General features: G+C 47.7%; 1 protein-coding gene across 1 annotated transcript; it reads right to left on the bottom strand.

Moving 5' to 3' along the window:
• Positions 1 to 4870: 4870 nt before the first annotated feature.
• Positions 4871 to 34163, bottom strand: Adnp2 (ADNP homeobox 2). Its single transcript, XM_078029842.1, has 4 exons — positions 34059 to 34163; positions 25999 to 26119; positions 11960 to 12049; positions 4871 to 8704 (listed from the first exon to the last, which is right to left on the bottom strand). Exons 2-4 carry the CDS (start codon positions 26104 to 26106, stop codon positions 5432 to 5434), a joined length of 3471 nt encoding a protein of 1156 aa, XP_077885968.1. The 5' UTR covers positions 26107 to 26119; positions 34059 to 34163; the 3' UTR covers positions 4871 to 5431.
• Positions 34164 to 65325: the final 31162 nt, after the last annotated feature.

Raw genomic sequence — 65325 nt, forward strand, 5'->3', positions numbered from 1 at the left:
AGGCTGTGCCTGCCCTAGTGACTCCATGGTGTGCAAAACAGCAGTCCTCAGGCTGTGCCTGCCCTGGTGACTCCATGGTGTGCAGGACAGCAGTCCTCAGGCTGTGCCTGCCCTAGTGACTCCATGGTGTGTAGGACAGCAGTCCTCAGGCTGTGCCTGCCCTAGTGACTCCATGGTGTGTAGAACAGCAGTCCTCAGGCTGTACCTGCCATGAGTGACTTCATGGTGTGTAGAACAGCAGTCCTCAGGCTGCGCCTGCCCTGGTGACTCCATGGTGTGCAGGACAGCAGTCCTCAGGCTGTGCCTGCCCTAGTGACTTCATGGTGTGCAGAACAGCAGTCCTCAGGCTGTGCCTGCCCTAGTGACTCCATGGTGTGCAGAACAGCAGTCCTCAGGCTGTGCCTGCCCTAGTGACTCCATGGTGTGTAGAACAGCTGTTCTCTGGCTGTGCCTGCCCTAGTGACTTCATGGTGTGCAGAACAGCAGTCCTCAGGCTGTGCCTGCCCTAGTGACTCCATGGTGTGTAGAACAGCAGTCCTCAGGCTGTGCCTGCCCTAGTGACTCCATGGTGTGTAGAACAGCAGTCCTCAGTCTGCACCTGCCCTAGTGACTCCATGGTGTGCAGGACAGCAGTCCTCAGGCTGTGCCTGCCCTAGTGACTCCATGGTGTGTAGAACAGCAGTCCTCAGGCTGCGCCTGCCCTAGTGACTCCATGGTGTGTAGAACAGCAGTCCTCAGGCTGCGCCTGCCCTAGTGACTTCATGGTGTGTGGAACAGCAGTCCTCAGGCTGTGCCTGCCCTAGTGACTCCATGGTGTGTAGAACAGCAGTCCTCAGGCTGTGCCTGCCCTAGTGACTCCATGGTGTGTGGAACAGCAGTCCTCAGGCTGTGCCTGCCCTAGTGACTCCATGGTGTGTGGAACAGCAGTCCTCAGGCTGTGCCTGCCCTAGTGACTCCATGGTGTGTAGAACAGCAGTCCTCAGGCTGTGCCTGCCCTAGTGACTCCATGGTGTGTAGAACAGCAGTCCTCAGGCTGTGCCTGCCCTAGTGACTCCATGGTGTGTAGAACAGCTGTTCTCTGGCTGTGCCTGCCCTAGTGACTCCATGGTGTGTAGAACAGCAGTCCTCAGGCTGCGCCTGCCCTGGTGACTCCATGGTGTGTAGAACAGCAGTCCTCAGTCTGCACCTGCCCTGAGTGACTCCATGGTGTGTAGAAAATGGTTACAGTCTGTGCCTATATCTTTGTTACTATCTCATGAAGCAGTAGTGTGCCGTGAGTTACTACATTTTGAGTTTAAGCTCTGAGCAGTAATGACTATACACATTTTTTATACAAGTAAATAGCCACCATTTGCCTGGCACAACCATAGGCACAGACTGATAAATAAATTAGGCATATTAGTAAGAATGACCACCTATGAACTTACTGAATTAATGAGAAGCACAGGGATGCAGGCTGGGGATGTGGCTCAAGCACAGTGCGCTCGCCTGGCATGCGTGCGGCTGGGGTTCGATCCTCAGCACCACATACAAAGATATTGTATCCACCAAAAACTAAAAAATAAATATTAAAAAAATTCTCTCTAAAAAAAAAAAAAAAGCAGCACATGGATGCATGGGTGTATCAATCTCATATGGGAAAATCAGGCCCATGAGCTTAAGGAACACACCAGACCTCCGAATGATGCAGTCCCTCACTTGAGACCCATAAAAGGAGGGGCACCCTAAGACTGAAAACAGTGACACCCTAATCCTATCCCTGGTCATTCGTCACGAGCTGTGCCCAGGAAAACCGCCATATCAACAAATCTCAAATTCTGTGTCCTTAGGCTTTAGCAGAATGTGGCTTCTCCTGCCTGTGATGACCATGCAAGTCACTCAAAGCTGACACTCTGGAACTGCCACCATCCATACCCTGGTCTAGAAAAAGTTCCTGCCCTTTGAAGAGGAGGAGGAGGAGGACACGTGGTTATGGAGTACCTTCTCTAAATGAATGAGAAACACCAGCCCCAGCTCCTACGGAGCAGTCTGGGAAAGATGGGCATTGCCGTTTGTTGACCATCAGACCACAGATGGGCCTAGAGCTTCTTTCAACAGGCTCCACTTTTCCACTGGAACCTCTCAGGAAGTGGCCTTCACCTCCTCAGCAGCCCCGGGACTTGCAGCCATGGCCACAGAGCTTTGAGGATGGCAGTGTCAAATCCGTTCTCATTTCAACTGTCCGTCATGAAAAGCCTGGAAATGTTCTAGAATTCAGTCCTTCAGCCTTCTCAGTGGCTCAGGCCCTTCTACTAGGAGGTTCACAGGTTACAAACTAGAAACTCCTGGCTGTGAGATCTGCATATTCACTGGGGACACACTCTTGAGTGAGCTTTCAGGGCACATTTGTGTCCCCTTCAATCTCAGTCCTTTATAATCTATGCTGGCAAACTGACTTAAGGCTTGTAGTTAAAGACTGAGTAATAATGAGTACAAGTCATTGAGAACAGAAGAGGTCTGAAGCTGGTTTTAGTACCTGGAAACGCCAGCCAAAGCTGCAAGGCCCAGGTCGGCAGGTGTGCCCCAGGAGCTCCTGAGGTGTCAGGGTGTGCAGAGTACTGGGTGTGGTAGCACATACCTGTGATCCCAGGTTCTCATGGGACTAAGGCAGGAGGATCAGTGGTTCAAGGCTAGCCCAGGAAACAGGTCCTATCTTAGAACAGGAAAGACCTAGGGATGGGACTCTGTGGTAGAGCACCGCTCAGCCCATGTGAGGCGCTGGGCACCATTCCTAGCACCGGAAAACCAACAACAAACGGTGACTGGGCCCAGATCTGGAGAAAAGCAGTCCACTGACAAGTACAAGTATGCAGCTCAGTTCTGAGCCCTGGGTGGGGTTCCCTCCCAGGCATGTCAGAGCCAGGGTCGCAGGAGCCCCTGCACCAAGGCTGTGTGCAGTCCGCTGCTCACCAGCCAGCACTCCTATACACCGGCACTACATGGTGCCGCACTCATCCCCAGGTTCCAGAAGAGCATGGGCACACAGCAACCCTGCCGGTGTTATCACCAGAAAAGGGCAATGTGGGTCAGGATGCCCAATACACCATTTATTATTTGTTTTCCAGTGCTAGGAATGGAGCCCAGCACCTCACACATGCTGAGCAGTGTTAGTACCTGGAAACGCCAGCCAAAGCTGCAAGGCCCTAAAAATCTGCTTAGTAATAGCAACTCACATAGAATTAAGACTAACCATCAAAAGTTAAAATGCGAGGAAGCAGAATGCCCCAATGGCAGTGGTGCTCCCAAGGCTTTCTGCTCAAGAGGGGCTGCCTGGCAGTGATACTCTGGGCAGCCACGACTCAGGTGGGGAAGGGGCATGGTGTGCTGCTGCTCTCTAGTTGGAGGCAGAGAGCTGCCTGGCAAGCCCACAGGTGTGGAGGCTGCAGAGCCCCAGTGCACACGCAGGAAGGAGGACCAAGCCATACAGACCTGCCACAAAGCACAGGGTCAGCAAGAGCAAAGCTCACTGCACCCACCTCCCAGCTGCGTCCTCTCTGGCACTTTGGAGGCTGTCATAGAAGCTCAGGGAACCCCAAGCCACACTATTGTCTGAGCGTTTCCCATGGGCACCTGAGGGAGGAACTGCATCCTCCACCTGGCACGCTGGTGGCCACTGGGAGGGCTGGAATGGGATGAGGCCCCCGGTCTGGGCCCTGGTGGTTCTGTGAACCAAAGGATCAGTCTGTCTTGTGATGCCCTGCGCCAGCGGGCCTCCATCAGCAAGAAGACACCAGATGAATCCCCTCACCTCAGGTCTCTGCCAACAAATAGGCACCAAATGAGTTCCCCTGCCAAGCGCCTCCCCCAGTAAGAGGACCCTCCACTTTAGGCCGCCAGAATCATGAGCCATAATAACCCTCTCCTCTCTATGAAATCTTTGCCAAAGTAACAAAAACATTCATACATACATGAATTTGATGACGGGTTAATTAATTAGCCCCTGAGTTATGCTTATTTTCACACAAACAAGCAATGGATGATCTTTAGCAATAAATGTGGTATCAATGTCCATGTTTAGACTATTCCCATGAGTCTACAATTTTTCATTCATTTCTTTTGAGATAGGGTCTCAATACATTGCCCAGGCTGGCCTCCAACTCCTGGGCTCCAACAAGCCTGGCTCACACCATGTTTTAAAGATCAAAGAATTAACCAGTTCTATTTGCAGTGGTGTAACAAATTTTAATTCAAAATAGACACTCTGAAACAAGAGGTTAAAAAAAAAAAGGAAACTATAAAGTCGGACAAGCTCTCTGAATTTACAAGAGTATACCAAGACTCAGACCAATTTCACAACTGCCTCGAAAGCACACATCACAGCACCTGCATGCAAGTGAGTCACTGCTGGCCTCCGGGACCATCTCACCCTCTGCTGAATGCCCCACAGCACCACTCACGGCCCTGCGGGGAGTGCAGCATTCGTCCTGGACTCTGTGCTACTTCACATCGCCATGGAAATACGGGCTACCCACCCCAACACGTGACACGTGGAGACTTTAGCAATCACCTGTCCCACTTGCCTGCAAAATCAGGCCAGAGCATAGCCCAGGCTCCCCACTCGGGTGAGCCCAACTCTCGTTACCCCAACCACAAAGACAAGCTCTGGTCTGCTGGCTTGGGCGGGCACATGGCCCTTCCAGCCCGGAGCAGCTCAGGCTGGAGCGGCGTGCTGGGTGTTCTGTCACTCTAAAGGCACTAAGTAGCTGCTGTCCTCCCTGTGAGTGAGGAACGGCCTGCCACCACAGGGAAAGGCAAAGTCTAGACTGGAAAACACTTCTGCCCCACGATGACTTTACAAATAGAAGCTCTATGATGAGCTGCACACCAGACCTTAGACTCAGGTATTTTTAATAAATGAAAACATTTGGTTTTCTATGAGTTATAACTTAAAAAAGAAACAGCCATCAAGACAAACATGAAAAAGTGTCAAATCAAAATTATAATCTCATAAGCAAGCAGCTTCCGAAGAAGAACTGGCAGGGTGTCCGCAGGGAGCCACGCACATCATAGGGTGCGCTCCTCCAACACAACCCTGTGTCCGTCACTTTGCAGGTCTATAGGCATCTCCAATTGATCAAGTACTCTCCAACAAGCTGGCATTTCCTAAAATTAAAAAACAAGTACTTGCAGGTTTCAGTTCATTCAGTATTGAGCTACTGGGAAAACAAGACGTGCATGAATGCCAAAAGATTTAATTTACATGACAGAAGAAAACTGAGAGTAAGTGTTAGAACCCAACTGCAGGAAACAACCAATCTAAGAACCATCCTCCTCCTCAGCCAAAGTCTCTCGGAGCACCTGGAACAGCTGAAGAGCAGCAGGCAGGACTCAGGGACTCAGCAGGGCAGTCTAGGCCCAGTGGGAACCACAGCCTGGGACTGAGGCTCACTGTCTATGAATTCTGTGGTTCATATTCAAAGTTCAACCTGTGCTTAACATTTTTAAGTTCAGACATATCAAAACCTAGAAGCACAGAGGGCTTGTGGTTTTTTATTGCTTTCATGCAAATATATCTCCTTTTCCCAAAAAATGAAGCCACGTCGATCTTCCACACCCATAAGAGTGAGGACAGCAATTCTATTTCTTTTCTGCTAGGATAGGGTCTCTTATGGAAATAATCTCTAAGAAACTGCTTTTTGTCCTCGTAAGAACGGCCTTCATATTTCTTAGGGTCTAACACCAAGACCTGGAGCATGTCATCACCAGCCGTGGGCCCCTCTGTCCTGCCTTCATTCCTCTGTCTCTTCAAAGGCACGACACTTGTCCCTTTCTCTGGGCTTGGGGCTACATCGGTGTTTAGGACAAGCAATGGCTCCTCCAGCTCCCGCTGGTCTTCTACCCCTACATGGCCATCTGGCAACTTCCTCTTCACAGGAAAAGTAGAATCAGGAATCACTTCCCCATTGACTAACAGCAGCTCACTGCTCTCAATAAAACCTGGCTGGATCTGCAGGCCTGAGCTGCTGTCCTTGGGAGCACTTCTGCAGCGCAGCAAATGGACGGCGATGGCTGCTAGGGTCATGTTTCCAGTGTAGACCCCGCAGCAATGGATGCACTTGAAAGCTGGAGACCTGAGCATCGTGTGGACCGTCGGCATCACGTGGTGCCTCTCCTTGAGGTGGAGCTCATAGGCCTCAGCCGTCAGGAAGGTACCAAAGCAGAAGGGACAGGTCAGCTTCTGTCTGCTGGGGGCCCTGGGCAGAGCCTCAGGCTGAGGCCTCACCTTAACATACACAGGTACCAGGGATTTGGAGTGTATCCCGGCAAGGATGGCCAGGTAGACTTCCCGCTCCCCCAGCTTCTCCCGCGGCAGTATGGTGCTGAAGTCGAGATGAGGGAACAGCAGATTGCCGTTGGCATCGAGGTCCAGCTGGAAGCCCCTGTTGCTATAGTCCAGGGGCAGCTTCTTCTTGCCCAGGTGCTTAGTCCTGCTGTGCTCCAGGAGGCCCCGGATGTCATGGAAGGTGCAGGGGCAGAACAAGCAGCCCAGGCCATGCATGAGCAGGTGGCGCATAAGCTCCTCCTCTGAGATGGCGCATTTGCAGGACAGGCACCGCACAGCCCTCTCCCGCATCCACTTCAGGAAGGGTGCACACGCGGCCAGCTTCTCGGGCTCCAGTTTCTCGCCCACCTTGACCTCACTGTGCTTGTGAGCTACCTCCACATGCACCTGGTAGACGTTGGATGGGAAAAGCTCATTGCACACCCGGCAGAGCTTGGATTCGCTGTGCTTGTGAGCCACCTCCATGTGCACCTGGTACACATTGGACGGGAAGAGCTCATTGCACACCCGGCAGGTTTTCCACTGCTTGGCCTGTCTCAGCACCTGGTTGGCATCTGCCGGTGCAGGAGTAGCCTGAACAAACACGCTCGGGGCAGCGCTCACCAGCACTTGTGGGGAGGGCAGGCTGGGAAGGGAACTGGCCATGTGCGCACCTGTGCCTGAGGGCAAAAGCTGGACAGGCACCTGCGGTGGAGTAACAGTTGCCATGCTTCCGCCGGCGGGCACAGGCAGGGTGACAGACACTGGAGCCAGGGTGTAGGTGGGGATCCCATTTACCTGCTTCCCCGTGGGGATGAGCTGCCTGAGAATAGAGCCTGATGTGAGGAAGGTAGTGCTCTGCGAAGCCCCTGCCCTGGCTGGGGGGCTCACAGGCAGGACGCCAGTGCTGACTGAGGGACTGAGCTGCAGCACTCCAGGCCTTGCAGGTGGGCCCACGGGAAGGACCCCCGTGGTGACCGGCTGGCTAAGCTGCAGCACACCAGAACTCACACCCTGGTTCACAGGGACGACTCCTGTGGAGACAGGCTGGTTGGCAGAGAGAAGCCCAGATGGGACCACCTGGCCTGCAGGGAGAACCCTCAAGGGCACTGTCGGACCAGGGGGAAGAACCCGAGATGGAGCTGTCTGCCCAACAGGGAGAGCCCCTGACTGGGCCACCTGGCCAGTGGGGAGAACCCCAGAAGTTGCTGTCTGTCCAGGGATTACCCCTGCAGGGGTCATCTGGCCTGCAGGAAGGACCCCCGATGGGGCTGCTTGACCCACAGAAATCACTCCTGGTGAGACAGCCTGCAGAACCCCGGGGGTGACAGAGGGTCTGGCAGGCAGGACACCAGGCCCAACAGGTCGGCTTACAGACCCCACAGGCTGGGAGAGGGGCAAGACGCCAGGGCGGACAGCCTGACTCATAGGGAGGACACTCTTTCCAACAGACTTACTTATGGGCCCCACAGGCTGGGTGAGGGGCAACACAGGGGGGTTCACAGGCTGGCTGAGCGGTACCCCGTGAGACAGGAGGACAGGCTGGGGGGTGGAGGGCTGCAGGGAGAGGCCACTCTGGCACACAGGCAGAGGGCTGGAGACCAGGGTCACGTGGGGCTGGGCCACCGCAGGTGGGGAGTGGGTCAGACCCCCAGCAGAGCCTGGGGCCACAGTCACTGGCTGCACCACAGCCGGGCTTTGGCCATTCTGTGGCAGGGTGAGACGAAAGCAAGATGGCGGTGCCGGGATGCCAGGGGCGCCGCTGCTCGGTGGTATGGCCAAACGGGCGGCTGGCTTTGGGGCAATGTGCATCTGCTTCAAGAGCCCAGTCCTCTTAATGTGCTCTGAAATCACCGACCTCAGCTTGTTCTCCAAGTCCCTGTGCACATCAGACGTCAGGATGTGGTACATCAGGGCGTCCTGGCTGCTGGCATTGGCACTGCACTTCTTACAGTAGTACCGGTCGGATGACGGGGTCCTGTCCACAGAAGCAGTATCACTTGCTTTCTGTTGGTCCCCCACCTCCTCAGTTCTCAGGCCAAAGTAAGAGTTGATTAAGTAGTGAAAATGAGCCACCAGAACGTGCTTCTTCATGCTGTAGTACAAGGTGTTCGAAAAGTTACATTTTAAACATGTGAAACTAATCACATCACTTCTAGACGACTTAGTCTCGCCTAAGATGTTCACTGTGTAGTTCTGCACTTTGCGAACAGGGGCGTGGAACATCCTGAAGTGCTTGCCTACCACCTTGGGCTGAGAGGCAAAGGTGCAGTTGGGGCACGGGATCACCAGCTCCTGGTCAGCCTCATCTTCGTGGTGACGATGTAAATGGTTTTTGAGGGAAGCAAGCACCTTTGTCGAGTATCTGCAAAGGCTACAACAGTATGGTTTTGTTCGGTATCTCTGTCAAAATAAAAGAACAGTCTTAGGCAGATAAAGAAAGCTGCTGGGGGTCCTCCCACAGTGCACTGTGCCCAGACACCATCACCCACTCCACCCACCCTGAGCAGCAACGCTTGCTCCAGGACCAGGGTAGGGGGATTCTCCACAAGAGAACAGTGACGCTGCACTGCCCCGTTAAGGCTTGGGCACAACTGCTATGTCCCAGTGCAACTTTACTTATAGAACCAACTCCAATTTCACATGACTTTCACACATTCCAAACAGTATGCCTTAAAAAAAAAAAAAAACAAAAAAAAAAAAACACATAAGAGCCTAACAAATATTTTTAGCCTGTCAAACCCAGAAACCCAGAAATCTGGCCCCAAACCCACAGCTTGCTGACCCGTCTAAGCCATGTTGTGAAACCACAAATCCCAGCACTTAATCTTGTATTTTGAATTGAACTGCAATAAAAATTTTCTGTAAGAGGAAGTTGTTTTCTTCCCTACCTCCTCATCTCTTAGTTATGTCATTTTTACTCCCGATTCTAAAACGGAATTCACCTACAATTGACCTGGCTTCCAACCTGTGAGGCCCATCGTTACTGTCTCTAACTTCCCCACTGCTCGAGATGGTAACAGCCAGCAGATGTTGCTCAGCACAAGCAAGTGCCTGATAACAGTCTGAGAATGGTGAAGAGCGACCAACTGCCTAATGCACACATCCCTTTTTAAAAATTTAGAGACAGGGTCTCACCAAGGTGCTCAGGCTAGCCTCAAACCTTGTACCACTGGGGCTGGTACAAGGTACAACACTGTGTAAGTATTATTCTAGATTTATTAGTAGTTCATTAAAAATGGCCCAACTTTTACTAAATAAAATGCAGTATTGAGAATCTATACATTCAATGAAAAACAATGCTCAACAAGAGAACCAGTGGAAGTGGACAGTACATGCACACCAGCATCTGCTGGAATCGAGCAGGGGAGGAAACTTTCTAGAATGCGATGCCACAGACAAGAACTGCCAAAGAAAAGGGCGGAGAGCTGAGCTTCATGGAGACAGCAAGCTTCTGCTTCTCGGAAGCTGCTGTTGAGAACTGCAAGGGAGCGCCACAGGTAGATGCGGACTTGGGAGCCACCCAACAGAGAACACAGGCCTCAAGGCCAAACCTCCTGAGAAGACAAGTGACCTGATATTCTAACAATGGCCATGGATCTGAACCCTTTCCAAAGAGGGCTAGTGATGCCAAAGGATGTAAGGCAAGAAGCTCCAGGTCCTCAGCAGTGGGCAAGATGCAGACCCCAAGCAAAGGTGGCACCCAAAGGTGGCATCCACACACCCACTTGAAGACCACAGCAACATGCACTGCTCATGGGGGGGAATGGCATGGCCACACAGCCTAGCCAGCACACCCCAAGGCACCACCCTGGGAAAGGCAAGCATGTGTCCACGGAAGCCTCCCCACGGGAGGGGGAAACACACACAAGCTGGACACCAGGTTGCAAAGGAGGCTGCTGAAAGGGATGCTGAGCCACCACTGCACCACACCTAGGGAAGCCTCCTCAAGAGCCCACAATCCTAAGCTGAACCTCAGGGCTCTGACCTAAGCCCACATGGTGCACCTCACAAACCACTCTCCTGCTGTAACACTGTCTGGTCTCTGTCCCTAAGTCCTATCCCCTGAGCCTGACTGAAGGAGGCCACCTGCAGATGCAATGGTAGACCAGCAAGCACCACACTGCCACAGGGGCCCCAAGCCCTTCCATCCTGAGAGCAGTGTCTGTTAACGCCAAGGCCCTGTTCACTCCACAAACATACACTCCTGGGGCAAAGGAACCCCTAACTTCTACATCTTCGGAGCAGGTACTGCAAAGCTTGTCACCTGCTCTGCAGCAGGAATTCAAAGATGTTTCCTGATGAAAAGCATGAAATTACACACATCGCATGTAACACTGTGGGATATTTTTAAGAATTCAGATGAGAAAAATCAGTGAGGCCTGAGATTCATGATGTCAAGACCTTCAAAACAAGGTTAGGGAGTAGAGTGTCCTGTCAAGGAGGGACTTGAACGTGGGTAGACAAAAGAAACATCCCTGAAGAAATTTTCATAACACAGTAAATAATGACAGGAGTTTTTCCCTCCAAAATCCCCAAGGCCAGCATGACAGGAACTGGACAGGGACCAGCCGAGTGAAGCATGTCAGGCTCCATTTGACACTGATAGACATGTCAACAAAGGGTGCACTTTTCACAGAGCCCCTCAGCGAGAGGAATCAGCCACATGCTGCACATTTCAGTGTGAAGGTCTGAGGTTTCCAACCACTAGACTTGTTCCCTGATCCAGTGGTCTACATTTTTACTTTAGTTTCTGGAACCAGGATGTGAGAGCATCCACGGGTTTACTTACTCAAGCCTGTGGAGGGCAGCCCATCACACCCAGACCACAGACCTCAACCTGCAGGCATGCATAGAGGCTGTCTCTGCACATCTGAACATGCCTACACGTATAGGTCTATGCACGGAAACATTACAATAAGCTAGGCTGATTTATCACTGAGGAAAGAAAGCATTTCTTCACATGTGTGGGTTCCGCGTTCACAAAGGCCCGGCTGTCACAGCTCCCAGTCCTGTAGCTCTGTGTGTAGTAAGTGCCATCCACATACAGGATTCCTCTTGCTGACCTTTACCTGCTATGTTTTCACTCTTCCTTTCCTACGTGTAGGCATGTTCAGATGTGCAGCTGCCCACGGTGCTGAGTAATGTGTGTGAGGCCTATGGCCTGGCTGTGCAGTGCGCCACCCGCAGTCTTGGTAAGTCCACCCTGGAGTGTTCTCACCGTCACCCCTCCAGTCACTTGAGGACACACTCTCACAGTGGTGAGTATCTCTGTTAAGGGCCATCCACAGCACAGTTCTATGTGCTGCACTCTCCTATGACCCGCTGCACACAGGCTGTCACACCAGCATGGCTAAGGCCTTAACAACAGTTACACCACTGGCAACAGCCACATGCAACTCTGCCACAACAGCATGAGCCAGTATGCACACACAGCCCTGAAAAGCCACTAGCTCTGCAAGGCTCACACCTAATAGCACGTTTAACGCAGGACAGTTATCAAGTCAAAGGTCCAGTGGCTTCAGCAGTTCTTCAGGATCACACTGAACCGAATCCCTGCGCCCACTCCCACTCACCCACCAGGCTCCAGACACCTGAGGAGTTCCTCAGATTAATCCACACTTACCCCTAGTGAAAACTAAACACAAAAATACATACCACTTTCTTTCCAGAAGGTTCCCAGAGAGAAACATCTCCCCATGATGTGTTATAGAAGAACTTCTCTCCTGGATCAAAGCCTTTAAGGTCCTTCAAAAAAATGTAGAAAAAAAGATCATTATACAAAGTCAGAAGATAAAGAAATACTGACTAGGATCCGATGACATTACTTGGTGCCTAAAATCTACCTGGGTAAAAAGACACAAAAGTCTCTCTGGGCACCACTGAGGACGATCGCTGAAAAGGCTGGAGTGATCAAGCAGAATTACAGAAGAAACAGATGAGGCCTCCTAACAAATAAGCATCTACACCTTGTGCTATGTTCAGGTATGAGGTGTCCCCAAAGCTCATGTGTGAGGCCGTGCAAGGAAGCTTAGAGGTGAAAGGGTAGGTTAGGAGAGCCTCAGCCTACCCAGCACCCTCGTCCACCCCCAGGGGTTAGGCAGGTAAGCCATGGTGGGAGAGCCTCAGCCTACCCAGCACCCTCGTCCACCCCCAGGGGTTAGGCAGGTGGGCCATGGTGGGAGAGCCTCAGCCTACCCAGCACCCTCGTCCACCCCCAGGGGTTAGGCAGGTGGGCCATGGTGGGAGAGCCTCAGCCTACCCAGTACCCTCGTCCAGCCACAGGGGTTAGGCAGGTAAGCCATGGTGGGAGAGCCTCAGCCTACCCAGTACCCTCATCCAGCCACAGGGGTTAGGCAGGTAAGCCATGGTAGGAGAGCCTCAGCCTAACCAGTACCCTCGTCCACCCCCAGGGGTTAGGCAGGTGGGCCATGGTGGGAGAGCCTCAGCCTACCCAGCACCCTCGTCCACCCCCAGGGGTTAGGCAGGTGGGCCATGGTGGGAGAGCCTCAGCCTACCCAGTACCCTCGTCCACCCACAGGGGTTAGGCAGGTGGGCCATGGTGGGAGAGCCTCAGCCTACCCAGCACCCTCGTCCACCCCCAGGGGTTAGGCAGGTGGGCCATGGTGGGAGAGCCTCAGCCTAACCAGTACCCTCGTCCACCCCCAGGGGTTAGGCAGGTGGGCCATGGTGGGAGAGCCTCAGGCTAACAAATGCACTCGTCCACCCACAGGGATTAGGCAGGTGGGATGCGGTGGGAGGAGGCTGTCCCTAGGGGAAAGTCACTGGGTTTAATTTTGTCCCTGGTGAGTGGAGCTCTCTCTGCTTTGACTGCTATGTCCTTCCACCATGACTTTCTCCCTCACCTCAGGCACAGAGCAATGGAACTGGCCATCTATGGACTGAGACCTCTGAAACCCTAAGCACCACATAAACGTTTCCTCCTCAAAGCTGTCTTGTAGGTCTCACAGTCACGAAGATGAAAAAGCTGACTAAACACCATGTTAGTATCAACAGAGCCAAGCCCAGGAAAGGGTTCCACAGCAAATGCAGCTCTGCGAGTAGCACAAAGAAACAGCAGCACTTCCAAGAAGAAGAGCTCCCACGCTTTACCACCACAACCTCCTCCAGGCCTCCCTCCCACAGAAGACTCAGACACAAAGCACCACCCGGACAGGAACGAGACTCTCCACTCCCATGCTCGAGTGTGAGGGACGCAGTCCGTGGGGACAGAGACCTTAGCCAGCTCAGAGAACAAAGGTGCCCAGCTCTGATGGCCTCAGAGGGGCAGGCAAGGACCGGTCTCCTAATGCCATCCCAGGCAGAGGTGAGGTTTAGTGGGGCCTCCTCACTCCTCCTCACCACCTTATGTTTCCACCTAAGATGAGATTTTTACTCAGGAAGTACAGGTATCTGCAGGCAGGGCACCAGGGCCACACCTGTGATCCCAGCAACTCAGGAGGCTGAGGCAAGGGGATCCCAAGTTCACGGCCAGCCTCAGCAACTTGGCACAGAGGCCCTAAGCAATTTAGCTAGACCTGGTCTCAAAAAATTACAAAGGGCTGGATGTGGCTCAGTGGTAAAGCGCCCCTGCGTCCAATCCCTGATATAAAAACAAGAGAGAAGGGAAGGTCTCCTCAGTGGCCGTTCTGTGGACACCTTTGCTCCTCCCATCTGGGACGTCTCAAGAGCTCCCAGTGTGATTTTTGTAACAGGAAAGACTATTGCCCTGTCTGAGGGTTTGATTTTAGTGACCTTGACTCTTTGCTAGGACTTCTTGGTATCTCCGCTGACCACAGCCTCTGAACTATACTAGCTTCCCAGCCTCTGTCTTCAGGTGTGCTACCTTAACTGCATAGCCTGGAGTCCTGGCCAATTTTCTGGTATATTAACCCCATAAGACTAAGCCGGGCTGGCTCATTCCCTCTGAACGATTTTATATGTTTAATCTTTTTTTTTTTTTAATTTATAGCTTGCTTTTTTTTTTTTTGTAGTTGTAGATAGACAGCATGCCTTTATTTTTATTTGTTTATTTCATATGGTTCTAAGGATCAAACCCAACGCCTAACACATGCTAGGCAAGCCCTCTGTCACTAAGCTATAACCCCAGCCTGCATTATTTTTTTGATTACTTTGTTAACTTTTTTACATGGCGCTAGGATTGAACCCAGTGCCTCCTAATGCTAGGCAAGTGCTCTGCCACTGAGCCTCAATCCCAGCCTCTAGTAGTCATCTATAAACTGCACACTGCCAGTACTGGCCAGTTTCTCTGTCACAGAGAACAAAAGCAAGCATTTTTTCATCTTACCTTTCAAGCACCTTTCAGGATGGACATTTCAACAAGAACTAAGACATGCAGTTTTTTTCTCAGATGGATGAAGTTATTTTTCACTCAAAAAGTTACTTGCCCCAGCCAGGCACAGTGGTACCTGCCTGTAATCCCAGTAACTCAAGAGGCTAATGCAAGAGGATCATAAGTTTGAGGCCAGCCTCAGCAACCTAACAAGGCCCTACCCGAATTAGTAAGACTCTGTCTCAAATTTTTAAAAAAATATAAAACGGGCTAGGGATGTGGTTCAGTGGTTGAGCATCCCTGGGTTCAGTCTAAAACTAAAAAAAAAAAAAAAAAAAGCTACTTGTTCTAGTGAGAAAGTGCAGACAAGGGTGTGAGGGAGAGAAACCTCACCGCTGGCTGGGAAAACGAGCTAAGAGGCAGCTACCTAAGAAACACTGACAGGGCCTCCAGGGAGCAGGGTGGACCTGGGGCTGGACCTGGAGAGGGAGAGGAGACGGGAATGGCATGTGAACCAGGACGACTATAAAAGGTGGGGAAGGATGGCAGACACACCTGAGGCTGACAGGGTGCAAACAGGCTGGGAGGGCTGGAGTGCGGCCCAGTGGCAGAACACTCGCCTAGTATGTGCAAGGTTCTGGGTTCCATCCCTAGCACAGCAATAAAAAAAAAAGAGCTGGGAACCCACAGCATCAATTCAACCCTCACATGTTCACTGCTGGACTCTAAGAGAGACTTCAACCTCAGTTTCATTGTTGACAAAGCTGATTTAGATGATTTCATGGAAATCAGGAAGCAGGGAAGGGGAACTCAGCAGACTGATCTGACCTGAGCAGGACCAAGCAGGAAGGCAGGGCAGGGCAGTTGGAGCACAGAGAGGGTTTCAAATGGGAGTTTCCAAGAGTGAACACCAGTCACCAAGGGAGGAGGCACATGTGAAGCATTTCACAAGCTCTCTAGCAGTTCACAAGGCTCATGACACTTTCTGTTTCACTGAGTTGAAACGAAGAACCTTTTGCCCTGGACACATCCCAGAGCAAGTGAAAACAGTGCTGTACGGAACACCCCGCACACCCACCCATTTTACCTCTGGAGCAACAGTTCATACATGTAAAAATGCAAACTTCCAAGGAGTAGTCCAAGGAGAGCAGAGATTAGGATCTAAGGCACCGAGACAGGTACTTAGAGGAGAGGGTGTCGGGGTGCAACCCTAAGGCATGTTACAGTGGTTGAGGCAATACCCAATGGGAGTAGGGTGCATCTCAGTGGTGGAGTGCTTGCCTAGTGGTATGAGGCCCTGGACTCCAGCCCCAGCACAGCTAAAAAACAGACCCATGGCTGTGGAGAACCAGAACACACTCAATCATGGGAAAGCCACAGCAAAGCTCAAAAAACCTGAAGAAAGAAATTCCATGAATATGAAAAGTTACAAATTACTTACTATGAGAAAGTAACCCCTCAGAAAGATGAGCCCTTGCTACCTCTCCAGGAGGCTCTCTACACCGGAGACCAGCGATCAGCTTAGGACATGGTCAGCGTGCCAAGCCCCTACGCGTGAGCATGGATGTGGTATTCCCAGTTTCTCTTTCTAGGGAAATGACCACCTCTGCTGTATAGTGGTCAGTCTATAGTGCTGTTTTTATAATCAAAGGTTGCTTTTAAAAAATATTAAAACAAGGAGTTGAATCAGAGAATGATACTTAATACAACTGCTTCAACTGCTCTGAGGTACACAAATCAAGTCAACTCAGAAATAATAAGGAAAAGACAAGTCATCACCAGTGTTTAAACCAGAAATAGAAGGCATTCTCTGAATTAAATGAAAAACTGCTACAGCACCAGAAACCAATAGCCAAGCCAGGGATGCAGAGGCACCCAGAGCCATCATGAAATCATCATGGCCTTACACAAAACAGAGTCTCACTGTTTTGGGGTGGTGATGGTGTCCTGGAGGTGGAAGACTTGTGTTTTTGTCAGCTCTATATCGCTGTGACCAAAAGACCTGACAGGAACAATTTTGAGGAGCAGAAGTTTATTTTGGCTCGAGGTTTTAGAGTTCAGCCCATGGTTGGCCCACTCCATAGCTCTGGCCTGAGGTGAAACAGAACATCGTGACAGAGGGTGCAGGGAAGGTAAGCAGCTTAGGACATGACCACCAGGAAAGCAGAGAGGGCTCCGCCCACCAGGGACAAAAAAACGCAAACCCCACAGGCACACTCCCAGGGATCTACTCCTCCAGCCACAGCCCACCCACCTACAGTTACCCCCTGGTTAATCCATATCAGAGGATTAATCCACTGATGAGGCCACAACGCCCATAATCTAATCATTTCATGTCTGAGAATGCTAGCTTTGTCTCACATGAGTTTAGGGAGATACTCATATTGAAACCCTAACATTCTGCCCCTTACCCCGAAAGCTCATGCCCATCTCACAATACATTCAGTCTGTTTCCAAGAGTAACCAGTCTCAACAGTTTCAGCATTGCCCAAAGTCCACGACCAAATTCTCATCTGAAACTCAAGACAAATTTATGGACATTCTCCCCTAAAGATCAAAAGCAAGTCACGTACATCCAATATAAAATGGCACAGAGTAAACATTTCCATTCCACAAAGGAGAATCAGAGGAATAAAAAGAGATAGGACCAAAGTAAGACTGAAATCCAAACAAGTCCTGCTAGCTCCCTGTCCAGCATCTGGGGCCCCAGGCACTGTGAAGTTCTCTCCAAAGAACTTTGTGTAGCTCCACTCCTAAAGCCTTGCTGGGTACAGCCCACACAGCCTCTCCTGGCTCGTTCCTGTAGCTTTCCTCAAAAACAGACGTCCCATGGTACTGGCATCTCTTATTCTTGGGAGTCTCCCCTGCAGCTTCAGCTTCCTACTCACTTCATGCCTCACTCCTCTCAGGGGCAGCCCTCAGGGACTCCAACCCTGCAACACTGTGCTGGCCTCCCAGGCCTTCCTTTGAAATCTCGGCTAATGCCAGTGCTCAACACCAAGGTTTGTCTCCATCTCCAGGAGCAGCCAAGCCTCCTGGGACCACAGCTACGGCAGCCTCTGCAGGACTAGGTGGCTGAGGACGTGAAACAACTTCCTAGGCCCCTGTTGTGCATGCAGGATGCCCCACCATTCTCTTCCCAAAGGAATTTTTACCTTTACACCTTAAAGCCTGAGATGGGTGTGGTCTTGCCAATTCCTGAGATGCCCTCAAGTCATCTTTCCTATTGTCTCTGAGAAAAGTATTTATCCATTTAGTGGCAGTAATGTCTTTAAGGACTACGACTTTCTGAGCTCCAGTTTTACTGCACTTTTCTGGTCAAACTGCAAGTTTTCCAAATCTTTCCACTTTGCTTTCTACTCCTGATTCTCCCAGTACACTTGGCGAAAAGTCACCTCCTCAATGCTGTGCTGCCTTGAAATGTCCTCCACCAGATTAGTTACTACATCACATTTTAAATTCAGCCTCACAGAGTCTCAAAACGCAGACAAAATGTAGACAACTTCTTGGCCTGAACATAACACAAATGGCCTCTAGTCCAATTCCCCAATAGAGCCCTCCTCCTCTGAAACCACATGAGCCCAGTCTTGGCTGTCCACAATCCCATCAGCATTCTGGTCTGAGCTCCCACCAGAACCTTTCACTAAGCTCTGCCTATAATTCTAAAGCTTTTCCAGCTCACATCTCTAAACTTTTCAAAATACCCACTACCACCCGCAAAGGCTTCTGAACCACATGATCAGGTTAGTCACAGCAAGACCCCATTTCTTGGTACCAATCTGTTTTAGTTTTGCGTCACTGTGACCTAAAGAACTCCCAGGAACAATTTAGAGGAGGAAAAGTTTATTTTCGCTCATTGTTTTAGAGGTTCAGTCCATGGTTGGCCAACTCCATAGCTCTGGCCTGAGGTGAAATAGAACATCATAGTCAGACAGTGCAGCGAAGGAAAGCAGCTCAGAACATGGCTACCAGAAAACAGAGAGAGGGTTCCACCCACCAGAGTCAAAATATCAACCCCTCAAGCATGCCCCCAATGACCTACTTCCTCCAGCCACACCCTGCCTAACTACTTACCTAGTTAATCCATATCAGAGGGTTAATACACTGGTTAGAAGACCTCTCATCATCTAATCATTTGCCTCTGAAAATTCTTGCCATTTCTCACATGAGTTTTTGCTTGCGTGGCATTCATGAGGCCCTGGTTTCAATCCCCAGCACCCTCTCCCCACAAAAAAAAAAAAAAAAATTACCATTTCAAGAAAGTCAACAGACATGAGCTACTACTATGTAGGGACATCCTGCAATACTGGATGACAAATAATACTAATGTGTGACAAGCCTGAAAAGGGTCTCCTGGAGACTCTGAAGAAACCAGCAGTGAAGAGCAACAGGAAGGAGAGGGTGGCGCAGTGCTGGGATGCTGGAGCCCTGGGCACCAACCTGGGTACCACAGAGGTACTGCCTCTGCAGTGGGCAAAGAGCTAGGCTGGACCCATTCTAACAACAAGCTTAAGAGCAAGCTTCAAAAGGCTCAAACCAATGCCAAGTAGGACAAAGCTCAAATATACCCAAAGGAAATCACAAAATCCTGGATCATAATATCCAGCATGCAGTCAAAAAGTGCCAGTCAAATAAAGGAGCAGAAAAGTTCAACCCAAACCAGGAACACAAGGGATGACAGCAGACACAAGTGAAGGGTGGAATGCTGGAATGTGGCTCAGTAGCAGAACACTTGCCCTGTAGAGTCAAGGCCCTGCATTCAAACCTCAGTACTGGGAGGAGGAGGAAGAGAAGGAGGAGGAAGAAGAGAAGGAGAAGGAGAAGGAAAAGGAGGAGGAGAAGAAAGAAAGGAAACAAATGCAATAAGGAGAGAAATGAAAGATCAAACTGTACTTGCTCAATGAAAATGTATGATCTATAATGATAGGATGAAGAACAGGCCAGATTCTGCTCAAGAGAAGCCTGGGGTCTGGACACAGCAGAGAGGAGGAACCCAGAGTTTCCCAGAGTGGATTATCTCTACATCTGCAAATGATCCCTGTGACAGGGCTCTCAGAGACAGAAGACACAGCGCCACAGAGTTTTCCAAACCCAGTGAAAACCATAAACTCTCAAATGCAAGCTCAGCAGATCCAGCGAGAGAAACACCAACAAAACCAAACCAAGGCATATCATAATCACAATGCTGCAAACACAGAAGACCAAATATGATGGACACTAATGGAGAAGATGTCAGCTAGGAGACAGAAAGTCTTTAAAACACTAAGTGGGAAAAATACTAGAATTCCACACCTAGCAAAAATATCTTCCTACATAGAAATGTTTCCTAGGGCTGGGGATGTGGCTCAAGAGGTAGCGTGCTCGCCTGGCATGCATGCGACCCGGGTTCGATCCTCAGCACCACATACCAACAAAGATGTTGTGTCCGCCAAGAACTAAAAAATAAATATTAAAAATTCTCTCTCTCTCTCCTCTCTCTCTTAAAAAAAAAAAAAAAAGAAAAGAAATGTTCCCTGATCTCACCAAAAAAAAAAAAAAAGAATGCTGAGGTTATGTAACTCAATGACAGAGCTCTGGCCTAGCAAGAGCCCTGGATTCTATCCCCAGTACTGCAAAGGGAAAAAAAAAAAGTAAAGACAACTTACAGAATGGGAGAAAATAGCTACAAATCTTTTATCTGACAAGGGTTTAATATGAGGAATATATAAAGAAATTCCTACAACTCAAAAACAAAATGATAAACAACACAATTAAAAAACAAGCAAAGGACTTGAATAGACATTTCTCCAAAATGTACAAATAGCCAATAAGCACATGAAAAGACACTCAACTTCATTTGTCTCCACGGAGACACAAATCAAAACCACTATCAGATACCACTGCATACCTACTGTGATGGTGAAGGAGGGAGGAAGGGAGAGGGAGAAGAAAGAATTGAAGATAAAGAAGCAAAGAGGAGAGGACAGGCAAGAAGGTGGAGAAAGCCGGGAGCGAGGACATAAAACAGCCAGGGCTGGCAACAGCAGGGACTACCTGTACACTTCGGGAGGAATGTGAACAGAGCACTCCCACAGAGACAAGTGCAGCATTTCCCCAAAATGCTGAACAGAACTGCTGTGTGGCCTGGCATTACACTCCTACTTATTTATATACCCAAAACCACTGAAAGCAGGACTGAAACTGATACTTAAAGGCCAATATTCACTGCAGCACTACTCACAATAGCTAAAAGGTAGAATTAACTCAAACATCCTTCAACAGATGACATTTATGATAAGCACAATGTAGTACAACAGAATATTACTGAGACATAAAAAGGAACAATATTTTACAGAGAAAATTTGAAAACACAAGTGACATACGCCTGACACAAAAGGACCACTACCATCCAACTCCAGTCTATGAAGCATCTCTAGCAGGCAGAGTCACAGAAACAGAAGACAGATCAGAAATCACCCAGGACTGGGGGTGGGGGGTGGGGAGTTACTGTTTAATGGTTATGTTTCTATTTTAGGTACTGAAAAATTCTGGAAATAGATAATGAGGAGGGTTACAAAACATTATAAATATAACTAATGCTGGTAAATTGTACACTTAGGAATGGCTAAAGTAAAAGCCAGGTGCAGTGGTACGCACCTGTAAATCCAACTACTTAGGAGGCTGAGCCATCTTACTGAGAAGGATAGCTTGAGACCAGAAGTTCAAGACTGACCCTGGCAATATACGAGACCCCATCTCAAAAAAAAAAAAAAAAAAAAGAAAGAAAGAAAGAAAGAAAGAAAGAAAAAGAAATAAAATATATTCCATGAATATCAAAATTTTGGCAAATTTTGGCTCCACAGGCAAGGGGACCAACGTAGACAGGCCTAGGCTAATGGTGGGGATTCTCAGTGGTTACCATCTTGAAATTTTTAAGAATTTAAGCTCTGCATCTGTGGCCCAGAGCCTAAAAAGCATGAAGCAACTACCAGGGGCTTGAGGTCTCAGCATACATGGTCCCCCTCCAATCTCTCCAGGACCCATTCTGAGGCTGCTTTCTGCCTCCCCTCAAAGTCCCACCTCCTTCAGCCACCACTCCTCTATTCTGTAGTTCACTCCTGTCTTCGCAAGGAAAAAGAAATAAAATATATTCCATTTTTTAAAATCTATTTTAAAAATAAATATATCATAATGTTAACAATGGATATTTTGAGGTAATGCTTATAAGTGAGTCTTATTTTCATGTTCTGTGTCTAATTATTATAATGAAATTTTATGCTGCTTAAATTTTTAAAAGTTTCATAAGACACAGGCACAGCTACAAATTAATAAAAATAAAAATGTTCCCCCAAAAGAATTAGTCCCAGGGCTGAGGATGCAACTCAGTGGTAGAGTACTTGCCTAGCACCACAAAAGAAAGAATTAGTCCTATTCAATTCAATAGTTAATAATTTCACTAACTGAATAGCTTCAAATTGAAACTCCTCAGTTTCCCCTGAAGTGCATCCATGTCTCTGTCAGTGATAGTCTCGAACAAATCTGGGTGCTCAATTTGCTCCTCAGGCTCACCAAGGAAACCTTCACGAGCACACTCAGTGCCACTAAAAGTGCCTCTATCCTAAGGGATAGAGGATGAAACCTGTAGTTGTTACTGACATTTAATCTGTGAAGTCAAAATGAAGGCTGATGCCTTAGCTCAGAGGCAGAGCTCTAGCATTCCTGAGCCAGGTCCTGATCAGATCCCCAGCACCACAAAAAGCTGGAGGGGACAGGCATGGTGGTACAAGCCAGTAATTCCAGCAGCTTGGGAGGTTGAGCTAGCAGGATCGCAGGTTCAAAGCCAGCCTCAGCAAAAAGTGAGTCCCTGTCTCTAAATAAAATACAAAATTGGGCTGGGGATGTGGCTCAGTGGTCTAGTGGTTCTGACTGCAATCCCCAATCTCAAAAAAAAAAAAAAAAAGCTAGAGGGTGCAAAGAAAACAATCGCATAATAGAATTCCAGTTTTAAAAGCTGAATTCACATTAAGTGAAGACTAAGGTGACATAACAATGAAATTCAACATCTGACTGGATCTAGTACTTAAGGGGAAAATAACACCAGACAACGATAGATTAGACAAAAATACCCTCTCGGTGCTGCATTCACACAAGCTGATAAGCACCCTGCAGTAATAGAGAAAACTATCCATATTCTCAGATTTATACACAGTGGGCTGGGATGTGGCTCAAAGGTAGAGCACCTGTCTAACATGCACAAGACCCTGGTTTAATCTCGGCACCGCAGAAGAAAATCTACACTGTATAGGTAAAAAGAGCCTTGAGGTATACAATTTACTCTGCAATGGCTCAAGAGAAAATACACACTCAGAGAGCACCTGGCAAGAAGTCCCCTCCAAGAGGGAAAATGTGTTCACACGTGAATTCATGCAAAGGTAACAGGAGTGTTCTTTGTGTCATTTTAATTCTTATCTTTTCTGTAACTTTTAATTATTGTTTCCAAACAGAACATTCTTAAAGCTGGATTCGCTCATGTGGTCTGGTGGGGCTCCTAAATTCACGTTCCTGAATGCCTCCTCTATCCTTCCCAGTGCAGAACTCTAACTAGGCTCTACAAAAACAAACTTCACTGCTTTTTGTGCAGTGCTGGTGACTGAACCCAGGGCCTCCTGCATGCTATACAGCACTCTGCTAGTGAGCTACATCCCACCCCACAAAACAAACCTTAAGCAACACTCACTCCCAACTCTTCCACAAAGGCCACAATAGGCTCCCACTGGACACTGCTTCTGCCTCCTCTGCACAATGACTGTCCCAAGACTGTCTCAGCTTCTGCTGGACTGTCACTGCCTGACAGGAGCAAGCATTCTGGCTTCAATTCTCCACATCCCTTCCCTGGGATTATGAGGGACATTGAGGCCCAAGGAGTAACTCATTTGTTCCAGGTCACACCATTAGTTAAGAATCAGGATTAAGGGCTGGGGATGTGGCTCAAGTGGTAGCGCGCTCGCCTGGCATGCGTGCGGCCCGGGTTCAATCCTCAGCACCACATACAGACAAAGATGCTGTGTCCGCCAAATACTGAAAAATAAATATTAAAGTTCTCTCTCTCTCTCTCTCTCTCTCTCTCCCTCTTTCTCACTCTCTCTCACCTCTCACTTTCTTAAAAAAAAAAAAAAAAAGAATCAGGATTAAAATAAAAGGCTTTAGCCAGGTTTAATGGCACAGGCCTCCATCTCAGTTAACTCCAAAGACTAAGGCAGGAAGATCACAATTTCAAGGTCAGCCTGGGCAACTTACTTAGCAAGACCCTGTCTCAAAATAAAAACTAAAAAGGGCTCAGGATGTGGCTCAGTGGTACATCTTTGGGTTCAATCCTCAGGACACACACACACACACACACACACACGTTTCTGGTTAATTCCCTAGTGATCAAAAGAAAACATGTAGGGCTGGGGATGTGGCTCAAGCGGTAGCGCACTCGCCTGGCATGCGTGCGGCCCGGGTTCGATCCTCAGCACCACATACAAACAAAGATGTTATGTCCACTGAAAACTAAAAAATAAATATTAAAATTTAAAAAAAAAAAAAAAAAAAAAAAAAAAGAAAACATGTAGGGCTGGGGTTGTGGCTCAGTGGTAGAGCGCTTGCCTAGTGTGTGTGAGCCACTGGGTTCAATTCTCAGTATCGCATATAAATAAATGAATAAAATAAAGGTCCATATACAACTAAAAATATTTTTAAATAATTTTAAAAAAACAATATGCTATGTTTGTGAAATGACACTCCCACGCTGCAGGGTGCCTTCTGGAGCACCCTCCCTAAACCAGAACCAGTGCTGAGAGTGCCTAGTGTGCCACCACTTGAAGCCTGCACGGCCTACACACACTGCATTCCTAGGTGTTCACGTCTGGTTCTCTACAAGCATCCCCCAGCCCCACTCCTTATCTGCCCCTGAAGGGCTCATATCTACCCTCAATCCACCAAGCAAACAGAGCTTATCAATCCTATCTCCAAATAATCACCTGCTTTCCTTCCTTGGGCATAGAGTATGGCTTGCAGGCAGAGCTGCAGAAACCTCCAGAAGGCTTCCATCTCAGGACTGTCCTGAACTAAAGGTTCTGCCTGAGCAAGTCCTCTTCCAGCACCCCTCCCATTCTCACATTTTCACATGAGAATCTCATACTCTACTCTTTAAAATGTTGCTCACAGGATGCGGTGGCACACAGCTGTAATGCCAACTGCTGGAAGGCTGAGGCAAGAGGGTTCCAAGTTTGAGGCCAGCCTCCACAACTTAGCAGGACTCTGTCTCAAAACAAAAAGGGCTGGGGATATACCTCAGCAGTAGAGTATGCATCCCCAGTACCACAAAAACAAACAAACAAACAAAAAAATTAAATAAAAATGTTTCTCTATGTGGGTTTTAGTTTTATTCCTTCATTCCAGAAATATCTGTGAAGCATCCATGTGTCAGACTCCACTCTGATCACAGGCAGAAAAATAGGTAACACCACAGTGAGGTCCTTGCCTCCTCGAGTTCAAGGGGAAGACAGAGTGCCAACAAATGACACCAAGTAGCTGAAGTGCTCTGAGGACAACGGAGGAGGAGGAGGAGAGAGAAGAGAGCATGGGGAGAAGGCAGTGTGTGAGGAGAAGAGACCCATCTGCGGCCCTTCAGAAATTAATAGTAATTATCTACTTGAGAGCCACATTAACTCTGACTACTGACAGGAACCCTGATAACTATTAGCTTTTCACTATCAGATTGCCTTTTAATAAGTAAAAATCTGGTTGAAAGTCTCAAATTTCAAGATTAAGTAACTGAGCTCTTTCCAGGCCATTGTACTCTGAACCAAATTCTTTACAAGTTTTAAAAATTCAAAACAGACATTTTTCCTATTTCTACAGCAATGAACAACACATGTAAAAAACTATCAGTGACTATAAGGATAGATATGTACCCTTACTTAATATTTTTAAACTATATATGCCCACCATCTAGTTTCAATATTATAAGGAAAAATTCAAAGAAATCAAATTCATCAATAAAGCCTGAATTTTGAAACTTTGTAAGACTGCACATACTAAGTTCATGAATCAGGACAAAAAAAGGGAAAGAAGCTACCACACCACATGTGCAGTGCATGCCCACTAAAGCTGAGACAGTGTTTGCAACTTCTTTTACTAAAACAATGTGACTCAACACAGTGCCCTCAAGCATCAAAAACAAGTATTTTTTTTTAATCACTAATAAGTATAAAAATCACCTCCTAAAAGTAGCTCGAAACTTGAACAGCTTAAACTGCTCACCTAGAAAGACACATCACAGCCACTTGGAGGAGGCACACCCACTCTCCCACAAGCTCCCGATCTCCCTGCAAGCCAACCCAGCGCCACATCTTTCAGCCTGCTGTTGACATCCTCTTACCTTCAGCAACTCCCTGCAGCTGTCAAGCCCGACATCCACAAGAATTCCTTTCACCCTTTTCCGCACCTTTCTGATGTTGTCAAGATTTTCCACAGGAATTTGAAACATTTTTGAAATTTTCCTTAAAAGGAAAGAAAACAAAACTGTAAGAAGATAAATACACAAAAATACGTTTTTTAACAGGGTTGGGTTAAGCACTAGGAATAAAGTATAATTTCAACAAACAGAGCTGGGAAAAACTGGAAAGTGACATGCAGAAGGAGGAGGCTCCCTTCCCCATACCACCCGCAGTGCCAAGTGGGTCATACAGCCACATGGACAAGCGCAGCCACAAACTGCAAGAAAATGGAGGCACAGCAAGGCAAGAAGAGGATGGCTAGTTCCAGGCCAGCCTGAGTACCTCAGCAAGACACTGCCTCAAAATAAAGTAAATTTAAAAAGCGGGGGTCAGGGAGGTACAAAGGCCCCGAGTTCAATCCCCAGCATCACAAAAAGAAAGATGACAGAGGCATAAATCTTCATGGCTTTGGATGTGCAATAGATTCTTAGTTATGACACAAAATAGTACTAGACACAAGAAAAAAAATAGGTTGAACAGATTTTATCAAAATTAAAAACTTTGGGCTGGGGACGTGGCTCAAGAGGTAGCGCGCTCGCCTGGCATGCGTGCGGCCCGGGTTCGATCCTCAGCACCACATACAGACAAAAGATGTTGTGTCCGCCGAGAACTAAAAAAAAATAAATATTAAAAATTCTCTCTCTCTCTCTCTCAAAAAATAAAAAATAAAAACTTTAATGCTTTCTATGTCACCATCAAAACAGCAAAAATCACACAAAATGGAAAAAAAAATTCAAATATTTTTTCTGATAAGGAACTTATATCCAGAAAAGAACTCTTATAACTCAATAACTGAAAGACCAATAATCCAATTTTCAAATGGGCAAAGGATCTGAACACTTTTCTACAGCACATAAAAACAGGACATAAAGGGCTGGGGTATGACTTACTGGTAGAGTGCTTGCCTAGCACATGTGAGGCACTGAGTTCGATCCTCAGTACCACATAAAAATAAATAAAGGTACTGTGTCTATCTACAACTAAAAAATTTATTTTTAAAAAAACAGGACATCGGGCTGGGGATGTGGCTCAAGCGGTAGCGTGCTCGCCTTGCATGCGTGTGGCCCGGGTTCGATCCTCAGCACCACATACCAACAAAGATGTTGTGTCTGCTGAGAACTGAAAAATAAATATTAAAAAAAATTCTCTCTCTCTCTCTCTCTCTCTCTCTCTCTCTCTCTCCCCCCCTCCTCTTTAAAAAAAAATAAATAAATAAAAATAAAAATAAAAAAACAGGACATAAAAAGATGTTCAGTATCTTTAGTCACTAGAGAATTGAAATCAGAACTACAACAAAATACTTCACATCCACCAAATGTCAACAATTCAAAAAATAAAAACGAACTCAACACAGTGCCCTCAAGCATCAAAACCAAAAATACACACAAGCCCACGTCATACGTATTGGCAAGGATATGGAGAAACTGGAATTCTTGCTAAGGGTAAGGTAAAAAATGGTAGCCAGTTTGGAAAACAGCCAGGCAGTGCCCCTGAAGATCCACAGTACCGGCACCAGTTGAACTAAAAAGCCCACGCAGGAGAAAGAAACAGCACATATCCACCCAAAAATGTGGACCAGGATGTTCAGGGCAGGTTGCTCACAGCAGCCCCAAACAACTCAGAGGTCCAACAAGTGCCACTGAACAAATAATGGATGAGTCCATATTTAGGGCCATCAGAAGAAACAAGGCACCTGCTACCCGTTCCCACATGGACAAATCCTAAAAGCACTCTGAGGAGCAGAGGGTGAGTCCATGTGTGAAGCATACAGAAGACCTATCTACATACAGAGAGCACAACATGGTGGCCTGGGGAGGGAGAACTGGGAGGTGACCGCTGAGAAAGGGGTTTCTTTTTGGAACCACAATGTTCAAAAATCAACGTAGCCAACACATGCACAACAGCCACTAACTCTGAATATGCCAACAGCCACTAAGCTGCACATTTTAAATGAGTGAACTACATGGCATATTATCTCATTAAAACTATCATTTAAACATCCAAACAAGCATAAAACCAATATAAACCATGTGGAAACTGGCCATAGTAGAAGCTATGATATGATCTGTCTTCAACAGGCAGAAAGATGTGTATATGTAAATACACACATTCCATGCCCTGTCCAGTAGAGATCCCAGTCACACATCCCAGCAGGAGTGGGCACACCCATCTCAACTTCTAAACACCACTTTCATTAAAAAGAACCAGAGTTCCTTGGTAAAATGGCCAATTCCAGGGCTGAGCTACAGTAAAGGCTAAGATGGGCCAAAAACATCTTATGCCAGAAAATAAGGCAATTCTCAGAGAAGGATGATGCAAGAGGAACCCAGCTCTGATGCCCACAGCGCTAATGCCATGACAACCTCAGCACCCACCAATTAAGGGCACTAACAGAAAAGCACACAACAGCTCTTCCCATCACATGAGCTTCTTAACACAGGACCTGGAACTCCTCCCCTGAGCGCAGCATCTATACCAGCCCTCTTGACCAATAAAGTATGGAGGGAGCAATGCCAGCAAAGACTCCAGGCTAGATGGTAAAAATGCCACACAAGCCAGACACCACGGTGCACACTTATAATCCCAGCTCCCTGGGAGGCTGAGGCAGGAGGATCACAACTGGAGGCCAGTCAGGACAACTGAGAAAGCTCATCTCAAATTTAAAACAAGGACTGAGGACACAGCTCAGTGGTAGAGCTCTCACCTTGCATGTGACACTCTGGATTAAATACCCAGGACTGTTTAAAAAAAAAAGAAAAAAAGTACATTTCTCTCAGGGAGACAACACTTGAAATCCAGACACCAGGCTTGTAAAGATGCAACAGCCCATGGGAGTAAGGGGAGGAGACCTCAGACACCACCACCGGCCCACTGCCAAGTTACTGCTGCCCGCCAGTCTCTCCACACTGAAGAAGGGCAAGTGGTATGAATTCTGACTCACAGAACTAGTAAGTCATTTTAACAGTACGATTTACTCTAGTTTTGAAGATGTCTGTAAACAGCAACAGTCAGTGGAATAGAGCCCACAAACTAAAGCTCAAGTCTACACTGACATAAATAACTTGAAAGTGTGATGAAGACCAGGATGCATTCCTCCCCACAAATACTGATCAGTATCAGTCTGGCACACAAGCCCAGGTCAGAGATACTGCACAAGACAATTAGCTACAACACCCAGAACACCAGGACCACCCGAGACGAACAAGACAACCAGCCACAATACCCAGAACCCCAAGACCACCTAAGGCATGCAAATCAATCAGCCACTCACAACACTAAGACCACCAAGGTGAAAAAAATCAGCCATAATACTCACAAAGCCAAAACCACCCAAGGTGTAAACAGCCACAATATCCAATGAATGCCAAGACTAACTAAGGCATGCCAGTCAACCGGCTATAATACCCAGACTGCCAAGATTACTCAAGGCAAGCAAGTCAACCAGCCACAATACCCACAACACCACGACCACCCAAGGTGTAAAACCACCACAATACCCTGAACATCAAGACTACCAAAGGTAGGCAAGTCAATCAGCTTCAAAACCCAGACTCCCAGACCACCCAACACATACAAGTCAATCAGCCACTTTACCCACAACGCCAAGATCACCTACGGTACACAAACCAACCAACCACAATACCCTGAATGCCAAGATCACATGAAGCAGCACAGTTCATTACAGCAGAAAACCAGTGTGCCCATCAAATGGTGAACAAATAAAAAATGGAATACTACTTGGCAATATAAAGTAACAAGGTACTAGCATATGCTACAACATCAATCCAAAATCATGCTAAGCAAGAGATGATATGCAAGAGCCCCCGTATCATCTTCATCTATTTATATGAAATGTCCAGAAAAATTTAGAGATGACGGGCATAACAGTAGTTGGAGGATATAAACAGGTAAGTAGATGGACAGGGTTGATGGGGGGGGTGCTAGAAATGTCCTAATACTAGATTGTGGTGGCTACACAATTCTATAAATTTACTAAAAATCCACCAATTACACATTTTAGTAAACATATCATGGAAGGAAAAACTGGAACTATTCCAGATTGAAGGAGACTTAGGATAACTAAACACAAGCAATTCTAAACTAGATCCTTTCCTACATATGATATAATTACAAAGTTGCAAAATTTTCAAGGCATCTGAGATTAGGCGCCATGTGTGTTGATTTCCTGATTTTGATGGTCTTGTCATGGCTATGTAGGAGAATGTTCTTCTTTGTAGGAAAGAGGCAGTATCGGGGGTAATGTGGCACCTCAGCTAGCAACTGAATCTCAAAGGATTCAAGGAAAAAAGTTCTTTGTACTGTAATGTTTCCATAAATCTACAACTATTTCCAAAAAATTGTGTAAATTCATTCTAAAAGCTAAAAAGAAATTTGCTAGTCAAGTTCAAGTGGCAAACACTTTCGTTACTCAACTTCATTAGTTGAAGAAATGCCATGTTAAATTAAAAAATGTTATTTTTTCTTTTTAGTTGCAGATGGACATATTACCTTTATTTTTTATTTTTTTGTTTTTATGTGGTGCTGAGGATAGAACCCAGTGCCTCACATGTGCTTGGCAAGCACACTACCACTGAACTACAATCCCAGCCCCACAAATGCTAAATTTTTATTGTCAAAATAACATTTAAGATCAGTAACAGGCAATAGTGAGAACAAGCTGGAAAAAAAAAATCACAATTTCTACACTTTCCATAAATTTAAAGGGCAACTTCTAGGCAAGTAATCTCCCTCCCACATCCCTCTTGCAGTCCCCCCACCACCAGGCTGTGAACCCCAATGTTGGATCACCAGCACAACTCCCTCCACACTCCCTTTCTGCTGCAACTACCCATTTAGTTCTGCCCTCTACTGGACTGAACCCCCTCAGGGCAGGGCACAACACAGCACATACTCATTAAACAGACAAATAAAACCAGATCGGAAGGATGCACCATTGAGGTACAGGAGGGAAGGCTGTGGGTAGCTGGGGCCCAACACACTGCAGGCCAAGAGATCACATCAGAAACTGAGATAAAGGAGGGAACGCTGAATATAGGTAGTATACTTTGCTTAAGTAAATTCAAATGAGACAAATTAAACTGGGGAGAGGAAGACTGAGGATTATTGTCAGAGTGAGGAACTTTGGGCAGTAACAATGTTTCAGACAAGTAGAACTTTAATTGAAGAACTGGGGGATATAACTCATAGAAATGAAGATAAATTTTTTAAATGAAATGCATGGAATTGTTTGCCTTCCAAAGGTCACACTCTAGCAGAAGAGCTGTCAGGAACCTCATGATGTATTTCAAAAATCCATGCCCAAGGTCCCTATTGAGCCAACCAGCCACTGTGGCCAAAGCAAGATGCAACACAAATTTGGCCACTCTATCAGATGTGCCTAGCTCTATCAAACTTGCTTGACCTTCTCCATCAAGCACCTCTAACCTCTACCCCCTGGGTTCTTTCTCCTAATCTACAGGGAGATCCTCATTCACCCATCTCAAACAAGGAAATTACTGCAAAGACAACCACCTTCATTAAAGGTCTGAAAGCCAAGGCCACCAGGAAGGTACACTCCCAGAAGCAAGTGTCCAGTTCTCACATGAGGGGCTACTGAAATGAGGTGTCAGACCTGGCACGCCTCAAACAGGTTCTGTAGTGATTTGTCATGCTTGGGAACTGTCAGTCTGCTCTTTCTCCTAAATGTAAGTGTCCCTAACTCCCTCACCATTGATATTGTGGTCCCCCCCAAAAAACAAGCACACAGATCCCTTTTTTATTTTAATGGACAGGAGAAAGGTTTTTTTGTTTTGTTTTGTTTTTGTTTTTAGCAATTCACTGTCTGCTTTTGGGAAACAAAAATAACAACAGGTTGTTCTACCTTCAAGAAAGGTTTTTAAGATTCCTGACATTTACCCATAATTTTTTAAATCTGTTCTAACACAAGATTCCATATAAAATGCCCATGGGACTGACGAGCTAGGAGAGAAATGGGTGGTTTCCACATTGTGGAACCTGCCTGCACTTCAGCTCTGCACTACAGCAGCTCCTGCAGCTAGCCCAGCTTCCCTGTCAGCCTCCTGCAGGACAACGCCTCCGGCCTCAGTTTGCAATTAGACATGGAATTACCACAGACTTCCAGTGATGTATATAAACATTTTCCTCAAAAGGGTACTCATTTGATGTTTCTGGTATCCTGATCATTCATTACGGAAAATACAAACTCTATAAAAATGTTGAAATACTTTATAAGATAGAGCTTACTCTTTAAAGGGCTTCGTTTTGGGGAGGGAACACAACATCCCAGCATAAGCTGAGGCTATCTGCCAGGTGAAGTCAGCTCCACCACTTTATCAGCTGTGTGATCTTAGCAAATTACTTAATCTCTCTGGGCCTCAGTTGCCTCCTTGTGAAACAGAGTGAGGGTGGTCTACTTTGTGGGCAGCTGTTAGGATGACTGAGTAGAACATACTTGGCTATCTCCAAAATACTAATCAAAATGTTCCAACTATTAGGATACAGGGCTTTCTTTTAAACCAACTTTAAAAACACAAGTATTTGTGCCATACAGAGAAGCAAGAACAAGAAGGTCTGGGTTCAAACCACAGAAAGAGTCTACCATTGATGTTTTCATACTGCAAGCTTGGCTTCAAAATTTCAAAGGTATTCCAAAAATCCCAAGCTCTCTTCAACTAAAAATCCTGCATAACTGTCATCATCCCCCATAACCAAAGATCCAGCCCTCACTTCCTCCCATCTCACAATTAAAGCCTGCACTAAGCTTTGCTCCCAGCTCCTGCCCAACCTTTCTAAATACAGATCTATCACTTCTTGGCTAAATATTCACAGATTCAGTGTACCACCTTTACCCAAAATATTAAAACACTAATACATGGCCATTACCAGGTAATATCATTAGGTAAGTCACACATAAATGATTCGACTTCCAACCAATGCCAAACAAGCTTTTCACAACTCCTACTTCTGAACCCAGGTCCTCTTTTCTCATCCCCACACACCCCACCAGACCCCAAGACCCCATCTGATAAAACGTGGGCACCTCCAACAACCTTCACCACATTCCATCAGTTCCACCAGCACGTTGCAGGTAACAGCTTCCCCTACTCCTCAACAACAACTCCTGAGGCAGTTATCACCATTTTTATTCCCATTTTAGAAGTTTTAATAGCACTCAGAAGAGTCTTCCATTCGAATCAGAGATGTATAAAACATGTAATCATGTATTGCTCTGCAACAACGCCACGCTGAATTGCAGTTACAACTTTTGATGTTCCTAGGCCAGACGCGTGTAGAAATCTTGTAAAGGGCTCTATTTCAAGGCAATCAACAATGGCAGACACAAAGTTTAATTTTAAACGTCGGCCCGTGCTCATCAATCTTCGACACCAACCAACGGTGAGGGCGCGGGGTCCACCTGGAAAACGAGGCGCTTCGGGCGAGGCCAGGCGCCCCCCGCCCCTCGGTCCTCCCGCATCCCGCCGGTCCGCGGAGAGCCCGGCACAGCTGACCAGCAGAGGGAGGCGCTTCGGGTGGTTCCCGGGTCGCTGCGGAGGGCGTCCTGCCCACGCCGCCCCAGAACGCTTTCCCACTGCCCTCTGGGCTGCGTCCTCCCGTCCCTTCTGACCCACCCTCGCCGTCGCCCTCCGGTCCCCCCAGCCAGGTCCCTGTCCCCGCCCCTCCCCCTCCCCCGGGGCGGCCCCGCTCCCACGTGACCGGCGGGCGGGGCGGGAGGGCGCGTCGGGGACCGAGAGTCGGGCACAGCGAAGGTCCCGAGGTCCTGAGGCGTCGCGGCGGGGAGGACGCGGGGCGGACGACGGTGGGGACGGCCGGGTGGACCGCCAGGTGGACGGCAGGGTGGACCGCAGGGCGGACCGCGGGGAACGGACCGGGGGCTTAGCCGCGCGGACCGGGCCATACCTACCGCCGGGCGCGAGGAGCGCCGCGTCCCGCCGCCGCTCGCAGCGCCGCCGCGTCCTCCGCCCCGCGCGGCGGGACCCCCGCCCGCGCCCACCCCGCGCCCCGTCCCTCCTCCCGCGCGCCAGAAAGGGAAGATGGCGCTCAGCTGCCTCAGGAAGTGACGTCGCCTCATTTGCATGTCGGCGCAGCCAGCCAATGGGCGCAGACTGTGCTTGGGGCCCCTTGGACTCTTCCCACAGGCCCCTTTGGGCCCCTGGGTCTTTTAGCACTCGAGGCTCTGGAGAGGGGTGGGGCCTACCGGGACCCCCCCAACACAACTTTAAGACCTCCTGCCCAGTGAACGGTCCTACCAGCCTCCTACCTCCACTGGACAAGCTCTCGTGAGAGTTTTGGTTAGTGATGACGTCATCGAGGGGTGGGGAAAGTGCGACATCAACCACGTGGCCAGTCACATGGTCTACCCAAAGCTTTGGCCTCATTTGCATGGAATGGGGGCGGGGCTAGTGACAGCCCCAACAGTGGGTGACCCCGCCCACATCTCGGCCAATAGGAAACCAGCTGTGAGAATACTGCCTTGCCATTGGAGAATAGGACTTTGGCTCTCAGAACTTGGACAAGTGTGTCCTTGATTGGCATATCTTGGTGAACGTCGGATTAGGGCCTCCTAACTTCATCATACTCTCTAAGAAAAATATGTCACACCTTTAATAATTACGATTTTTAAGATACATTTAGTACATGTTGTGTAAGAAATGGGTTACTTGTATGCATTTGTATAAACTCTTTTTCCCAGATTTTTTAAGGGGTGTAATAATAATAGAATATTTATAAAATTGAGCAAAAACGTGGAGTACAAGCTCTACAAGTGGTTCTTGGTCTCCATCGTTCAGTTACCAAGACCCTCGCGTGGACTGCTCCTCTGATGGCTCTGAACCAGAGGGCAATGAGGGTGGGAAGCAGACCTCCACGAAGCTTAAGGGTTAAGGAGGGCAAATCCACACACATACTTTTAAAATGCTTGACAATCCATCCTCCAGAGCTCCTGTCCTATTCCGGTGCCTCAAAGACCATTCCAGAGCTCTCCAAGTCTGGCAACTCTGGACAGCATCGGTGCTGCCCCTTCTCCTTTCCCACAGAGGTCATTTTTGGAAGTCTCCTTACACGAAACCACACCAAGATTTGGGCTCCCTTGCCTCCTGGCCCTACATACACACCTGTCTACTGACAACCATCAGGCTTGATCTAGGTTCAGAGGACTATCAGACTATGTCCAGCCCAAGGTTGTTCATCACTTGCTCATGACTGGATCTCTCCTGCCCTGTCCAGAGCCTCCTTGTGCATCCTCCGTGCTCCCCAGATTGTAGCTTTTCTCTCTCTACTGGTGTCAGCTGCTCAATTTAGCCCAGTGACTAGACACATACTAGGCTCTCAATAAATGTCCACATCAATTTTTAATTTGTATTAAGTGCTGGGCTGATTCCACTTGTCCACAATTTGCTTTAATTTCCTTAAAGAAGATGAGTCATAACTGTTGGAGAGTTTGCCCTATTTGTTTATAAATTATGCCTTAATTTGATTGTGAATTACAGTGGTAAATAGGTGTGCTGTTCCTGTGTACTTTCCTTGAGAAAGTGGGAGTGAGAGGAAAAGTGTAATCATGCCTCTGGTCCTAGGTGCTCTCAAATGCCTCACCTCATTCCTTCCCTTCCCTTCTCAGCAGAAGGCAAGGCAAACAAGATTCAGACTCAGGTGGGCAATCGACTGGCCACCAGCCTTGGCAGATAGTCCTCTGAATCTAGGATGGTTCAGCTCACGGCAACTTCACTCCTCATCCTCATCTCTTGAACCACCACTCTGCAGAAACTGCTTGGTCAGCAGTGACCTCCAAACTGTTGAACACAAGAACAAATTTATCCTCAGCTTTGCGGCCCTGACTTTCCTCTATGACTACCTGTGCACACTCCCTTTTCTAAGCCCTTCCTCCTCAACTCCCCAACTTGCTCTTTAATCTCCTCCAGCCTCTCATTCTCTTGCCGTCCTCATCCATCCTTGAATGTGGGTGTCCTCAAGATTCAGCCTGCTTTCCTTCTTCATTCAGTACATGTTCACTACCCACTTGCTGCTGTCAGGCTGTTACTAGGTATTGGAAATCCCATGCTTTTCATTTTTATTCTGCATATTCTCACTAATCTCAATCAAAAACATCATCCCTTGAACCAAACCAATATCTCCACCACTTTCCTATGTTTCAGTTTAGTTTTTCTGGCTGCCAGTTAGGCAGCTCCACTTGAGTGTCCCACAGCCACCTGAGATTCAAAATGCTCCCAGTTGCCCTCCTCTGCAGGATCTCCTAGTAAACAATGTGCTTTCCCAGCTCCAGCTCCTCAGTTCACATCTTCAGGGCTCCTCAAGTCTGTTTCCTCTTCTGTATACAGACTGTCATCTCTTGCCCGACCTCCAGCTTGACCCAGGCACATTCCCCAGCTGGTCACTTAGTAATCTATTGGAAAGTAGCTCTGAGCACATCAAACCCTTCTTGCCTTCATTCCAAATCCCCTCAAGATCAAGCCCCATCGGTCAGCATGGCAGGAAATTTTTCGGAACTGACCAGCTCACAGCTTTCTCCTGCTCCCCCAAACACTACACACACTGTTCATGGGACTCCTGCCCCATTACCTGACCTAGTGTCTATTCACCCACTCACGGCTAAGTTCTGCTGGTCTCTCTTCTAGGAAAATCTTTACGACCACACACACAAAAAAAAGCATGCCAAAATGTGGTAGTTTGCTGACTTAACAAGTATCACAAAGAGGAAAGGAGACAAAGGGGGCTGTTATGAGTGGAGCACAAGTAGGGGCCCACAGAAAATCAGAATAATTACTATGGGAAACAGACCACAAGCAAACGGGAAGTTCAAAGGTCTTGGCCCAAACTCTTGAGCAGGAGCTCTCTTCCACATGAGCTTGCTCCTGAGACTTGGGTCTGCTGCCCACTTCCTCAGTTAGGCACTTCTGACTGTGAAGTATGAGAAGCTCTACTGAAGAACCTCCCTGGGAGATTCCTCTTTAACCATATTTATTCCAGTGGGAACAGATTTCATAAGAGATTTCCTCCTGTCTCTCCCAATAGACACAGGTCTCCAGGTTTGGCTGCTCAGGAAGGTGCTGTGTGAGGAAGATTCTGTTGGTGTAGCGCCTGGTGTAATACACAAGTCCCTGGCAAAACTTTGCCAGTCTGGGCTGGGGATGTGGCTCAAGCGGTAGCGCGCTCGCCTGGCATGCGTGCAGCCCGGGTTCGATCCTCAGCACCACATACCAACAAAGATGTTGTGTCCGCCAAGAACTAAAGAATAAATATTAAAAAAATTCTCTCTGTCTCCTCTCTCACTCTCTCTTAAAAAAAAAAAAAGTTTAAAAAAAAAAAAAAAAAACTTTGCCAGTCTGCATGAAGTAGGGCAGAATCTAGTTATCAGAGGTAAAATCCCTAAGTGCACAGGCTGCCCCATTACAAGTAGCCTCAGTCCCTTCAGGTCATTGTAACAAAATAGTATACACTATTTTGTATGCAAAATATACAAAAGTGGCTGATAAAAAGATAGAAATTTATTTCCGCAGTTCTAGAGGGTGAAAGTCCAAGGCCAAGGCACTGGCAGATTGGGTGTGTGGTGACAACCCACTTCCTCTTGAAGAGCTGCCCTCGGGCTATACCTCTCCACTTGATAGAGGGGCTGATGGGTCTTCCTCAGGCCTGTGGGACAAAAGCACTGATCACATGTATGGAGGCCCCACCCTCCCAACCAAATTGCCTCCAAAGGCCTTACTCTCATCCATCATGTGGGGAGGGGAAGCATTTAGATATGAATTTTGGGGAGAAACAAACATTCAGCCCATTACACTATTTCATAAAGGTGACTATAACGTAAGGTAACAGGAAGTAGCTGGAAGGGCTGAAGCTCTGGACAATGAGGTGCTTCAATGCATCCTGGAGACAGACAAACAGATAACAGGTACACACACACTTTCCCTGGGTCTGCCCATGGAAAGAAAGAGCTGGATTAAATTCTCCAAAGATACACAAGGGCTCTTGGGGCTCCACCCTATCAGGTTCGACTATTATGACTTCTCCCTGATTGCATTGTGGACCTGAGAACCAACTTGGCAGTTTTTGTAGGTTTCCTGCCAATATTAACATCAGATGCAATCAGTTTCACTGTAGCATGATGAGTAGTAGTTCCACTGAGATGCAGCTGATGTCCATTTAGAGTCCACCCAAAGTCTTCTGAAGGTGCCAGAGTTGGACTAAGGGAGGGGAACAACATGAGCTTCCATCTTCTCTCTGTGCTCTGTGAGTGTTAGTGTGTATGTGTGAGTGTGCTGTGGGTGTGGTGTGTGCAGGGCCACATGCCAGGCAAGCACTGCACATATTGAGACACACTCCCAGACCAACAGGTTGGTCTCTGGGTTTTTAGCTGGGATAGCATACTTTGATAAAACTGGGCAGCACAGGATCTTCAACACGGCGGGTGCCTCGGATTTTTAGAATAAAACCTTTCCAAAAGGCAGGAGTGCAACCACAGTGGTTGCAAGTCCTAGTATAAGTGAGAATTCTCTTTTGTTTAAACAGTGAACAGAGTCATGTAGTGACAATGTAGAAAGAACCAAAGTGTTCTCCTTCCTGCTCAATCAAGAACGTGTGAACTTGCTGTCCTCTCATTCAACAAACTGTATTCTTCCAATCTTTACATTCTGCAATATACACAGAAGACATCAGATGTGGAGAACAAGGTGTTCTTCTATCCACTGATTTAAAAATCTGTATGGCTTCCATCCACTCCCTCAACAATCTCCACAAGAGACATCCTATATAGAGTAAACAAGAATTCCTCCTGTCCTCCCTTCTACAATCCCCACAACATCTACACTGAAGTCTCCCTAGCCCCCTTCTGTTTAATTAAACAACAAGCATGTGGATTAGGGACCCTGCCTATCTTAGGTTGTCCAATATTACATATAGTCCTTACCCGTAAGCAGATGAGCTGACCTCAAGGCGTCAGCCTCCTGTCTTAGGTTGGTACCATTGCAATTGGATCTTTTTTTTTTTTTTTTAAAGAAAGGTCTTTTTCTTTTCTTTTTTTTTAAAGAGAGAGTGAGAGAGGAGGGAGAGAGGAGAGAGAGAGAGAATTTTTAATATTTATTTTTTAGTTCTCGGCGGACACAACATCTTTGTTGGTATGTGGTGCTAGGGATCGAACCCGGGCCGCACGCATGCTACCGCTTAAGCCACATCCCCAGCCCTGCAATTGGATCTTATCCATCATTGACTCCCGGCCCAGCATACAGCCATCCTTGTGGATATGCCTTTGCACCAGTGGGGGGATGAGGTTCTTTGCCTTACCTCTGTTGGCCCCCAAATAAGGCCTTTGCACCAGTGGAGGGGTGAGGTTCTTTGCCTCACCTCTGTTGGCCCCCAAATTTTAGCTGAACGACCATCACAATCAGAATGGAGGAGGATACAAAAATGCCACGACACCAAGCCAATTAACGGCTCCTTTTGGAAAAATTGAACCACCGGTGACACCATCAGCAAAGATACCACAGCACTACCACAATTCGCTGCACCAACAGATAGTTCACAATGCATACAAGTGCTACATACTCCAGGCAAGTTCTGCAAGCAGTTCAAAGCAGAGGAATCTATTAATATGTCTATTTCCTCCCAAAGTAAATCGACTCCTTGATTGAGCATCACTTGTTGAGTTATTATTCACTGATGCATCAGTTTATACAGTTTGTTGTGATAGCTATCGCAGAATCTGTAGTTTGGTTTTATCTTTGTCTTCATCGGCACTGTGATGAAGATAGGAATTCTGGCAATGATGGCTAAAAAAAAAAATCATGTAACATTCTAGCAGGCACTAAAAACAAACTTTTCTGAATAATTTATATTATCCTGAACAGAATTATCAAATATAATGAAAAGGAAAGGTGAAAGTAAACAAAAAGATCTGTTAACCTCCTTTTTTGTTCACATATTAAAACAATCCTCAATAGCTGTTTACCCAATTTAAATTAAACCATTCAAATCACGTGAATAATAAAAAAATTTGGATCCATTTTTTCATGAGTGCTCCTCATATATGATATATGGACATACGCACATACAGACATACAACTCAAAACACAAGTGTGCACATGTAATACAATACATACAACACATAACATAATAGTAAAGGCCTTTTAGATTTTCACAGGTGAAATCTCCATTGCAATGTTTAAAAACTCCACAGTCAAAAAATAGAACTAATCAGAAAAACATTAACCTAGGTATGTATGAGTTCAAAAAATAAAATAGAACTTTATGATGTGGGAAAGGGCAATAATAAAATAGATATTGAAAAAAGCATCCTGGTTTTATTAGCCTCCAGGTGTGGGAGAACCACTGTCGAAGATGTAAGGATAGCCAAACTGGAGTTCTGGACATCAGCTGTTATAGATTTGAGCCAAGTCATCTTCCTTTTTGTCTGTGGAAATCACTTTAGTTAATCTCTCTGGAATCCAAATTGGCTGCTTTTCTCTCTGTGGAAACACACAAACAGACCCCAGACAATCACTGGATCAGGACCTTTCCATTTTCCTGTTAGAATATCCTTGCAAAGTACCTTGGGCTTATGTACATTTTTTGGACACATGTGCCTTTCCGCAGCACTAAGCACTGATGAATCCAAATTTAAAAAGTTTAGAGTAAAAAGGGTTATTTTAAGTTTACTTTTGGGGGATATATACCCCTTCCCGATTACCTCTTTTTGCTTTAATAAGTACATTTTAATAGTTTGATGAGCTCTTTCAACTATGCCTTGTCCCTGTGGATTGTATGGGATTCCTGTTATATGAGTAATGCCAAATGATGAGCAAAATTGTTTAAAAGAAGTAGAAGTATAGCCAAGGTCATTATCTGTTTTTAACTGTTTTGGAACGCCCACAGTGGCAAAATTTTGTAAGCAATGAGCTATAATATCTTTAGTTATTTTCCTCTGGCATTAAGGGAGCCCATCAAAAATCCGTAAGAAGTATCAACTGTAACATGCAAATAGTTTAATTTTCCAAATTGTGGCAAGTGTGTAATGTCCATCTGCCAAATATGGTGAGGTATCAGTCCTCTAAGACTGACTTCAAGGTTAACTTGTGGTAAAAAGGTCACACAATTTTGACTGTTTCATTATTTGTCTAGCTTGTTCCTTAGTTATTTTAAATCGCTTTTATAAAGTATTTGCTTTGACATGGAAGGATTTATGAAAATTTGTAGATTCTTCTAGCATAGAAAAAAATGTGTATGTCATATGTAGTTTTTTTTTTTTAAAGAGAGAGTGAGAGAGGAGAGAGAGTCAGAGAGAGAGAGAATTTCTAATATTTATTTTTTAGTTCTTGGCGGACACAACATCTTTGTTGGTATGTGGTGCTGAGGATCGAACCCGGGCCGCACACATTCCAGGCGAGCGCGCTACCGCTTGAGCCACATGCCCAGCCCCTGTCATATGTAGTTTTATCTGCTAAATCATTGCCCAAACTAAGGGCTCAGGCAATCCTGTATGTGCCCTGATATGTCCTATAAAGAATGGATCTTTTCTGTCCCAGATTAGACTTTGTATAGTGGAAAACAAAGAGAAAACAGTAGAGGAAGGGGAAATCCTACCAGCATCTTCAAGGGATATTACAGCATTAACTATATACTGACTATCAGACAATAAATTAAATACATAATCTTTGAACATCACAAAAGCTTGTAATATTGCATTAAGTTCTACCTTTTGAGCTGATTGTTTGGGTACTAAAAATGTAAAAGTGTGATCAGGGGTAACTATTGCTGCTGTACCAGTATTTGACCCATCAGTGAATATATTTGGAGCATTCATGATAGGTGTTTTTCTTGTCATTTTTGGAAAAACTACATGATGCAAAGACCAAAAAGATAACAAAGGATTAGATGGTAAGTGGTTATCAAATGAAACATTAGATTTCCACATGATTATTGCCCAAGTATTTAATTCATTAGCTAACTCATCAATTTGATCCATAGTACATGGAATAATAATTTTCCTGGGAGAAATACCAAACACTCCCTTTGCTACTTTTATTCGTTGAGTATTAATTGTCCTACAGCCTCAGGATACCTAATAAGAATAATGTTAGGAGAATAAGATAAATATTCATAATAATGAATAATAATGGACCTTATTCATAATAATGGACCTTCTTGCCAAAATTCTCCTGTAGGAATATTTTATGTTGGTAGTACAATAAATAATAAAGGCAAACTTATATCAATTCTATCCAAATGGATATTTTCCATATATGTCTCAATGATTTTTAATGTCTTTCTTGCTTCAGGCGTTAACATGTGGTGCTGATAACGCCAGGTCCCAGGTTCCTTCCCCATACAAGCCACCAAATGCCACAGTCTAGCTGGGCATAAAATAACGAAGCAGCCCCGAGGCACTTATAGATTCAAACAGGAACTCCTTTATTGCCCATTACTCCCGCGAACGCCAACCACACAGCCCTTCCGGGAACACCACACACAAACCAGAACTCCCTGCACTGGAACTTCACCAACCAACTCCAACTCTCCAGGAATCCCCGACAGAGCTCAACTAGAACTGAACAGGAACTCCCCTGACAAATCAAAAGTGGCTGGAAGGCTAGGCAGCAGGAGCCCCCTTACTGCCACACAGCAGGGGTCTATATACAACTGAATACACAGCCCTTTCCAAAGCAGCACCATCCAGTCACAGCAATTATACACAACTTAATTATCATCATCATAATGGTTCCTCACCTCACCACTCAACCATACTTCTGGAAAATGCCAGGGGCCATTCCCACTCTGCTGTGGAACTCAACATCATATACCTGCCAGACGCCATCACGGGAGGTCTCCCTCACCCTATATACCCTGCCAGTGTCCATCATGGCAGGTCTCACTCACCCTATATACCCTGCCAGTGCACATCATGGGAGGTCTCCCACACCCTATATACCCTGCCAGTGTCCATCATGGGAGGTCTCCCTCACCCTATATACCCTAACAGTGCACATCATGAGAGGTCTGCCTCACCCTATATACCCTACCAGTGCCCATCACGGGAGGTCTCCCTCACCCTATATACCCTGCCAGTGTCCATCATGGGAGGTCTCCCTCACCCTATATACCCTGCCAGTGTCCATCATGGGAGGTCTCCCTCACCCTATATACCCTGCCAGTGCACATCATGGGAGGTCTCCCTCACCCTATATACCCTGCCAGTGTCCATCATGGGAGGTCTCCCTCACCCTATATACCCTGCCAGTGCACATCATGGGAGGTCTCCCTCACCCTATATACCCTGCCAGAGCCCATCATGGGAGGTCTCCCTCACCCTATATACCCTGCCAGTGTCCATCATGGGAGGTCTCCCTCACCCTATATACCCTGCCAGTGTCCATCATGGGAGGTCTCCCTCACCCTATATACCCTGCCAGTGCACATCATGGGAGGTCTCCCTCACCCTATATACCCTGCCAGAGCCCATCATGGGAGGTCTCCCTCACCCTATATACCCTGCCAGTGTCCATCATGGGAGGTCTCCCTCACCCTATATACCCTGCCAGTGTCCATCATGGGAGGTCTCCCTCACCCTATATACCCTGCCAGTGCACATCATGGGAGGTCTCCCACACCCTATATACCTGCCAGTGCACATCATGGGAGGTCTCCTTCACCCTATATACCCTGCCAGTGCCCATCATGAGAGGTCTCCCTCACCCTATATACCCTGCCAATGTCCATCATGGGAGGTCTCCCTCACCCTATATACCCTGCCAGTGTCCATCATGGGAGGTCTCCCTCACACTATATACCCTGCCAGATGCCATCACCGGAGGTCTCCCTCACCCTATATACCCTGCCAGTGTCCATCATGGGAGGTCTCCCACACCCTACATACCCTGCCAGTGTCCATCATGGGAGGTCTACCTCACCCTATATACCCTGCCAGTGCCCATCATGGGAGGTCTCCCTCACCCAATATACCCTGCCAGTGTCCATCATGGGAGGTCTCCCACACCCTATATACCCTGCCAGTGTCCATCATGGGAGGTCTCCCTCACCCTATATACCCTGCCAGTGCCCATCATGGGAGGTCTCCCTCACCCTATATACCCTGCCAGTGTCCATCATGGGAGGTCGCCCTCACCCTATATACCCTGCCAGTGCCCATCATGAAAGGAGTCCCTCACCCTATATACCCTGCCAGTGTCCATCATGGGAGGTCTCCCTCACACTATATACCCTGCCAATGTCCATCATGGGAGGTCTCCCTCACCCTATATACCCTGCCAGTGTCCATCATGGGAGGTCGCCCTCACCCTATATACCCTGCCAGTGTCCGTCATGGGAGGTCTCCCTCACCCTATATACCCTGCCAGAGGCCATCATGGGAGGTCTCCCTCACCCTATATACCCTGCCAGTGTCCATCATGGGAGGTCTCCCTCACCCTATATAACCTGCCAGTGTCCATCATGGGAGGTCTCCCTCACCCTATATACCCTGCCAGTGTCCATCATGGGAGGTCTCCCTCACCCTATATACCCTGCCAGAGGCCATCATGGGAGGTCTCCCTCACCCTATATACCCTGCCAGTGTCCATCATGGGAGGTCTCCCTCACCCTATATACCCTGCCAGTGTCCATCATGAGAGGTCTCCCTCACCCTATATACCCTGACAGAGGCCATCATGGGAGGTCTCCCTCACCCTATATACCCTGCCAGTGCACATCATGGGAGGTCTCCCTCACCCTATATACCCTGACAGTGTCCATCATGGGAGGTCTCCCTCACCCTATATACCCTGCCAGTGCCCAGCATGGGAGGTCTCCCTCACCCTACATACCCTGCCAGTGTCCATCATGGGAGGTCTCCCTCACCCTATATACCCTGCCAGTGCACATCATGAGAGGTCTCCCTCACCCTATATACCCTGCCAGTGCCCATCATGAGAGGTCTCCCACACCCTATATGCCCTGCCAGCTCCCATCATGGGAGGTCTCCCTCACCCTATATACCCTGCCAGTGCACATCATAGGAGGTCTCCCTCACCCTATATACCATGACAGTGTCCATCATGGGAGGTCTCCCTCACCCTATATACCCTACCAGTGTCCATCATGGAAGGTCCACCTCACCCTGTATACCCTGCCAGTGTCCATCATGAGAGGTCTCCCTCACCCTATATACCCTGCCAGTGTCCATCATGAGAGGTCTACCTCACCCTATATACCCTGCCAGTGTCCATCATGGGAAGTCTCCCTCACCCTATATACCCTGCCAGTGTCCATCATGGAAGGTCCACCTCACCCTGTATACCCTGCCAGTGTCCATCATGAGAGGTCTTCCTCACCCTATATACCCTGCCAGTGCCCATCATGGGAGGTCTCCCACACGCTATAAATCCTGCCAGTGTCCATCATGGGAGGTCTCCCACACCCTATATACCCTGCCAGTGCCCATCATGGCAGGTCTCCCTCACCCTATAAATCCTGCCAGTGTCCATCATGGGAGGTCTCCCTCACCCTATATACCCTGCCATTGTCCATCATGGTAGGTCTCCCTCACCCTATATACCCTGCCAGTGTCCATCATGGGAGGTCTCCCTCACCCTATATACCCTGCCAGTGCCCATCATGGGAGGTCTCCCTCACCCTATATACCCTGCCAGTGTCCATCATGGCAGGTCTCCCTCACCCTATATATCATGCCAGTGCCCGTCATGCGAGGTCTCCCTCACCCTATATACCCTGCCAGTGCCCATCATGGGAGGTCTCCCTCACCCTATATACCCTGCCAGTGCCCAACATGGGAGGTCTCCCTCACCCTACATACCCTGCAAGTGTCCATCATGGGAGGTCTCCCTCACCCTAAATACCCTGCCAATGTCCATCATGGGGGGTCTCCCACACCCTATATACCCTGACCGTGTCCATCTGGGAGGTCTCCCTCACCCTATATACCATGCCAGTGTCCATCTGGGTGATCTCCCTCACCCTATATACCCTGCCAGTGCCCATCATGGGAGGTCTCCCTCACCCTATATACCCTGCCAGTGTCCATCATGGGAGGTCTACCTCACCCTATATACCCTGCCAGTGCCCATCATGGGAGGTCTCCCTCACCCTATATACCCTGCCAGTGCCCATCATGGGAGGTCTCCCTCACCCTATATACCCTGCCAGTGCCCATCATGGGAGGTCTCCCTAACCCTATATGCCCTGCCAGTGTCCACCATGGGAAGTCTCCCTCACCCAATATACCCTGACAGTGTCCATCATGGGAGGTCTCCCTAAGCCTATATACCCTGCCAGTGCACATCATGGGAGGTCTCCCTCACCCTATATACCCTGCCAGTGTCCATCATGAGAGATCTCCATCACCCTATATACCCTGCCAGTGTCCATCATGGGAGGTCTCCCTCACCCTATATACCCTGCCAGAGGCCATCATGAAAAGTCCCCACACCCTATATACCTTGCCAGTGTCCATCATGGGAGGTCTCCCTCACCCTATATACCCTGCAAGTGCCCATCATGAGAGGTCTCCCACACCCTATATACTCTGCCAGTGCCCATCATGGGAGATCGCCCTCACCCTATATACCCTGCCAGTGTCCATCATGGGAGGTCTCCCTCACCCTATATACCCTGCCAGTGTCCATCATGGGAGGTCTCCCACACCCTATATACCCTGACAGTGTCCATCATGGGAGGTCGCCCTCACCCTATATACCCTGCCAGTGTCCATCTGGGTGGTCTCCCTCACCCTATATACCCTGCCAATGCCCATCATGGGAGGTCTCCCTCACACTATATACCCTGCCAGTGTTCATCATGGGAGGTCTCCCTCACCCTATATACCCTGCCAGATGCCATCACCGGAGGTCTCCCTCACCCTATATACCCTGCCAGTGTCCATCATGGGAGGTCTCCCTCACCCTATATACCCTGCCAGTGTCCATCATGGCAGGTCTCCCTCACCCTATATACTCTGCCAGAACCCATCATGGGAGGTCTCCCTAACCCTATATACCCTGCCAGAGCCCATCATGGGAGGTCTCCCACACCCTATATACCCTGCCAGTGTCCAGCATGAGAGGTCTCCCTCACCCTATATACCCTGCCAGTGTCCATCATGGGAGGTCTCCCTCACCCTATATACCCTGCCAGTGTCCATCATGGGAGGTCTCCCTCACCCTATATACCTTGCCAGTGCCCATCATGAGAGGTCTCACTCACCCTATATACCCTGCCAGTGCCCATCATGGAAGGTCTCCTTCACCCTATATACCCTGCCAGTGCCCATCATGGGAGGTCTCCCTCACCCTATACCCTGCCAGTGTCCATCATGGGAGGTCTCCCACACCATACATACCCTGCCAGTGTCCATCATGGCAGGTGTCCCTCACCCTATATACTCTGCCAGAACCCATCATGGGAGGTCTCCCTAACCCTATATACCCTACCAGTGCCCATCATGGGAGGTCTCCCACACCCTATATACCCTGCCAGTGTCCATCACGAGAGGTCTCCCACACCCTATATACCCTGCCAGTGTCCATCACGAGAGGTCTCCCACACCCTATATACTCTGCCAGTGTCCATCATGGGGGGTCTCCCTCACCCTATATACCCTGCCAGTGTTCATCATGGGAGGTCTCCCTCACCCTATATACCCTGCCAGAGTCCGTCATGGGAGGTCTCCCTCACCCTATATACCCTGCCAGTGTCCATCATGGGAGGTCTCCCTCACCCTATATACCCTGCCAGTGTCCATCATGGGAGGTCTCCCTCACCCTATATACCCTGTCAGTGCCCATCATGGGAGGTCTCCCTCACCCTATATACCCTGCCAGTGCACATCATGAGAGGTCTCCCTCACCCTATATACCCTGGCAGTGCCTATCATGGGAGGTCTCCCTCACCCTATATACCCTGCCAGTGCCCATCATTGGAGGTCTCCCACACCCTATATACCCTGACAGTGTCCATCATGGGAGGTCTCCCACACCCTACAAACCCTGCCAGTGTCCATCATGGCAGGTGTCCCTCACCCTATATACTCTGCCAGAACCCATCATGGGAGGTCTCCCTCACCCTATATACCCTGCCAGTGCCCATCATGGGAGGTCTCCCTCACCCTATATACCCTGCCAGTGCCCATCATGGGAGGTCTCCCTCACCCTATATACCCTGCCAGTGCCCATCATGGGAGGTCTCCCTCACCCTATATATCCTGCCAGAGGCCATCATGGGAGGTCTCCCTCACCCTATATACCCTGCCAGTGTCCATCATGGGAGGTCTCCCACACCCTACATACCCTGCCAGTGTCCATCATGAGAGGTCTCCCTCACCCTATATATCCTGCCAGAGGCCATCATGGGAGGTCTCCCTCACCCTACATACCCTGCCAGTGTCCATCATGGCAGGTGTCCCTCACCCTATATACTCTGCCAGAACCCATCATGGGAGGTCTCCCTAACCCTATATACCCTACCAGTGCCCATCATGGGAGGTCTCCCACACCCTACATATCCTGTCAGTGTCCATCATGGGAGGTCTCCCTCACCCTATATACCCTGCCAGTGTCCATCATGGGAGGTCTCCCTCACCCTATATACCCTGCCAGTGTCCATCATGAGAGGTCTCCCTCACCCTATATATCCTGCCAGAGGCCATCATGGGAGGTCTCCCTCACCCAATATACCCTGCCAGTGTCCATCATGGGAGGTCTCCCACACCCTATATACCCTGCCAGTGTCCATCATGGCAGGTCTCCCTCACCCTATATACTCTGCCAGAACCCATCATGGGAGGTCTCCCTAACCCTATATACCCTGCCAGTGTCCATCATGGGAGGTCTCCCTAACCCTATATACCCTGCCAGGACCCATCATGGGAGGTCTCCCTAACCCTATATACCCTGCCAGTGCCCATCATGGGAGGTCTCCCTCACCCTATATCCTCTGCCAGAACCCATCATGGGAGGTCTCCCACACCCTACATACCCTGCCAGTGTCCATCATGGGAGGTCTCCCTCACCCTATATACCCTGCCAGTGTCCATCATGCCAGGTCTCCCTCACCCTATATACTCTGCCAGAACCCATCATGGGAGGTCTCCCACACCCTACATACCCTGCCAGAGCCCATCATGGGAGGTCTCCCACACCCTATATACCCTGCCAGTGTCCATCATGGGAGGTCTCCCTCACCCTATATACCCTGCCAGTGTCCATCATGGCAGGTCTCCCTCACCCTATATACTCTGCCAGAACCCATCATGGGAGGTCTCCCTAACCCTATATACCCTGCCAGAGCCCATCATGGGAGATCTCCCTCACCCTATATACCCTGCCAGTGTCCAGCATGGGAGGTCTCCCTCACCCTATATACCCTGCCAGTGCCCATCATGAGAGGTCTCCCACACCCTATATGCCCTGCCAGCTCCCATCATGGGAGGTCTCCCTCACCCTATATACCCTGCCAGTGCCCGTCATACGAGGTCTCCCTCACCCTATATACCCTGCCAGTGCCCAACATGGGAGGTCTCCCTCACCCTATATACCCTGCCAGTGTCCATCATGGGAGGTCTCCCTCACCCTATATACCCTGCCAGAGCCCATCATGGGAGGTCTCCCTCACCCTATATACCCTGCCAGTGTCCATCATGGGAGGTCTCCCTCACCCTATATACCCTGCCAGTGCCCATCATGGGAGGTCTCCCTCACCCTATATACCCTGCCAGTGTCCATCATGGGAGGTCTCCCTCACCCTAAATACCCTGCCAGTGTCCATCATGGCAGGTCTCCCTTACCCTATATACCCTGCAAGTGTCCATCATGGGAGGTCTCCCTCACCCTATATACCCTGCAAGTGTCCATCATGGGAGGTCTCCCTCACCCTAAATACCCTGCCAGTGTCCATCATGGGAGGTCTCCCTCACCCTATATACCCTGCCAGAACCCATCATGGGAGGTCTCCCTCACCCTATATTCCCTGCCAGTGCCCATCATGGGAGATCTCCCTCACCCTATATACCCTGCCAGTGCCCATCATGGGAGATCTCCCTCACCCTATATACCCTGCCAGTGCCCATCATGGGAGGTCTCCCTCACCCTATATACTCTGCCAGTGTCCATGATGGGAGGTCTCCCTCACCCTATATACCCTGCCAGTGTCCATCATGGGAGGTCTCCCTCACCCTATATACCCTGCCAGTGCCCATCATGGGAGGTCTCCCTCACCCTATATACCCTGCCAGTGTCCATCATGGGAGGTCTCCCTCACCCTATATACCCTGCCAGAGCCCATTACTGGAGGTCTCCCTCACCCTATATAGCCTGCCAGTGCCCATCATGGGCGGTCTCCCTCACCCTATATACCCTGCCAGTGCCCATCATGGGACGTCTCCCACACCCTATATACCCTGCCAGTGCCCATCATGGGAGGTCTACCTCACCCTATATACCCTGCCAGTGCCTATCATGGGCGGTCTCCTTCACCCTATATACCCTGCCAGTGCCCATCATGGGAGGTCTGTTTCACCCTACATACCTGGGGGTCTGTCTCACCCTACATACTTGGGTTGTCTGTCTCACCCTACATACATGGGTGGTCTCCTTCTCTCACACCTCCTACCAGTGCTCTCATGGGATGTCTCCTCTCCTTACCCACCCTGCCAGTGCCCATTTTGGTAGGTCGCCTTTTCCTCCTTCACTCTAGTAAATGCACCTTAATTGCTCCTATTCAGCGGTATTGGAACGCTGTGGTTAAGACCTGGGGTTTGTGCACAGTGTGGTGGAAATTTTGACCTCCAGCAAGGGAGTGTGGTTAGACCTATCCCTGAACACTCTCCAGCTGCTCCTTACCCCCACTATCTCTGTTCTTGTGGTTCTGGCAGTGATTTCCTGGGAGATCCTATATCATGGGTAGCATGTATGGTGAAATGTCTACTGTGTATTCACTCCTTGCACTTGACTCCTGTGCTTCCTCACATTCTGTTCTCCTTCTCCACCCATTGCCCAACCTCTCTTTGTCTTGTGCTTCATAGAATCTGCCTGGGCTTTTTTTCAAGGCTGTTCATGTGCAGATACACCTTCTTTGGTGACTGCCTATTAATGTAGCCATGTCCATCTCTTACTTTGAACCATATTATTGTTCCTTAAAGTTTTCTTCTGATGATCTGATATTCTGGCAGGTACTGCCAAAATCAGGCCTCGCAGCCACCCTCCCACCACTTGCTATTTCCCCACAACTTTAGGCCAGTAAAGGAGTAAAAGAGGTGACTCCAGGAAACCCAGATCAGTTGTAATTCCTGTGCTGCTGTCTGTGCTGGGGCTGGGTGGAGCCATGTCAATCACACAGTTGTGGGCTCTGGGCCTCCATGCTACCAGTGGCAGGCATGATGATGGGTGATGTGCGTCTGGCGTTCAACACTGACGAGCAGGGTGTCCTGATGTCTGTCAGGGTGTGTATGATGGGTGATGATGACAGATGACATGGTGGTGTCACATGGGGTGCAGTACTGATATTGGGTATGTTGGGGACAACGGTGATAGCCATGGGTGATGGTGACTGGCAGAGTGCAACAGAGACAATGGTGACTGGGCTGGTGGCATGGCTGCTTGTGGCTCTTTGGGGTCTTCTCTCCCCTCACAGTCTACTTTGATCTCCACATGGAACTTTTAACTCCTCAAAGCTTAGCTACTGCCAGCCTGCTGTTGAGCATCTTCCTACAAATATCTGAATAGCCAGTCAACATGTATTCATATTCATGTGTTATGTTCAGCGAGAACTATGAGATCCCTTTTTGGTAGGTACACCTTGCTGGGGACCACCAGCTGTTGTCTGACACAATGGTGACACACACTGGTGACTACAGGGACTCTAGAAAAAGAGGGCTCTACAAAATAGTCACAGTAGTGTAGTGTCCAACAGTTAACTTCATGCAGTCATATCAGTACTACTGGTTTATGTCTGTCACCTCTACACAGGCTGCAGATGGCACTGCAGAACAGTCTCTGCAAGTTTTGATAAATTTTAATTTTTATAATAAGTTTGTACTACTAGAAGTAAGAGGTAAAATGGACTTCCATCCACATGTATACTAAACACAAACAATAAACCTACTTTTGTTTTTGTCATTTGAAGGCTTTGTGATCTTTTTAAAAATTGTGCCAAATCTATGAAAAATAAATCTGTATATAAATGGAAACTACAATCCAAGCCTGGGTTGAAGGTCAAGTCTATGTGGGGGTGGGCGTAAAACTGCTGGATCATATAGAAATTATATTTCACTTTTTGAGGAGCTGGCAAAGTGTTTTTCACAGTAGCTGTACTGGTCACGTTCCACTAGCAATGCAAAGAGTTCCTATTTCCCAGCACCCTGAAGGAGCTGGCCAACTCCTTCTCCTCCCGCTGGGCGGGGCCTGAGAGCTCCCCTGCTCCCCCTCCTGGGTGGGGCTCAGAATCTCCCTCCTTCTGAGTGATGCACCCCCATCTCTTCCCTTGTCAGGCATCTCTGTCTGGCTCTCTGCTTCCAGTGTTGCCCACTGTGTTTAGCTGGATGTCATTGTTTTTACTACCATGGTGACTATGAGGTGGTATCCAGGTGGCTTCCCCACCTTAAATACATTGTCTCCCAATCCATAAACATGCAAACTCTTTCTATTTACTTAAGCAGTATTCTGTAGTTCTCAGTATTTCACCTCCTTGGGTTTGCGTCTAAGTATTCTTTTTTTTTTTTTAAAGTGCTGAGAGGCATTACCAAGTAGGAATGACGCATCGAAATCCTTGCCAGCGGGGCTGGGGATGTGGCTCAAGTGGTAGCGCGCTCGCCTGGCATGCGTGCGGCCCGGGTTCGATCCTCAGCACCACATACAAAGAAAGATGTTGTGTCCGCCGAAAACTAAAAAATAAATATTAAAAAAAAATAAAAAAAAAATTTAAAAAAAAAAAAAAAAAAAAAAAAAAAAAAAAAGAAATCCTTGCCAGCTACCCCATGTTAAATGGACTTGCCTTGGAAATTTGCTGTGACCTTGCTTGTGTGTTTGAGAAAGGTGACCCTGCTCAATCACCAGGGTGGATCCAGGATTAGGGTGTACCCTGCAGGAAGTATCCCTGTCCTTGGGTTTAGGGCATGACAATAGGAGTTTTAGGGAAGTTGGAGGTTGAAGATTTTTCCTGCTGGGAGTAGGGCGTGCCTGCTGCCTGAGTTCCCGCTGAATTGTGGGGGGGGGGGATAGAGATTTCCCCTGAGCATGTGTGGAGGCCCGTGTGAGATTGGGAATAAAGAATTGCTGTTTGAACCTACAAAGCTGTGTGGTGGCTCGTGATTCTGTGCCAAGCCGAGACATTGGCATTTGGCATTAAAGAGAGAGAGAGAGAGAATTTTTAAAATTTATTTTTCAGTTTTCAGTGGACACAACATCCTTATTTTATTTTTATGTGGTGCTGAGGATTGAACTCAGTGCCCCGCACATGCCAGGCGATCGCATTACCGCTTGAGCCACATCCCCAGCCCTTCTGAGTATTCTTCATCAATAATTATCACCTAGCCAGGCTGGTGACCTGAGCTGGGTTCACAGAGCTGGCTGCACCAATAACTTAAGAAAACGGCAGAAGGAGCATGTAACACCTAGAAATACCTTAAGGAATCAGGGGTGGCTCTCAGCCTTAAGGGTCCGTTGGAGAGAGAGAGAGAGAGAGAGAGAGAGAGAGAGAGAGAGAGAACGAACATGCCTGAGACCCTTTTTATTGAGGAGAAAGACACTTGAGAAAGTTCCACCCAAATGAGGCAAGGGATTGGGTTTAGGGGGCTGTAGCCCAGTCTCACTGGGTGACGCCCACTCCCAGACCTTCAATCCCCTGCCGAGAGGAGATGAAATCCACCTGTTTCCATGCGCAGTGGGAACCAGTCTCACACCTCTGTGCTCAAGGCTAAGGGTCCGAGCTCATCCCTATGTGGCAGCCTCCAAAATATAATATTATCAGAAATAGAATTGTGTCCAGAAGAGGTGGCACACACGTGTAGTCCGTGCTTCGGGAGCATCAAGTGGGCACTTTTCAACTTAGTGAGATGGTATCTCAGAATAGAAAGTATTGAGGGTGTAACTCATTTATACAACAACTTGGGCTCCACCCCCGGTACTCAAAAAAAAATTGTTTATTTCTTTATACTTTAATCATGCACTCTCAATTTTCTAAATCTGTTTATTAGCTCTAACAGATTTGTGTGAATTCTCTGTGATTTTCTGTATGTAGAATCAACTGAAAACAGAGATAGTTTGCTTCTTCATTTCCAATTCAGATGCTGTTTATTTCTATATTTTGCTTAATAATGGAGTTGGGGAAGCTCTATACCAATACAACTGGTGTCCCTTGAAGACAGATACACAAGAAGATCATGGTGTGAAGATGAAGGAGTGAAGTAGAGCAAGCCAAGGAGCGATTAGAGGCTAGAAAGACAGACAGATTCTCTGCAGAGCCAAAACCCTGCCAGGACTTTGACCTTGGCATTCTGGCTCCAGAACTCTTGAGGCTGTCTCCAGGTGCCCGGTTTGTAGCACTCCCTTACTGCGACCCCCGGAAGCTGACCCTCCACTTGGTGGGTGGTGTGGGTCTGTGGCTTTCTCTGTGGTGACGCCGCTCCTCCCAGGTGGTGCTGGCCTCATAGAATGCATTAGCAAGGGCTCCTTCCGCTGGTGTTGTTGGAACAGTTTGCTGAGATTCATGCTGTGTCTTCCCAAACTGTTTTACAGACTTCATCAGAGAAGCCATCTGGTTCTGGGCTTTTCTTCTGGGGGAAGTTTTTGATCAGTGATTCAATCTCTACTTGCTGTGGATTCTATTGAGATTTTCTCTCTAATCAGTATTGATAATTTCTGTGTTTCCCAGAGTTGTGACTTCCTAAATCATCTAATGTGTTGGAATACAACTGTTCATAACAGTCTCCTCAAATGTTTTTGACTTCTGTCAGGCAGCAGTAGTGACCCTTCTTTGAGTTCTGATTTCAGTTTGTGCACCTCCTTTTCTTTTTTCTTAGTTGGTCTAGGTAAAGACTTGTCAATTGTGTTGATCTTTTCAAAAAACTCAATTTTGTTTTTGTGGATTCTATTGTTTTCCTACCCTCAATTCCATTTGTTTTTTTCTTAATCTTTATTACCTCCTTGCTTCTTTTGGCCTGGGGATTAGTTTGCTCTTTTCTTTCTGGTTTATAAGATGTAAAATTAAGCTTCCTTCTTTTTTAATATAGCACTTACCCATAAAAGTTTCCTTCCAAGTACTACCTTCACTATGTCCCATAAGTTTTGGCATGCTATAGTTTTGTCTTCAGTTATTCCAAAATATATTCAAGGTTGCTTAGTGATCTCTTCTGGAACCACTGTTTTCTTTAAAAGTGTGTTGTTTAACTTCCATTTGTTTATGAATTTCCTGTTTTCTTGTTTTATTCACTTCTAGTTTCATTCTATTGTGATCGGAAGAAATATTTTATATGATTTCAATTTTTTAACACTCACTGAAGACTGTTTTATAACTTGCATGTGATCCATCCTTGGATATGTGACCACCAACAAGAAACTCCATCAACTATACCTCTTGACCAGCAACTCCACCAATCCCTGGGAAAGGGTACATATTATTCTCAGAGCTACCACATTACAACATCCAAATTTTCCACTTCTTAATAAGAATTAACAAAGTACATAAAGAAACAGAAAATTATTGTTCATTTAGAGAAGAAAATATTAAATTAACAATAAACATTTCTGAGAAAACCAAGACATTGGACTTATTAGACCAAGACTGTAAAATGCTTGTATTAAATGTGCAGAAGGAAACCATGGCAACTAAGAGAATTATTAATGAACTGAAAAGACTATTGATACAGAGACAGAGACTTTAAACGGAACGAGATTTTAAAAAGCACTCTGAAGCTGAAACCTACAACAGCTAAATGAAATATTCACTAAGAGGCCCAACATCAGATTAGAGCAGACAAACAAAATGATCCACACACTTGACTACATCACAATTGAAATTACCCAGTCTGAAGAGCAGAAATTAAAAAAAAAACTAAATAAAAATAAATAGATGGGGCTGGGGTTGTGGCTCAGCAGTAGAGTGTTTGTCTAGCGCGTGCGAGGTGGTGAGTTCAATCCTTAGCACCACATAAAAATAAATAAAATAAAGGTATTGGGTCCAACTACATCTAAAAAAATATACAAAAAAAATAAACAGAGTCTAAGGAACTTACATGACACCATCAGTGTACACTATGAAGAAGAAGAAAGAAAGGCAGGAGAAAGTATTTGAAGAAATAATGACCCCCAAACTTCACAAATGCAAAAAAAAAAAAAAAACACCCATGAATCTACACATAAAAGAAACTCAAAAAACTCTGATCAGGATAAACTCAGAACCCACAATGAGATACATTATAGCCAACTTTCAAAAGCCAATAATAAGTTGTAATCACAGCTGCTTGGGAGCCTGAGGCAGGAAGACCATAAGTCAAGGCCAGCCTGAAAACTGCGGGAGACCCCGTCTTGAAATAAAACAGGACTGAGAATGTAACTCGGTGGTGGAGCTCTCACCTAGCATGAACGTGGCTCTGGGTTAACCCCAGCACTACATACACATGCAAAAAAGCCAAAGTGAAGGCTGAAAACAGTGAGAGAGAGAAGCAACTTGCAACATACTCGCAATCCTCAACAAGATTAAGAGCCTTTTCTTTGTCAGAAACCATGAAGGTCAGAGGCAATAGAATGGTACGTTTAAATTATTGCAAGGAAAAAAAAAACCCTGTCATGTAAGAATAAAAGAGAAGTTATAACATTGCCAGATAAACAAAGGATAAAGGAATTCATCACCAGGAGAACTTGGCTACAAGAAATGCTAAAGAGAATCCAGGGTAAAATGAGAGGAACCTGTGTAATAAATCAGAGCAATACGAAGAAATAAAGATCTCCAGTAAAGGTTAAAAAGCTAGTGTTACTTTTTTATGCTGTTGGGTTATAAGTGATGTGTGTGATTTAAGAAGTAGATGCAGAAAACAGTAATTATAAATCTGTGAAAATTGGGGACACACTTATAAAGATTAAATTAGTTGCAACATAAAGGAACAGATTTAATGAATGCTGTTGAAGTCAAGTTTGTATCAATTCAAACTAGATTGATATAAATTTAGGATTTAACTCTAGTCCCCATAGTAACCATTAGGAAAATAAAATATACAGAAAGGGATATGAAAAGGAAACCAAAACCTGTCAAATCCAAAAGGAGGCAATATTGGGGAAATTAAGGAACAAAAACAAAGGAAATATAGAAAACAAAAGCAAAATGGCAGAAGTTCTTATTTACCAGTAATCACATTAAATATGAATGTAACAAATTCCTCAATTAAAGGATAAAGACTGATTGGATGATTTTAAAAATTTGATCAAGCTATATGCTACTCACTTTAGACCCAAAACACAAATAGGTTGAAAGTGAAATGATGGAAAAAGGTAATCCATCAAATAGCAGCCAAAAGAGCCAGCATGGTTACAGTAACATTATACATTAGATCTAAGTGGAAAGTGTTAGGAGAGAAAAACGACAGCACGTTGACACTCATTCAGCAGACGTGATAAGGGAAAACATGCAAGCACTAGACTCTGAAGCTCCAAAGCCTGTGAAACAAACGCTGAAGGAGGGAGGACTCTGTACTACTGGTTTCAAGGCCTACTCTCAGCAGGGGGACTGTCTACCATAGGTCAGAAAAGAAGGAGGAGACTTCAGGGCACAGGTAGCCAACTTTTTCTCCACCAGTTGAGGACTGAAGTTACACATCCATAAAAAACACTGTGAAGTCAGCAGAGGGTGGGGACACTCTGGATGTGCAAAGGCAAGGTGTCCCGGGTGAGCATGCCACACTCAAGTCTGCACTGACCGCACACAGGAGGACCTTAGGAAATGTCCATGAGCCTGTTTCCTAAACACAACCTTTTCACTTGGCCAAGACACGACCTTCTCCAGGAATTTTCCCCTGCTGTCACCGAGGCTGCCACCCAAGACTGTGGGCCCTGGGGCTAGGCTGAGGCCTAGTCCTTCACACAGACCTGCTGGGCCCTGCACACACAGCTTCCCAGGGGGCTCTAATGCGGATCCACAGGTGAGGGTGCCAAATCTGGTCATACCTGGGCTCTGGCCTAAGAGTGGGTCTGAGAGCCCTGCTGGCCATAGTGGTCCTCTTCCCTGCCCTCACTGCCCCCAAAGTGGGGCCACGGGGCCCTGGAACATGGCTCACAAGGCCCACCTGGAGCGGCAGCAGTCCTTGGTCTCTTGCTTCCTCTGTGTGTCCCCAGGCTTCAGCCAGGTGTGTTCCTGTACATCAGTTAGTTTCCAGTCCTGCTCAGAGAGTGACCAGAGAGGCCTCTGCCTGACTCGACTGGCAAAGCCACGATCAGGATAGCAAGGCAAAGGCATTTCAAGACTTTAGACAACAGAAGTAATAGTGATCTTTTCCCATCTTAGAATGGCAAAAAGATTTTATTTATTATACAATTCAGCCTGTCCATAGCAGGTGGCTGTAGAATTGAAATTCACATCTTGTTGCTGGCCTCCCAGCCCCACCTCCATCCCAGTGTCCCACAACTGTGGGATCTGGTGAGCATGTTACCTTGAGGGCATCCTTAGAGGGCACCCTGTTCCAGCCACCAGCTGGGGGAAATGTCCGTGCTGCTTCTCTGGAGAGTCAAGGGGCACCTCCCGCCAGCCTCCATGGCCTCGTGTTCCCTGTGCTGCTGTAAGTCCTCCCTGAGCCCCAGGCTGCAGGGAGTGGCTACAGGTTCCCAGAGTTGTGCAGAAAAGCTTATTTGGATGTGCCAGGAGCCTATTCCAGGGATCTCTGCCGAACTGTGCACAGTGGGAGAGAACTCTCAGCAAGCAGGAGAGAAAAGAGGGAAACAAGTGACCAGGGCTCCCTGGACAGAGCCAGAACAGGGCTGCAAGTGAGCAGTTCAGTCTGGGCAGTGTCCTGCAAGGGAGTGGAGGCCATGCACAGTTCCCAGGGGCTGTGCCAGGGGTTGGTCAGATGTGGGGGTTGGTTTGTTTGTTTGTTTGTTTTGTTTTTAGTACTAGGGATTGAACTCAGGGGCACTCAACCACGAGCCATATCCCCAGTCCTATTTTGTATTTTATTAAAGACAGGGTCTCACTTGGTTGCTAAGTGCCTCGCCGTTGCTAAGGCTGGCTTTGAACTCAGGATCCTCCTGTCTCAGTCTTCTGAGCCATTGGGATTACAGGTGTGTGCCACCATGCCCAGTCAGATGTGCTTTTTAGGATAAAGATACAAGATAGGGGAGGCACATAAGGTCCTAGGAGGAGAGCTGACTCCACAGTTTCACCCAAACCTGCTAAAAGATCCACTGAGACAGCAATTTAGGAGAGGTAAATATGGAATCTTAAGGGAACCCTCCTCAAGCCATTAAGAGGCAGAAACACAGTTATAAACATGCCTTGTAAAATGTCCTTGTAAAATGAAGGAAATCTGCAAGCCCAGGAAAACGGGCATGAAATTGTGCAGCTCCACCCTGGATCCGCCTCCAGCCGTTCTGTAAACACTGGACCCTCAGCCCAAGGTGGCTCTCACTCTGAAGACAGCCTGCGTTCACCCTGGAACGTATGTCTGCCTTTCTAACTAAAGCTGCCTGTGCCTTTTTGTGGCTCATACTGAAACTCTCCTACATCACCATGCCAAGAACCGGCTGGTCCCGAGTCGAGTTCCCCTCTTCTCTGGGAACTCCTGGGACCCTTGTCCAGAGACAGCTCCTCTCTGTGACAAACCTTCTTTTTCCTTTTTCTCAAAACCATGTCTTCGTTATTGAATTGGCCTAGGGGACAAGGACAGAGCTTTCAGTAACAAGAACACTTTACTAACAAGTCTCTCAGACAAAGCAAGACTTGAATGAATCACATCTGTGCACTGGACACCAAGAGCCCAAGGAGCTGAACCAGTCAGTGGCAGGAGGGCCATGTGCACATCTGCTCTCCTTACCTCTTTTCTCTGTCTGCAACACGTGTTTACCTAATGTCTGAGGTGTTGAACTGAAGAAGCCAAGTTAACTATGGTTACCCTTTAGGGGAGGCTAATACGCACATCCACGGGCTTTACTTCATTAGCGGCCTCATGACGTGTTCACAGGCCAGTAATGTCCAGTAGGGAGGAATCCTATGGAAACCGGAGTCTGGAGATAAGACCAGATTCCCCCACTTCTCCAGTTTCCTTCTGGATTCTTGTTTCACAAATTTTGAAGAATAAAAGCTACAGGCAATCATGGAAGGGAAGAGTAAATGAAACAGGACTTAATTAAGTGAGAAGAGAAAGAACTCCCGCCATGCGAGAGGGAGCCTGATAGCAGAAAACTCCATTTTGGTGTGCCAGCTTGAGAGCTTATAAATGGTTCTGGGCAGAGCATGGAGCAAAATCTGTTACCCAGGCATTGAAGACAGCACCAAGGCTACTACCTTCTCATGCTCCATCTGGGTTCACCCCTGTTGGATATGGAAAAAGACAAACCCAAAATAATACGTTCTGGGGAGAAGGAATGAGGGAGACACTCCCTTTTCCATTGACAAGACAAGCCCCTGAGGAGGAGATATCCATTAAGTCTGAAATGAGAGCTTCTGGGAAGAGGCCAAGGCATTGATCCCACCCTAAAACTGATCCCACACTGTCCATCTGGCCCAGTAAAGAGAAATCCCAGCTACTGATCAATGACCCCACACCCATTGACCCCACACCTTCCATCTGGCCCAGTAAAGATAACCCAAACTGACATGTTCATCTGCTAGTATAACATATAAGAAGCCTTTTACTGCCTCCCTTTGGCCAGTGGCCATTTCCACCAGGAAAATGGGTCCATCAGAGGCATCACTCCATTCCCAAATAAAATGTGCTGAGCTGATGTTTAAGATTTGCATGCAGCCTGGTCCTTTTGCACTAACATCCCCCACCTTCCATTTTCGTAACAAATGGGACAAGAGATTTGGCTGGAGGTGTTCTCAAAGGTGAGCCTCAAGGCCTTCTACACTTGATATATAGGCCATGATAGTGCTCACAGCATGTCTGTGGGTTAGCCTCTGGGTGAGGTTCCAGAATTTGAACAAGACCTGTTGGTGGAACCCATCACATCTGATTGCTGATCATTCTCTAGTCTTAATCACTATTCCCTCCTCTCCTTAGAAATGCCTATAATTTGCCCAAACTAAAAAATGAATGGTAGAGTTCAGAAAGTTTGTGTTGATGTATTCTGTAAGTATCTTTCTATGGCAGACACACATCAACGATGTGCTGATGAATAGGAAGAGAGCTGCAGTCACAGGCAGTGTGGTCCCAGCCAGCATGGAAGTGGCCATAAGAGATGGACAGGACTCAACTGTACATCTCAGTCAACCACCTTCTCTCCGAGGGATGCTGAGGCAGACTGGAAGACTTGGGTTCAGACCAGGAACCCAGCTGGTCTCCTACTATCTCATTCTCCCAGACACTGAGAGGTGAAGAAAACTGAAAATATCCCTTAGCAGGGAGCTGGAAGAGACAGGTCAGCTGTGGTTTCATTTCTCCCCTCCCTACTAGGCTGCATCTAAGGTTCCTAAAATCCTCGAAGACCCTAATCCATTCCTGCTTGAGCCCTTAGGTATCTGGAGCCCCAAGACACATTTATTTGTTTTGTTTGGAAGAGTACTCTGCTCATATTCTCTCACAGGGACATGTTCCTTCATGGGGACAATCCCTGAGTCACACATCTACACTTTGTATGTGGGGAGGGACAGGGGCCTGAGGTTAAGATTAATTTCCTTGGAATACAGAACAGGATGCTAGTTGGCAGAACACCCAGGAGCACCGAAGATTTTGTGGGTTAGGGAAAGTTCTTTCCTGTGTTCCTGATGGAAACCTGGGTACAGGCTGGGTGGTTTTGGCAAATGCTATTTTTGCAGAAGAGACCTGCCACAGAGCCTGCAATACAGTGATGTCCCCCACCCCAAGGGATTCTTGTGTTTTTGCTTGAGAGGATTCCAGGCAAGTCAGAAGACTTAGTAAAGGAACAACATAATTTATTAGAAGGAATAGGAAAGAGGAAAGGAATAGGAAAAGAGAGGGTCCTCAGAGAGGAAGACAATAGGGTGCCCCTTCTGCCTTCAGATTCTACTGGGGGCCCAGGAATATTGCCAGAGAACCTGTCCAGATCCACCTCTTGACACGTGACTGACAGGAAATTATATCAGATTTCCAAGTCTCCACTGGGCATGGTAAAAATCCAAAGCAATGGGCTCAGGTTGTAGCTCAGTGGTAGAGTGCTTGCCGAGCATGTGTGAGACCCTGAGTTCCATCTGCAGCACCACATAAAAGTAAACAAAATAAAGGTACTGTTCCATCTACAACTAAAATATATATATTTTAAAAATCCAAAGCAATTCTGGGTCACTTTGACCAGTGCTAATGGGTTCTAATTGGAACTGGTTCTAACAGATTTTATGGCTAGGGGTAATTATCCTTATTTCCCTGAGTCCTGGGATCTGGTCTATGTATGTAAGTGTCAAAAAAGCACACCCAAGCTTTCAGGGTAACTTTTGTTCTTATCAGCCTGAATTTCTCCTGCAGATAAGAGGTTATTTACTGAGAAATGTAATGTATCCTACCAACTTAAGTCAGGCAGGGCTGCAGGTAAACTGCTTTTAAAATAAAGTATGTGGGGCAGGGATTGTGGCTCAGTGGTAGAGCACTTGCCTAGCATGTGTGAGGCACTGGGTTTGATCCTCAGCACCACATACCAATAAATAAATAAAAATTTAAAAATTAAAATAAAGTATGTGTCAGCACAGCGGGTTCAGTTTACAGAATTATCCCCTTACTCTTAAGTCCCACCCTGAAAAAAGGTTCTACAAAGGAAGGGGCAAGTGCCCTTCTCTCTGTCTTTTTTAAATATTTATTTTTTGGTGTAGAAGGACACAATACAATGTCTTTATTTTTATGTGGTGCTGAGGATCGGACCTGGGTCCCGCCTGTGCTAAGCGAGCGCTCCACAGCTGAGCCACAATCCCAGCCCCTCTTTTTTTAATGTCTGTATTTTAGTTGTAGTTGGACACAATACCTTTGTTTTATTTATTTATTTTTATGTAGTGCTGAGGCTCGAACCCAGAGCCTACACTCTACCACTGAGCCACATCCCCCAGCCCCCAAGCACCCTTCTCTTAATGCACTGTTCAGGACTGAAAATCCTTCCAGTACCCTCTAACCCAGTGAACGGCCATTTGAGGAGATGGAAAGGGCCCAGCATGGAAAAGGCTTGGCTCTCTGAGTTCTTTCCCCAGAACCAGAGGGTCAGGTCAGCGCCTCTGCGGAGTGTGATAGCTGGGTTCCATGAGCTTGCAGCCTGGGTGTGGGGCTGCGGACCTGCCAGGAGAGCACCGCTCGCCTTTCAAGGTTGCCCCTAGGAGCCGGAGCCAGACTGTCTACATGGAGTAGCGGTGGGGGCTGAGCACGTCGCGGGCAGGGCCCGGCAACCACACGGGAAAGGTCACTGCGTCCTGACCAAGCCCAGACCTGCTGTCCTGGGGTAGCTCCTCACCTGGGCGAACCTCCCTCCGCACGCGCCCAGCTAGGAGCGCACCCGCTGAAAGTGGTCCTGGGAAGGGTTGGAGCCACACCTCTCAACCGCTTCTCGCCCCTCCTCTGGGTTGGGTCCCAGAGCCCTAGACCAGCGCCCAGGCCACCAGGCTGAGTCCCGGACTGAGCTTCCATGTGGGAGGCCAACCTTATGGGTGACTGAGTTACACTCCCCAGCTGGGTGCTGAGGCGCTCAGTCACAGAAATGGGTGTGTCTTGCTACAGCCCCATGGGTGAAGCTATGCTCACCTGTTCCTTTGTAATATAACCCCTTGCCCTGTTTAGGATAGAATCTTCCATGGAAGTGCCTTGTGTGTGTCCCCTCCTCTTACTGTGCCCTTGGGTGTGGCCTACCCAGGTGTCAACCTGCTGACAGTGGACATCATGAAGATAGACTCAGCCCCCTGAAACCTGACTCCTTCCTCATTTGAATAGCTTCTCCTCAATAAAAGGGGTCAGCGCGTGCTCTCTCTCTCTTCGGACCCTTAAGGTCAGAGGAGCCATCACAGCGACCCCAAAGGAAAAGGTATTTGTGTCTCTTGTGTGGTTATTTCGTGCAGCCCAGTTAGCCCAGTTTAACTAGAGTGACCCCTGAGCCTTTTAGTCGCGAGAACAGAAACCCGGCACTTCCATGCCCTGCAGCCCTGCTGGGTCTCTGCTGGCTCTGCAGAGGTTGGTCTCCCTTCGGCCTCGAAGCTCGGGGAGGAAAGCCTACCTTCCCCACCCCGGTCCTCAGCCCTCCACGGGCCAGTACACACAGCAACCCAGAAGCCTCGCTTTTTCCAAGATCCTAAGAGAAAACACTTCCAGCTGCTGCACAGTCGACCCTTACCCTGGCCCATTTGCACCTGCGCACGGGCCTGAGGCTCACACAGGTGCGGGACATGGTAGGTGTCAGGATGGGTGCCCATGCGGGCTTACTTGCAGGTTGGGGCTCGGAGCGAGGCCCTCCAGGCCCAGCCTGAGCAGCTGCAGCTGGTCCAGAGGCCACACGCATTCGGAGTGCAACCACTCCAGGCTGCCCCTCGGGTGCTCAGAGAGTGGGCGCCTGGTGAAGGCATTCCTGGCCCCGCTGTCTGACAGGATCACAGCGTGGGGGATGCTGCGGCAGGGCAGCACCACCTGGAAACTGGAACCATTAAGAACGTTAAGTGTTTTGTTTATGATACTCATGATATGGATAACAGGGCATACGTCAATCAATAATAAAAGTACCCATTGCCTAAAATTGCAGGAAAATTCCCAGAAGGAGACTAAGGATGCAGTTGAGGGATGCTATGAGGTGCGTTTCAATGTCTCTCAGGATACAAACAATGGTGTTATTCTTCAAGCTTAAACAAAAAATACTTATCCCCTGGTTAACAATTTACACTATCCCCCCAATCCTATCCTAAAGCCACAACCTGTACAATTGCCTAACTACAGAAAAACAATTGCCGTGCCAACAATACAAGGATCACCATACGTAGCTTATGGTATTCCCTCTAGGACAAGAGGCTAATAAAAATACATTCCCCAACCAACAGACCCTCCTTTG

Source organism: Ictidomys tridecemlineatus, chromosome 13 (assembly GCF_052094955.1).
Source record: "Ictidomys tridecemlineatus isolate mIctTri1 chromosome 13, mIctTri1.hap1, whole genome shotgun sequence".
NCBI lineage: Eukaryota > Metazoa > Chordata > Mammalia > Rodentia > Sciuridae > Ictidomys > Ictidomys tridecemlineatus.

Coding starts and splice junctions, on each gene's coding strand:
- Adnp2 (XM_078029842.1), bottom strand. CDS start 26,106: ATGTTTCAAATTCCTGTGGAAAATCTTGACAACATCAGAAAGGTGCGG. Junction 12,050..25,998: donor GCTGCAGGGAGTTGCTGAAG/GTAAGAGGATGT, acceptor ATTTTTTTGAAG/GACCTTAAAGGCTTTGATCC. Junction 8,705..11,959: donor AACCTTCTGGAAAGAAAGTG/GTATGTATTTTT, acceptor TTATTTTGACAG/AGATACCGAACAAAACCATA.